This window comes from Melanerpes formicivorus, unplaced genomic scaffold (genome assembly GCF_026170545.1).
Source record: "Melanerpes formicivorus ecotype bairdi unplaced genomic scaffold, bMelFor1.0.p_v2 SCAF_8, whole genome shotgun sequence".
Lineage (NCBI taxonomy): Eukaryota > Metazoa > Chordata > Aves > Piciformes > Picidae > Melanerpes > Melanerpes formicivorus.
The window spans coordinates 8,188,108-8,260,196 of record NW_027142360.1 but is presented as its reverse complement, the minus strand read 5'-3'; positions in this window follow the sequence as shown (position 1 = coordinate 8,260,196).

Genomic DNA, 72,089 nt, shown 5'->3' with positions numbered 1-72,089 from the left:
GGGACAGACAAAAAGTCCTTCAAGGGAAGGCCAACTGAATAGCTGCAAATGTCGTGCACTCACTGCTTTGCCTTGGCCACTTCGCATCAAGAAGTTCTCAGCTTTTCTTACAGCCCCTCAGCTCACACTATAATGCAGGAAAGCACACCAGCTCCCTTGGATCCCCTTTGGCTTTTCCCTCCTGGCACTCTACCCACACTGACCTACAAAACCCAACTCCATTTAGTGGCAGCACATTTCACCCCCTTTATTCACAACTAGGCTTCAGAACTGAGCATCAGTGAAATGTTTTGGTGGCTGTCTTGTATCTTCAGGGTAGTAAAACCCCTCATTTCTCAAATGTCTTGTAACATTGGTGCTTTGTTCTTCCAGGTCAAAACTCATACCCAAATCTGACAGCATCAAAGGCTGCAGAGTCACTGCAAAGTTCAAAAGAGCATTGCTCCTGCTAGTGGAGGCAGCTCTTTACACATTACTTATAGAAAGCAATCAAAAATTAGGACTTCAGAGATCTTACCCCAGCTCCTTTTTCAAAATAGCTGCAGGGGAGAAAAGGAACAAACTTCTATTAAAAATACTGTTGTTAGGCTGCCACAGGGCACTTCTGAGAACTGCAGCTGCAAGCATTCAGCGTACTTTTGTGCACAGAGGGCATGAGAGGCTTAACAAAGCCTCCAGAGCACTTTAAGGACCCTAAATAGAGAGTGCTCTAGAAGGGTAAACCTCATCTTCTTCAAGTTCAGCATCAGACCATGCTTGCGACCCCTTTTAATTGGGAGCATTATTTCTGCCCATTATTAGTTTAGGCAAGGGTTCAGAAGAAAACCTTCTTTTAAAGAATACATATATCACAGAGAACATTTGCAATGCAAATTGATATTTTTAATCTTAAAAAGTATTTTGGTGATATGGAGTGAAAAATAGAAAGAAGAACAAGTCCCATAAATCTGTCACTCGCAGAGTGCATCACTCACAGCTCTCCCCAGCCCGCTGAGGAGGAGAGCCATACAGCTTGAAAATGACTTCATTCCCCATATTTACATATTTTTTAATAGGGCTATGATGAATCTCCTTCCGCTTGACTCCTATTTTGAGCTGTGATATTTTAATCTCCATTCTTGCTGCAACTTAGCAGATGAATGTGCAGTGTGACAGAGCTCAGAGGAAATAGTATAAATAAAGCAAAGTGGAGCTATGACATCTCACATTTTATAGCTTTTTTATTGTAGCCTAAGCATAAACAGAGCACAGCTGTGTTATACTTACTGCTGTGAGCACTCCCCCAGCTCCAACCCCCTACTGCTTTTAAAGGGACAGAGTCTGCCCCTGTTCAAGATCTTCTGGGTACAAGCGCTGCTGTTGCAGGCATTGCTAGCAGAAGCAACCCCCACATGCATTACTTCCCTTCCTTTGTTTTCCCTTTTCCTCCTTCTACTGATTTGCCCACTTGCCTTCCTTTCTCCTTGCCTCCCCAAGTGGCCTAGGATGTGACCCTACAGTCCCCAGTGTGTACACACAGAATCATAGAATCATTTAGGTTGGAAAAGGCCTTTAAGTCCAGCCATTAACCCTACTCTACCACTAAGCCATAACACCAAGCACTGCATCTACACAGCATTTAAACACACCCCGGCATGGTGACTCAACCACCAGCAGCAGCCTGTTCTAGCCTGAAAACCCTTTCAGGGAGAATTTTTTCCCTAATGTCCAGCCTAAACCTGCCCAGCTGCAGCTTGAGGCAATTGCCTCTTGTTCTATCACTAGTTACTTGGGAGAAGAGACAAACCATAACCTCCCTTCAGGTAATTGTAGAGTCATAAGGTCTCCCCTCAGCCTTCTTCAGTCTAAAGAGCCCCAGTTTCCTCAAATGCTCTCATAAGACTTGTTCTCTAGCACCAGCTTAGCTGCTCTTCTCTGGACCTGCTCCAGCACCTCCATGTCATTCTTGTAGTGAGGGGCCCAAAACAGAACACAATACTTGATGTGTGGCCTCACCAATGCAGAGTCCTTGCCACACTATCTCTAATACCAGCCAGGAGGCTCTTTGCCTTCTTGGCCACCTGGGCACACTGCTGGCTCATATTCAGCTGCTTGTTGATTAGCACCCCCAGGTGCCTTTCTACCAGACAGCTTTCCAGCCACTTGATCCCAAACCTTGCAAGAGGTTTTTGTGGTCCAAGTACAGGATCTGGCACTTGGCCTTGTTGAAGCTCATACAACAGACCTTGGCTCATTGATCACAGCTGTTTGAGTCCCTCTGTAGAGCCTCCCTACCCTTAAGTAGATCAACAGTCATAGCTGACTTAGTATCCTCCACAAACTTACTGAGGGTGCACTCCACCTCCTCAAGACTGGTAAATATGTTAAACAGAAATCATCCCAACAGCGAGCATTGGGGAACACCACTTGTGACCAGGCACCATCTGGATTTAACTCCATTAACCTCCACTCTTTGGGCCCAGCTGTCCAGCCAGTATTTACCTGGCAGAGCATGTATGTGTCCAAGCCAATAGCAGCCAGTTTTTTCATGAGAATGCTATGAGAAAAAGTCTTTAAGGCTTTATGGAGTCCAGGCAGACAACATCAACAGCCTTTCCCTCATCCACTAGGTGGGCTGTCTTGTCATAGAAGGTGATCAGGTTCACCAAGCAGGACCTGCCTTTCACAAGTCCATGTTGTCTGTGCCTGATTGACAGGTTGTTCTCTATATAGCATGTAATGGCACTCAAGATAATCTGCTCCATGACCTTTCCTGGCATTGAGGTCACACTGACAGGTCTGTAGTTCCCTAGATCCTCCTCTCAGCCTTTCTTGTAGATTGGTATTTGCTACCGTCCAGTCTTCCAGGACCTCCTCAGTTAGTCAGAACTGCTGGGAAATGATGGAAAGAGGCTTGGTGAGCACATCCACAAACTCTTTCACTGCTCTTGGGTGTAGCCTATCCAGTCTCATGGAGTTGTGTGTAAGTGGTATAGCAGGTCACCATTTCCTCTGACTGTGAAGGCCTCACTCTGTCCCCGTCCCTGCTGTCCACCTCATGAGGTTGGGTGTCTAGGCAACAATTTTGGCTGTACTGCTGAAGAGTGAGGCAAAGAAGGCATTAAGCACCTCAGTCTTTTCCTCCTCCTTAGTCACTGTGTTTCCCCCTGAATCCACCAAAGGATGGGGAGTCTCCCTAGGCCTCCTTTTGCTCTTTATCAGTAGAAACCTTTTGTTTTTATTGTCTTTAACATCAATGGCCAGGTTGAGCCAGTTCTTTGGCTCTCCTAATTTTCTGCCTGCACAGCCTCACTACATCTTTGTAGTCCTCATGAGAGACCTGACCCCTCATCAAAGGCCATTAACTCCTTTTGTCCCCAAGTTCCATCCAAAGCTCTCCATTCAACCAAGCCAGTCTTCTTCCCAACTAGCCCCTCTACCAGCACATGGGGATTGCCTGCTCCTGCACCTTTAATACTTCCTTCTTGGAGTATGTCCAGGCTTCCAGGACTCCTTTACCCTTCAAGATGGCCTCCCAAGGAACCCACTACAAGCTACTGCCTGCTCTGAAATGTCTGTTTTGACCAGGTCCATCTGAGTGGACTCAGACTTCACAGGCATTGTCTCCCCTGACAACACTGGTCTTAGCTTTCATGCCCACCTTAGTTTTCATGATGGCAGAGCACAGCCAGTGTTGTACCGTTAACTACTGAAGGATGCCTTTCTTCCCTTGCTGTTATAATTTGCTCTGTTTAAGGACAGAGACACAGAAACAATTTGCTAAAACAACACTTGGATAAAAGACTTGCAACCAGTTGGAAGCACTCAAAATATTGCCATCTTTTAAAGGTGGGATTTTACAGAAAGGGCTTTCACATTTCTCATTTCTTGATAGATTTTTTTTTTCCCCCCACAGAAGCCAGTTGAAAAGGAAGGAAAACATGCCAACTTTACTTCTGCCTATTTAAAAACAAATTACCATGATGAACTCACCATGACAGCAAAACCTCTTTTCACCTCAGGAATTTAGGAGATACCACACAATCTCATCATAATCATCCCCACACATTCAGCAAGAAAATGACAATGCACTGGATACCTTTCCTGACTACACAAAGGTAAGGGCACACCTTATATCCAGCAGTTTCCCCACACACAGTCCAAGAACACTGTTTATCCTTGTGACACATGCAAAAGTTTCAGTTTGACTCAATCTTAAAGGTCTTTTCCAACCATGATGATGCCATCTCCAATCTCAATGTATAGACCTATCTAACATCAATGTGTAAGTGTAAGACTTCCTTCTGCTATCCATTTAATCACAGTATAACTAAAGGTTGGAAGAGACCTCGAGGATCATCGAGTCCAATCTATAAACACAGACCCCATGACTAGACCATGGCACCAAGTGCCACATCCAATCTCCTCTTGAACGCCTCTTGAAATGGATCATGGCATTGTGCTGCAATTGTTACACTGAACTTGGAAATGGCATCCAGCTTTCCAAAATACAGGACATACAGAAAGGTTCTTTGCTTGAGAAGGACCATGCTGCACATCTCATCCCCCTAATATACTATTAACACCTTCAGAGAGGGAAGTTTCAGTCACCACCGATGGTAACCTGCAACCTAGTTCTTCTAGCCATCCCTTGCTAGTCAGTGCCCCACTGACCTTTGAGAGGATTCACAGTATCACAGTATAACTTAGGTTGGAAAGGACCTCGAGGATCATCGAGTCCAACCTATCAACACAGACCCCATGACTACACCATGGCACCAAGTGCCACATCCAATCTCCTCTTGAACGCCTCCACGTATGGTGACTCCACCACCTCCCTGGGCAATCCATTCCAATGACGAACAACTCACTTGGTGAAGAACCTCCTCCTCACCTTGAGTCTAAACCTCCCCTGGTGCAGCTTGACACTGTGTCCCCTTGTTCTGGTGCTGGTTGCCTGGGAGAAGAGACCAACCCCCTCCCAGCCACAACCACCCCTCAGGTAGTTGTAGAGGGCAATAAGGTCACCCCTGAGCCTCCTCTTCTCCAGGCTAAGCAATCCCAGCTCCCTCAGCCTCTCCTCATAGAGCTTGTGTCCAAGGCCTCTCCCCAGCCTTGTTGCCCTTCTCTGGACACGTTCAAGTGTTTTGATGTCCTTCTTGATTCGCTACTCTAATGCTACCTAAAACATCTGCAGTTATTTTCCCTGCCTGGGGTTCAATACAACCTGAAATAAAGCATCTATCAATGCTCATGGCAAGCAAAAGAAAGTGGTTAAACACAGCAAAATAAAACTATGCTAGATATGCATCAACACTTGCACATAAAATTAAAAATAAGTTTTAAAAGCCACCCAGAAAGCATGCTGAAATTGTTTATAGATGTGGGGAGCTGCTTAAACTAACAAGCTTTCAAAGTTGGAATCTCGGATTCTTAAGGCTGCTCAAAGTCATCCCTCAGCTCCTAGCATACCAATCCACCAGCCTGATACAAAGATCTGTTTAGAAAATGGCTCTTTTGGGTGAAGATTAGTAGGATTCCTTTGTTTAGCAGGCAGATTTTCACATTTAAAAAATAATATCAAGCTTTGTTTGAGTATTCCCTGAAATCCCCTTGAGCTTGTCCCATCTTCCTCTGCCTATACAATTTGTAATCTTATAAAGACATCACACAGAGCACTTGGTCTCTGATGTCAGTATCAGTATCACTAAAGTTGGAAGAGACCTCAAAGATCATTGAGCCCAACCTGTCACGCAAGACCTCATGACTAGAGTATGGAGGACACTACTGCCCACTGCAGGCTTGAACTCACAACACAACCTTCCCATTAAGGGTCTGATGTGCTACCAACTGAGCCACAGTGACTTCATAATGTCTGTACAATAGAAAACCTCAGGTGTTTTTGGAAGAGCACAAGGAAAGGACACACTTGCACTAGTATTTGTCACATCAGATGGAGTCACTATGCCCAGAAAACACTACTGAAAGCCACCCCCACCTAACATCTCATTTGCACACTCTTCCAAGAACTGATATGAGGGACAGCTTGCTCCTGAGGTCTAGCAAGAGCCAGGAAGTGAGCCTGGAAAGATGCTGCTCAAGGCTCTACAGCGTGTTGGCAAGTCACCCCAGTACTGGCAGAAGCAAGGCTAGAATGGGAGCAGAAGAGACCAACCTCAGATGTGGAAACTCAATAGGGCCCAGCAGAGCCACCAACAGGCTTCCCACTACTGCCATCCAACAGGTATGAAGCTGTTGTACTCTCCATGATGACAAGCCCAGTCCTACGTAACAGTATAATCATCAAAATGTGCTCAATCTGAGTCAAGACTGGAGAAGGGCCATAAATTACTTTTCACTGGGAGAAGAAACAGGTGGAAAGGTAAGAGATGAAAATAATATAGCCACAAACCAATCCATCGTCCCCCTACCTACCAACATCTATCTCCTGTTAAGTTTCACTCCATTTTTTTTGAATTCACACATGACATTTTCCATAACAACAGAACCACCAATTTCACTTCCTGATGGATGGCTCCTCAGTGCTTTTCAGAGTTGCTGTAAAAGTCAGCAAACACCTAAAGCTGTGATCACTGCCACAAGAAAAGTTAAAATCTGCACTGGAAGTATTAGGATGAAAACACAGACCACAAACCCACACAATGACAAACACCAAACCACAAAATAGGGAAAAAAAGAAGAAAGCTAAAAAGAGAACCACAAAATACCGAAGAGACACTGCAACGGAATCTGGAAATTCAGACTGCCTTAGAGCCCTTTACATCTCTCCCAGCTCCACCTGGAAAAGATTCTGCAGCTATTCATAAGCACAATACCAAGCATGTTTTCAATGAGAAGAGTGTGACGACATTAGGGCACAGATTTAATGACAACTGTAGCCCTTAGGTAGGATATTAAACAATTTCTGACAGGGAGGTTTAATTTGGAAAACTTAATCCAAGACAAATAATCTGCAGCCACAAATTAGACCTCCCCCTTCAGAACTGGTTTAATGGGAAATTATAATCAGTATGAGATAAAACCCTCCACGAGCTTCCAATTACTACTGTTAACCCCTAAATTCCTTTGCACAAACTTCCTGCTCCCTGCAGATTAGAAAGTTTGATTAGCACAATATAAAACGTCTCCAAAATGTTAAAAAACCAAACCCAGCTGTAGCTCATGAAACAATGCAACTGGGCAACACAGCTATGGTGATGCCAAGGCATCACCAATTCATTCTCAGGCTGGTGCAACGCTATGCAATGATCAAGTTGTTCTCACCTACTGATTTTGAAGGGTACATATTGCTAAAACTCAAAGTTTTGAGAGAGAACTTCTTATGCCTCGAAAGACATTTCTGTTACAGGCCACCAACAGCTTTCTGTCAAACCAAATGGAAGAGGCTGCAGGCAGGAGCTGTAGAATACCTGCTCTGACAAACAAAGAGAGAGGTAGAAATAGGCTTTTTTTAACTCCTCCTCCAGTTTTCAGTCACAACAAATGAATGAAATGAACCAAAGAAAAGAACTAAGCTGAGAAAAAAAAACTAAGTAAAATTAGTAACAGGCTAACAGCATATACCCACTGCCTGGGGCAACATACGGCTGATGGATGATGACAGCCAACAGACAAATCCTCATTCCCTGTCTACTAAACAAATTAGTAATCTCATCAATATCGTCACCACATTCACCTTCTGCAGCAGCTGCTGCTGCAACAACTGCTGTTAAGCTTTAGGGAGAGAGCCTGACTTTGTCTTGTAGCCTGCCAAATCCTGTGGGCAGTCATGTTTTGGAAAATGCAACTGACCTGATAAAAATTAAAAACCAAGGAAACAAAAAAAATTCCTTTCCCCCCTCCCCCCAAAATCTTGCAGGCTGGCACATGAAAGCCATGATCCTGCATGGCCCACTCTGAAGTCCTAGGAATCCACAGAACTTGCACTTTCAGGGCTCGCCCAGCTGTCAGGGCCTCTTCAATTAAAGTCTGATTTCAGAGACCTCAAGCTTCAAGATGACACCAGGACTTCTCAGAGTGAGATCCAGCTCTACATTCAATTGTCTTTTATTGCTCTCAGAAGTTTCTTATGAAGTGACTAAACCCCATGATTTTCAAAATTAAAGGAGGATTTTTTGACACACCTCGATTCCTCCTCTCCTCCAAACTCTCCCCAGCCCCACAGAGCACCCTCACTCCTAACACTGACAAAATGAGACTGCATCATTACCTATTACTTCCAAACTCATCAGAAAAATGGCCTGATCAAAACATGCCTACGCAGAAGAATCGAATTTCAGCAGCACTCAACACAAATCACAGCAAATCATTTCTTGTAAGTCTGCATTACAAAGCCTGTCAGCACACCCCACACTCCCAAACAACTACGTCAGACTTTAATAAGCACTTAAAAAGCAATTTCTTGTGCAAACAAATACATTTATGTAGACATGCTCACACAACTTACTCTCCCTTTCTCCCCCATTCAATCCACTTTTTTTTCCCATGAAGTCTAAACTTTTCCTAAAAGGACTTCATATACAAACTTAAGCAGCTTTACCACATGTCAACAGAATCAGTATACTCCATTATTAGGAAAAACATTTGCCATTTATTTCAATTTATCAGTTTCCACTTGAAAAGAAAAACTATTCCATATTGTTTCTGAAGCAAACCACTGCATATATCGTGGAATCATTGAATGTTAGGGGTGGAAAGGACCTTGAAAGATCAGCCAGTCCAACCCCTCTGCCAGAGCAGAATCACCTAGAGTAGGTCACACAGAAACACATCCAGGTGGGTTTGGAATGTCTCCAAGGAAGGAGACTCCACAACCTCTCTGGACATCCTGCTCCAGTGGTTTGGTATCTTCCTAGTGAGAAAGTTTCTCCTTATGTTCATGTGGTATACCCTCTGCTCCAATTTGCAGCTATTGCCCCTTGTCCTGTTATTGGACATCACCAAGAAGAGCCTGGCTCTGTCCCCCTGACGCTGCCCTTCACATCTTTGTAAACATGAATGAGGTCAGCCCTCAGCCTCCTCTTCTCCAACCTAAAGAGACCCAGCTCCCCCAGCCTTTCTTGAGCAGGGAGACATTCTACTCCATCTTTGTGGCCATATCTGTGCATGGGTCTACAAGCCATAACTACAGGAATTCACCAAACATTCCCTAGAAAGCTTTAAGGGAGTGTTACAATTTTCCCACCCACAAAAAAAAACAACAACACTTAAGGTGCTGAGAGTAATGGCTGATGATTAATTACACTGTCTCAGTCTTAACTCAATGCCAGAAATGTCTTCTCCTGGGGTCAGTTAAACCAACCAAATGTGTTTCTTCCTGTTTACTTCCACAATTGACTCTATAGAAAAAAAAAAAAAAAGTAAAAATCACAGTGCTCCTTTGTGCTCAAGGAAAACATGAGACTTTCTTCTATATCCTCCAACAGCTGGCACAGGAACACGTTCCAGGAACTGATTCAGTCATGATGTACACTGTTCTAGTTCGCTAATTCACATGTGTAGTAAAGATTTCAGGAATGAAAGCTAACTTCTAAGGATCTTTATCCAGGTACACTGGAAGATTTCATCATCTTTAGCCACAACACTCATTTTACTACTTTCCACCATTCAATACCTTGCTACCCAAGTAGCTGGTTACTACCTCTCCCACATAAGAAACCAAACAAAATTTTCAAGCTGTAAGCAGGTAAAGACAGAAATAAAAATGGTTACTACATACAATTCACTTATTCCTCCCCAATTTTGGGGGATCAGGCTTGGGTTTTTCCCTCCTTGAGTTCTGTCCCCCCCCATTCCCAGTTACTTAGAAATATCAGAGGAATATTCTCTTCAGCATTATATTGCTTCATAAACTCCATCACAATGAACATAATCCTTTAGTTAAGTGCCAATTAATTATTAAAAACATCCATTGAGGATTAACAATCATGAAATAGATACAGTTCTATTATGTAGTTGTTAATCCTCAATAAATCTACTTGTAATAGACAGCATTTTAGTACAAGAGCTGGCCTACTTAATCTAATACTTTATATTTAATTAGGTAATTATTGCATGTTAAAAAATTCATTCATTAGGTGTAGTAACTGTGTAATAAGCATACATCTAATAGATTGGTAATCCTTGGAAAAGGAGATTTTTTTAATAATCATTTGAATTAGCATCCCAGAGTTACTCTTGAACACAAGGGCAAATATGTTTCATCTTCCCTGCCTACACAAATGCAAGCCAAGAATGCATTAATATTCCCTGGACCACACTCTTTGGGCTCCAGGTTGAGGATAAGGGAGCCTGGAGAAGCTCACATGTCCAACACTTTCCTATTCCCTTGAGCACCTGAGATGACCTCCAGAAAGGAGTCCAGCCTTTCATAGAATGGTTTAGTTTGGAAGGGACCTCAAAGATCAAGTTCCAACACCTCTGCCACAGGCAGGGGCACCTTCCACTAGACCAGGCTGCTCAAAGCCTCATCCAACCTGGCCTGAAACACCTCCAGGGAGAGGCATCCATGACATCCTTGGGCAACCTGTTCCAGCGTCTCACCACCCTGTCAAGAATTTTTTCCTAATCTCCAGTCTAAATCTGCCCTCCTCAAGCTTCAGTCCGTTCCCTCTTGTCCCATCACTACAAGCCCTTGTAAAAAGTCCCTTCCTGGCAGGCCCCCCTCAGGTACTAGAAGGCTGATGTAATGTCTCCTCTGGAGCCTTCTTTTCTCCAGGCTGTATAGCTCCAACTCTCTCAGCCTGTCCTCACAGGGGAGGTACTCCAGCCCTCTGATCATCTTGGTGGCTCTTTCCTAACACAAATGATGCAACATGGCCAACTTGCAACCTTGCTTTCAAGACAGAGGACTTAGTCTGGAAGGGATAAGCAAATCCAGGAATGTAATTCTCTCTAAACAAAGAGCTCACAGAGGCTTCCAGCTTATATCCATCTGTATAAAGATGGATTTCTTGCTATTTTATTTCTCCTACGTTTTTGGATAGGTTCATTCAAAAAAAGGCTGCAAGGAGACAGGAACATCCTGTTATTCACTGCATACCTAATTCTAGTCAGGCACCAGCCAAAGGGAAGCAGGCATTTCTAGGACTGCAACCATGGGAGCTATTTATATCAGAAGTTGCACTGAGTGGCCTTTTTAGAAAATAAGCTTACAGAAAATTACCACCAACACATCAGTTGAAGCTGCAAGGGCTATCCCATGAAACAACAATTATAAAAACTTACAGCCTGCGTCCCTGGAAATCTATCCCTCCCAGCTGATGGTCAGCATCATAACCTCAAAAAAGTGACTTGTGAGATGGCGTTTTGGATGAGCCTTAAAAACCCCTGTAGTCCAATTTCTATCTTTTCTTTTTCCCTTTCACTTCTATGATGAGCTGATTTTAGTGACTGCTCTCTTTGAAGAGGTGTTAGTTCTTGAACCAGTGCCAGTGTATTGCATCTCAAGAATAGTAGACCTTGTTTTCTGGTGGTGTAAGGTATACATCTGTAATTCTGTAAATCTGTGACTGCTTACACTTCCTTCTGGAAGCAAAAGTGAGGAAAAAGGAAAGATGGTAGTCAGAAGCAAAAAGCACAGATTTTGGCTACTATTTTAAGTCTTGTATTGACACCATAAGTGATCTGTGTTCCTTCTCTAAAATGAAGCTACAGCAGCTCAAAGTTAACTGCAGTATGTTGAAAATAAAGTGTCACAGAGGTCCACTTAACTTGGCAACAGTAATTATTCTTTAATATGAAAAAAGAGCTACTCAGGATTTCAGATATAGGATTATAGTCACTGGGGCTCTCATTTGATGCAAATATTCATTTTCTCCACTTCACAAGCCTTCTAAATTTTAATAGTTGAACATTCAGTAATAAAATACAGTAAATATTAAATGATGCTGCGAATACCAGCATGCTCTAAATTTTCAGGATGGCAAATGTTTCAACAAGATTAAAAAGCATTCTTTCAGGATCAGTAATTTCTTATTGTTTAAATTCTGCTGTTTTCCCAATGACAGGAAAAACTAAACTGTCTTCTTCAGCAAGACAGAACTATTGCCCTGCCTTTATGTGAAAGGAAGGCACGTATTTGTCTACATAACGGAGATCAAAACTGCACAGAAAAACACAATCAGGGCTGGTTTCTCAAAGGTAACTACAAGGTCTGATTAAGATCCAGGTACTGTACTGTTATACTGCTCAGCTAAAGAAGCCACAAAGTTATTCCAAAATTCCTTTTTAAGATAAACTTCTAATCATCTGTGATGGGTTAACACCCATCCTGGAAGCAGCGGGGGGAGGGCTTGTGAGAGCATTGCCTTCCCTGCAGGGTGTTTTCTCCCTGGGAAACTAAATTAGTCTGTTCCACTCCCCCTCCCTGCTCAGCAAGGCTATAAAAAGGAGGACACCGCAGCCATTAGGGCTCTTGGGCCCTGCCTTTGCTTGGATGAGGACTGCTGGTGGCTCCCTGCTTCTTTGCCATGTGGTCAGCCCTGATGCTTCTCCCTGCTGCCTCCACACCTGGTTTTGTATTCTTCTTTTTTCTCCCATCCATCCTGGGTCCTTACCCTTTGTGAGCCCTACCTGTTGTTGTTACATATATATATATATATATATATATATATATATATATATATATATATATATAAAGAAAATTCTTTACCTCTCTACTTCCAAGCCAACTCCAAACTATTTCTTGGTGGATTTGCTCCTTCCCTTTCTTTTTTCCTCTCTGTTGGGAAATTGGGGGGGGGGGGGGGGGCAGGGCAGGGATTCTCAGCCTTGCCCACATCTGACCTCTGAAGTCCCAGTTAAGGCTCAAACCACATCATCATCCTATAAAATAACCAGTGAGTAATGTCTGCTTGTGCAATTGTCAGCTTAAACACAACTGCCATGAAAAGTGCATTTCCCAATGGGGACCTAGACCTGCTGATGCACACTGCCCTGCCTGCTCAGCTGGACAAGTGCCAGTGCATGAATAGCAAGCCCTGGGGAAGGATGGAAAGATTGAGGAAAGAAGGGAGTAACAGGGCTGCCAGAGTGGCTAGGGCAAGAAGATGCTCAGTGCTGTGCCCATACTGCTGCTTAGGCAGATCCAGTATCCATCACAAGGGAGATAGGAAAAACATTATTTACCTCTTGATGACCTCATATCACCCATGTCAGAGTGGGCAGCAATTGCATTAACTTCTTGGGCTTATGCTTACCTGTGGTAAGCCCCACACCACCCCAAACTTCTTCCTGCACTGCCTTCCCCCACAACAAATGATCTGAGTTTTCCCAGCAAGGAGGCCTTCCTCTTTTAAACATTTGGCAACACACAGAGCAGTTTGAATGCCTCAATCTTCCAATAGCCTAACACTTCATTGCCTAGTTAACAAAAAACATTAGACAATCTTCCCCTCAAGCAAGCCCAAAAGAGAGACTAGAAGGCTAGGGTACTGCTGGAATAAAGAAACTAGCCTTAGAGTTACAGCAGGGTGAGAGGAGAGAGGCCAAACCTATACCCACACAGTTCTCTCCTCTGGGCACAGCTCCCTGCTCAAGCTGGGGACCATGAGCATTTACTCCTGCAGAAAGCCAGTCCCCACAGAGCCTTAGGGCAGGAAGCCAGACTGCAGGCTCTCCTCGTTTGTGTTTTGTTGAGGAAAGCCAGAGGCACAGTCCATGCTTCCAGAAGTGGCACAGCAACTCGGGTTCAGCATCAGCTTCTTCAGACAGCAGCACGTGGCACAGAGGTCTCACCGTGGTGGTGCTGAACCTGGGGCCACAGGGTGGATGCTGGCTGGGAGGTCTGCTCAGAAGCATTCCCACTTTCATGCCAAAAAGCAGGAGATGCTTTGAGATGAGAGTACAAGGAAGGGGAAGACTTACCAATTACAGCTGTTTGAACGACTGGTAATTGCAGCTGGGGGTCCTTCATCTCATGTCACACAGAGTAGGAAAATGGGTCAGACATAATGCATTTGGTTAAGTATCTATGCTGAAAAGGTACTATTTTCTTTTAAATTATATAGTCTTTACTGGAAGGAAGGTTACCGGTGCAAGGCTCCCCAGCTTTAAAATGTAACAGGGACATGCCCTCTGAGGGTCAGGCTTTCATTTGCTGATGTTAATTCTCAGCTGCCTGTTATTCGTCCTTCATTGTAGCCTCTGTCTTAGCTGGGCACGCTCCTGATTCCCTGCTATATCCAGACGGCCCATGTAAATAGTGTTTATGTTAAGGAAGTCATGTTCTGTGTGACTGGAGCACATAGAAACTGATGTTGTTGTCACTTTAGATTAAGCTCTCATTTTAGCAAAGGAGGCAATTGGAGCAGGCAGCTGAGTGGCCGAATTAAATATTCAGCTCATTTCGTTTAAAGCTGCCCCCTCTCCATTGTTCAGGCTGGCAAAGCTGATTAACCCTTCCTGGTGCTGCCACAACAACTGCTCACTCTCTGTCCCTCTGCTCCTGCAGGAAACCGAGACCCTGAACAGTCAGGCAGATTTCAGAGGTCAGCAAGATGACACTTGCTGATTTCATTGGGTTTTTCTCCCCCAGTTAGTGAACTCCAACAAGAATTAACCTTTCAGACTCCCACCACTGTGTAGAGTAGTGAAAACAATATTTAGCAAGAGTCAAGGATATTGTCTATGCTTAACGCAGGCAAGCACACAGCTCCTATTAACCATAGTTTGGCACCCAGTTCCTTGCACCTGTGAAAGTCCTGCTAACCTCGAGTCAACTTCAAGCAGTTTCCAAACTCCAGCTCGTGCAGAATGACACACTTCGTTGGTTTTTTTTTGCAGAAACTGTTGACAGTAAACAATGTCAAAATAAACATAGTCTAGGTAACAGGAAGCAATGGCTAACATTGATGTAAGCGTTCAGGCATGCAGTCTGTGGCTTTCTGGAGCACTGCAGCTCAGAGCTTCAAACATTGCTGCCACCGGGCTTCTCACCTACAGCCGTCCCAAGCCCTACTTTGTCAGCACCTGTGCTGCAGCATAACCACTGCACTGGACCAAGCACAGCCTTTCAGGAAGCATTCTTAACAGTTCACCTTGAAAAACTGCTCATCAGAAGAAACAGTGAATGCTCAAGCACACAATGCCTGATGTCCCAAAAGTAGAGAGGGGCATTATTAACTGGTCTTCTTTTGGCTTGACTTACTGCAATGCTTCTATTTACAGACAGCCCCCATGCTTTCAACTCAAACTCCACTTGTGCCAGCAGCATCAAGTGCTGTGTCATTTACTGCCTTCCACTCAAGGGCCTGATGCTTCAGAACGCTCAGCAGTACCAGCTCCCACCACAGGGCTTGGGTTTCTTATCCCAAGACAGAATTAGAAGCCAGGCACAGAATATTCTTGACATTAGCAGCATCCTCAGATGCTGTAAAGCAAGACTATTACAAACTACAATATTGAGGATAGTAGCATGTTAATTCTAAATGAGAAATTCTTTGGTATTTTAAGACAACAGCTCAAGCACAGGAGTCACTGTGATTATAAGAAAACCTGTCAACTACTGCACCAATTTCTCCCTTTGATGTGTATTTTGTACTAAAGTGCCAAAAGAAAAAGGCTATCTATTAAAAGGAGCAGTAGTTATACAAACCACAGTCATACTGACAGAAGACAGCCACAGTAATTCTGCTGTGAAGCAGCTGAAATCATAACTTTACCCCCAGTCATGAGACTGAATTGTACATATATACTTGTCTCTATCTACTGCTAAAGTATTGCTTCAGGAAGCAACAGAATTGTGAAGTACTGATAAAGGGATAAACCTCTTAAAATCATATAAATATTACCTAAATGACTAATTTCAAATAGCCTTGCAGCTGCATTTTGCTGACATTTTACAGCATAGTTCATGCAAGAACATTCTGTGAGAGCACTTCCACTAACACACTCTTACCTGCATATATAGGATAAAATCCCAGCTGCACTGCAATGATTCCAACCGAATCCAAATCTCCTTAATTGCATGCCTGCTTTGCTAGTTATCTGCATATATATGCAGCTATCGATGAATGGCTCATGAATGCAGATAACAGTAAGGTAACATGAGAACGTAGACATTAAACATAATATCTTGGCTGTAATTAACACACACAGTTTATTTACTAGCATTTTTATCTGGCATCTTGGAAGTGTATAATTGCCTGGCTCCAGTACTCTGTGCATCTGCTTAAAATTGAAGGCCCAATTCAAGAAGATCCTTGACTACTCTTTAAATACATAAGGGTCTTAATACCGCCATATAAAATATCCATCTGCAAAGTCCTACATGTTATAATGAGACTTATTTCTTCAAAGACTAACATCTCCAACTTCAGAAAGAGGTACTTTCCTGAATAAGAAGGCACACAAGAAATATACAGATGCAGCCCAGCTCCTCGCCATCAGTCTAAATGGGAGTGGTTGTAAAATCAAGTTCATGTTATGCACAAACACATTTTAGACCTATGCACTGGGAACAGGGAAGTGCTTGACATCTGGAGTTACACCAGCAAATTGTAGCACACACACATCATGCTCATCCGCATAAATATCTATTTTGAGGACCACCAGGGCTCAAAAGGCCCAGCTTCCTGCTAATTTAAAATCATCACTCCTTTGAAATATCACGATAGAGCCTGATTGGTAAGTTACCTCCCAAAACTCAGTTTTGGAAGCATTTTTGGTCTATGTTTTCCCCTCTCTGCCCACTTTTTCAATGTAAAAAAAAAAAAAAAATCAGACTCAAATATAACCTAATACTCTGATATCCAACCCACCTACATCTTCAAGAGTCTGTTAATTCACAACGTGCAAGTATGGAGATGGACGGCCACTGAAGAGGGGAGGAAACAAACCCAAAAACTTAAAGGTCCTGCACAGCTAATTCAAGAAGTAGTGCTCTCTCCACTGGGCTGCATGAGTCAGCCAGCATGCCAGCATGGTGCTTGCTAGGCACCCTGCAGACAGAGGTGTTGGGTTCAGAGTAAGTGTCTCAGAGGTCCTAAGGGCTGCAGTCATTAAAACCGCGGCACCTTTTGAAGGAATCGAGTTATTAACCTCCGCGACCCCAGACAAATTTAAACCTGACTAACTGCAGATTTCTCAAAGGAATCCAGGCACGTGTTTGTAAATTGCCTGGATATTCAGGGTGATGAAAGATGTTACATAAATGACAGTTACTAATATAATAGTGGCAAATGGGTCAAGGGAAAGATTTCAGTACTGATTTAGGCTGTTGTTTCTATCCAACAGCAAATATTGGTCAAGGTTTGGACATTGAGGTCTTTCAAGACTAAATAGGGTATTTACACTTTTAAAGCTACAAGTGCAATTGGCATTTTAAGTTGCTTCCCTGGTTTGAAGAAAATCTTGGAACAAGCCCTTTTAAGAAAGTTCAAATCAAAATGGTACTGATTTCTTGTATATTTAGGTATAGTCTGGGACTGAAGATTTTAGTTTGGACTCATTGATTGTCTTATTGTCATCTGATGAATTACTGCCGAAGAAATATGTCAGCAGCAAGTTTTCCCAAAGCAAAGAAAAAAGCCACCAGGGAATGCCTGGTATTTTCACTGCTCAGGCAGGTGCAGTAAAAATAAACTAAAATTTTCTGAAAGAAAACAAATTGATAAAAGCAACCTGAAACATGCACAATGCATGGAATTGCCCATTACAACCCAGAGATATTGTGCCCCTCCAGAGCATACCACTGTCATACATGGAGACAGGAGGACAAGCTCACCATCTGAATTCACTGATCTTAAACATCATAGCTGTTACACCCTGATGTTTTTAGCTTAATCATCACTGCTGCTTGGTCAAGTCCAGCAAATATATATAAACATACATGAACATATGCATCCACAGACATCAGCTTCCCTGCAAGTCAAATCACCCAGCAATCATTTACAGATTATGAAGAGGCATCGCTTTCCCTCATCCCCTGCTACTCAAGAGGCAGCCCTCTTCTAAAATAGACCCTAACAACCAAGCAACAGCACCACTTCACAAGAAGAAATAGAGTGGAATTGCTCCCAGATTTGGAGTCAAAGAAGATATCAAAAGTAAACAGTATGTTATTACTCAAATGGCAATTTGCCAGAACACAATACAAACTGACTGAGCCAGTGGCTTCTCGTTCAAGAGTGGAGGCCTTGATTATTGGGGTCACAAGCCTAACCAAAATTAAATCTGAAAAGCTGCACATACAAACAGAAGTGTGACTCCAGGGCCCAGAAGCACGGTCAGAGGAAAACTGGAAGCTGTTTAAAGGTAAAAGTCCAGCTCTTTGTGGATTCAAAGCATTTCACATAGCTAGTTCCTGCTTTATGTCTCACAGGCTATACGCACAGAGAGCACATCTTCGTTCAACACTTCCAAAAACACCAGCAGTCTAGTTAGAACTAAGCATTTGTGGGGAGAAGAGGTAATGGATGAGATGTCAAAAATCAAATCCCACAATGTGATCCAATTCAGCAAATTATAAAAATCAGTTCTGAACTCCCAGTAGACTCTGCTATTGTTAGTGGTCTAAACCCCTCCAATAGATTCCCTTCAAGGTAAAATGGGAGAAAAAAACCTGAACCCAAATTATCATATCTATACCCAAATGTGACATTTAACAAGAACTTGGACTCAGCACCCTTTCTGTCACAGGAATATGGCAAGGTGTATTTTTCCTCTTAATGGATTTTCAGCAGACTATGCAAAACAGAAAGATGTGTTTCAGACATGTTTCAGGCGTCTTACACAATCTTCTCAAACCCACATCCCTATCACAGTATCACCAAGGTTGGAAGAGACCTCAAAGATCATCAAGTCCAACCTGTCACCCAAGACCTCATGACTAGACCATGGCACCAAGTGCCACGTCCAGTCCCCTCTTGAACACATCCAGGAATGGTGACTCCACCACCTCCCTGGGTAGCACATTCCAATGGCAAATAACTCTCTCAGTGAAGAACTTTCTCCTCACCTTGAACCTAAACTTCCCCTGGTGCAGTTTGAGACTGTGTCCTCTTGTTCTATGCTCCCAGAAGTCTGATAGAGCAGTTCCAAAGTTTTGTGACTGCACTAAAGCAGGCAGTTTTACAGAAAATTTCAGTAAAGCTTCAGTAACCTTTTGGTGTATCCAGGCCAAATATAGAGCGAACTTGGGTCAGTTTATGGGTTTTGGTGGAAACTATGCAAAATACAGTGGTTTCAGTCCATGGTTTGTTCTGGGGTTTGGCCTTTACTCGAAGCCTTAACTCTCAGGGAACTAAAGAGAGACATGCAACATGAAACAGAACCAAGTTTTGCATAAATACTGAAAAGGAGGAGTTAGTTCTGTGTAGCGGGAAGAAGGACAAAAGCCCCAATCAATAAACAGACTTGGGGCTTAAAATTCACCATACAACACCAATTCTAACCTTCACTGTTTCAGTCTCAGGAGTCCTTCCTCACATTCACTCAACTCAGAAATCTGATGTCAGGAGAAATCACTTTTCCTTCATGAAAGTCTTCAAAATTTTCAGTTGGAAGGGCACAGCCCAATATTATCCATTCATATTTTTAGTCAGGTGCCAAGATTAAAATAACAACATTTATTCATTCAAATTTAAATCTATAAACACTTACGGATTCACACAGATCTTTCTTTTGAGAGGCATCAAATATCATCAGCCCTGACTACAAAGGAAAACAATGCATGCTGAATATATAATATCATCTTCATTTAGTTTTCAGCATGGATTTTTCTCTGGTTAAATGTCTAAATTACTCCCACTTACAGGTTATCCACATATGGACTGAGAGCTGAACCCATTTGAGAATTAGCTTTTAACAGCTGACCTGGTGCCTCAGCAAGTGTTTTGCAGTCTCCTGGGGAAAAACACATTCATGAGCAAGCCTGGAATCACAAACCTCACACCAGAAGAGGCCAAGTACATTAATACTTTTCACACAGCGAGTTCAACTGCCCTACTGCTACAACACTGCTCAGTGGCCAAGTGACAGAACAGCATTCAATATTATTTGCAAAGAGAGCCATCTGCCTGCAATCACAAAGGAGGGCGAAATCATCTACCAGCGAGTGAGAAAAGAAAGAGACGACAGAGTTTAAAATGAGAACTATAAAGGGAAAGAAAAGAGGAAAGCTAGCAAACCAGCACAAGGTAACACAAAAATGAATTATTTAGAGCTGCAGCTCAGCTTACTATTGGATCTATTAACATCATATCCCAAATAATTATAGGGTTTCCCCACTACTCTCACACTAACTGCTCCTGCGTTCTTTCAAATTGCTATGTTACATAAAACACTGTGTATTTTTAATGTCCCTGTAGCATCTGAGCAATTACATGCATTATAGTTCTGTATTTTCACATCATTGAGGAATGATGGCTTCAATTCACCACCTCTGTGCTGATGACTCCCACATCTCACTCCCAACCAATCTTCTTCTATCTAAGCACGTTTCAGCCAGTTTTGCTTCATCTTACAGCTGTTAAACCCTTTTTCAGTCTTTTGTTGAAGACTCAACAGCAGTGACTTTAGACACACTACCTTTAAAAAAAGGCAAATTACAAAGTATCTAATGGAATTGCTGCCTACATACAGCTTAAGTCAGAAGCATTAGAAGAGATCATAGAGTGCTTCCAGGTTCAGCAGACAGACCCCTCAACAAGTGATTTAGAAAAACCATTACAGTTTTTAACCAGGGGGGGGAACCAACACAACCAAACAACAACAAAGCAACAACAACAAAAAACTCCTTCCATCTGGCTGGTAAAACCACATACCAACAACTTTAGTTCATTATAGACCAACATAAAATTTATATTTCCTACCAAGTAATAGCTATCAAATGGCATATAACAGCTTTAAGAGACCAAGAGTAAATTAAACCATGAAAAATAGCAATAAATGTAAGCATTTGCATAGGTTCTGCAGCCATCCACACCCACCTCTCTACCCTCAGCACACACAGCCACAGAAAACACTCACTTGCCCTAGAGATGGCTTTTATTAACACCCCCCCTCCTCAGTTCAGGTGCTGGCATTTAGCTAAATCAGTAATTTGTAACTGGAGTCACAGAATCACCAAATCACCAAGGTTGGAGGAGACCTCACAGAACATCAAGTCCAACCTGTCACCACAGACCTCATGACTAAACCATGGTGCCAAGTGCCACATCCAATCCCCTCTTGAACACCTCCAGGGATGGTGAGTCCACTACCTCCCTGGGCAGCTCATTCCAATGGCTAACTCTGCTTTTCCCCAGACCTGCAGAGGTAGTCTGGGGCCATACAGAGGAGGGGAGTGTTTAGCTAAAGAACCCATAGAAGAGGTGGATTTAAAAGTGGTGAAGGTACAGCCAACTGTTGAGACATGTGAATCACAAGGCACTTGGAGCAGACATAAAATCAAGATGTCTCCTTCCCATAATGTTCATGACCCCAGTCACAGGAGTAGTTGTCACTAAATAGAGATGAAATGCAGCCTCAGTGTAGCATTTTTTATTTCATCAATTCATTAGCACCACTGCACAATCCTCATCACTCCACCACATGTGCTAGGACTCCAAGGATGCATTACATGTGCCCATGGCAGAGTCAGGAGATGTTCCTATCTAATTATCCCATAGGTCTGCCACACTGCAGAATACAGTAGCAGTACTAACCAAAACACAGATTAAGTAGCTGCTCAAATTTCAATTCCTGCCTAAGGAAGGCTTATTTTGTTCACTCATCAATTCCGCCACGCACAGATTGTTTAGGAGTTCACCCTGTTGTCAACCTGTAACTGTGAAGGAAGAACAGACTCAATAAGGCTCAGAGGTTTAGTTCAAACGGGTGTAAAGAGAGAATTTAAGCTTCACACATCTTATCTAAATGGTCCCAAGCTCCTTCTGGAGGAAAGAGAGAAAGAAATCGAAAACTCTCTGGACTTTTACACCATTTCCCCAGCTCTCCCGTCTGTTAAACAGACTAGACATTTTGCAGATTTCTTGGAGAACTTCCTGGCAACCAGCAGCAATCACCAGGGCAGGATGCATATGTGTGAAACTGAAATCTTAAACAAAAGAATTTTTTTGAGCTTTGAACAGTTTGGGGGTTTTTTATTACTCTGAATTCTGGAAAATGGTTCAGTATTATTTCATTTCACTGCAGCTAGTTCAGCCATGCCCCAGCTTAGGAACAATGGTGTAGCAAAGGCTCAGGGGTTACCAAGTGGGTGTTTTACAGAGGAAGAACTTGTACAGGCCTTTTTTATCTGGCCATCTCATTATTTCTACTATGGTGAATTTTCTTTCACTGTAGCTGTTGTAATTCAGATCTAAACCAAGACCACAACTTTTTTCAGGCACACTCTGCTAAACAGACTCTTCCTGATTATTATGTCAAACAACCCGCGGTCCACAAGGTCAATGGCTCAGTTTTGTTCCAGAGCTGTTGATCAAGCAAGAATTAATACACTGAGGATAGAAGAAATCGTCATTTAAGAGTCAATGAAAGGACTTCATCTGTTTGTGAATCCCTAATTGCTTAACAGCTCTCTCTCCAATGTATGGCAGGTACCATGAAACATGGATTCGTGACCCCACATTACGGTCAGTGTACTCAGTTGTTTTTATGTTAAGAGACACTGTGGAACTTTTCAGCTTTCACCAAGCGTTTTCCTTTACAAATGGTCCTGGCAGCTTTGGAGCAGTTGTGGTGGCACGAGGTATGGACTGGAAGTAACTTGGACCACATAAACACCCTCTCCTTTCTCAGGCTGCACCCCACAACTGCTGCCAGAATTAATACACACTACTTCCCACTGCTGCAAAATCTACAGCATTATCAAACTACATTCTTGTACAATTACTGAGCAGAATTAATACATTTATTAATTAATGAAGCAAATCACCTGCAAAGCCCTGAATCATTTATGGTTTTTCATCAAGAAATGTGTTCTCAGAATGCTGTTATTCATCCCACAGCGAGTTAATATCACCTCCTTTAACTACCTATAAGGTAGGTGAATTTGAAATGTACTCACACCCCACTTCTACTGAAGCCAGAAAATCACTAGAAATTCAGCTGTCTGCAGAAAGCCACAGAGGACACTGCTGCCTGTGATGGCAGACCTCAGGTAGTAGTTTTGTGCCCATTCTGGCTGACTGCAGTCCTCCACTTCTCTTAGAAGTCACGCACTAAATATACATTTATATATATACATATGTGTGTGTGTATATATATATATGTGTTAAAACTAAGTGTAATCAAAACCAGGGTTTGACATAGAGTTGGAGAGCAGTGACCCATAAAGGGAGAAAGCAAAAGTCACCATGAACTCACTGGAAAGAAGAATGAGGAAGGCACTACAAGAGGGTTTGAGATGGAGTAACACATTATAATTACTTGAACTCCAACCACTAAATCTTGCTTTGCTTTCCAGAGTAAATTGCTGGCAGAGGAAATCATATTCTGAATTAGCACAGTGACACATCTGTATGAAGTCAGGAGGAGTTAGGGGATACACATTCTGCAGCCCAAAGCGTGAGGGGAGCATGTCTGGGCATAACCATGCAAGTTTGAACTCAATTGCCTCAGATAATGACAGCATTCACAGTGCAGAGAACAAGGCTTCAGAAAGGCTTTCACAGAATCATAGAACAGCTTGAGTTGCAAGGGACCTTAAAGATGACATAGTCCCAACCCCCCTGCCAGGAAAACACTTCCAGGAATGAGGTGTCCATAACCCCCGGGCAACCTGTTCCTGTCTCCCCACAATCATAGTAAAGAACTTCTTCATAATGTTTAATCTAAACCTACCCTGCTCTAGTTTAAAACCATTGTTCTATCACCACATGTCCTTATAAAAAGTCCCTCTCCAGATTTCCTGTAGCCCCCCGTTGGGTACTGTAAGGCCACTATTAGGTCACCCCAGAGACTTCTGTAGTCTGAACAGACCCAACTCCCTCAGCCTGTCCTCACAGGAGAGGTGCTCTGGCCCTCTGACCATTTTTTGTGGCCCTCCTCGGGCCTGTCTCCAACAGATTCATGTCCTTCTTGTGTGGGGAGCCACCAGAGATGGATGAAATACTCCAAATGGGGTCTCACAACAGAAGAGTAGAAGGGCAGAAATCACCTCCCCTGATCTGCTGGCAACACTTCTTCTGAAGCAGTCCCAGTATATGGTTGGCTTTTTGAGATACCAGCGCACAGTGCTGGCTCATGTTAAACGCTTCACCAACCAACACCCACAAGTCCTTCTCTGCAGAGCCGCTCTCACTCCACTCATCAACTAGCCTATATCTGTGCTCGGGATTGCCCCAACCCAGGTGCAGGTAGGACCTCGCGCTTTGCCTTCTTGAACTTCATGAAGTTTGCAAGTGCCCATTTCTCCAGCCCATTCAAGTCCCCCTGGATGGATCCCTTCCCTCCAGTGTGTTGACCATACCACACAGCTTGGTGTCATTGGCAAGGTTGCTGGGGATGCCTCAATCCCACTGTCCATGTCACCAACAAAGATGTTAAACAGCACCGATCCCAGTACTGATCCCTGAAGGACTCCACTCATCACTGGTCTCCATTTGGACATTGAGCCATTGATCACAACTCTCTGAGAGCAGCCATCTAGCCAATTCCTTATTCACTGAGTGGTGCATCATCAAATCCATGTCATTCCAATGTAGAGACCAGGATGTCATGTGGGACAGTGACAAACACATTGCACAAGTCCAGGAAGATGGTGTCAGTTGCTCTTCCCTTATCCAGCAATGTTGTGACCCCCTCATAAAAAGTCACCAAATCTGTCAGGCAGGATTTGTGCTTGGTGAGGCCATGTTGGTTGCCACCAATCACCTCTTTGTTTTACATGTGCTCTAGCAGAGTCTTCTAAAGGATATACTCCATTAACTTGCTGGACACCGAGGTGACACTGGCCTGATGTCTTCCCTATCTCCCTTATTAAAAATGGAAGTTATGTTTCCTCCTTTCCAGTCAGCAGGAGCTTCACCAGACTGCCTTGACTTTTCAAATATGATGGAAAGTGACTTTGCAACTTCATCCACCAGTTTCCTCAGGACCTGTTGATGGATCTCATCAGGTCCATTAGATGGTCTGGTCCAGGGCACCTATTTCTGGCACTGGCCTAGAGTGGTAGCAGTGGCATGGATTGTGGATACCCTCCCCCATCAACTGTAGTTTAAAGCCCTCCTTACTAAATTGGCATGCCTATGACCACAGATGCCATGCGCCTTCTCTGAGAGGTGTACCCCATCAGCCCCTTAGGTTGGCAAATGGGTGCCTCTGTACCTCTTAGAAGAGAGTCGTCCACTACTATCACCCTTTGTGTTTTCTTGGTTGCCCTCATTGTTATCTGGAGAACTGATGGGTTTCTGCATGGGCACTCTGGCCTTTGAGAGAGGATTTTTCCTTTTGCTGTTTCTTGCTTTTACCAGCTTCCAGTCCTCTGCACTGATGTCCTCTCTCTTTTCTGTATGATCTGGTGGTGGAGTATCCGGTTTGTTGATCATAGGCTGTGTTACCTACAGACTGTTCACGGATCCAGCTGTCTATCTCCTTTTCTGACTCCCTGATGCTACACAGCCTTGTGACCATCTCCTGCAGCTCAGCCACCTTCTACAGAAGGTCTTCCACTTGGGCACACTTTTTTGCAGGCATGTTCACCACCTATCCCTGCCCCAGGGGAAAGGCACTTCCCACGGCCTACAGTCTGCACTGCAGCCTCTCCCCTCAGCAGCTCCATCTGGATGGAGGCATGGATCACCGTCAGCATGGATGGTACAGACTCCTCAGCCAGGGCTGCAGTCAGCATTCTACCATTCCACCCTAGGGGCTAGGTAGGATTTACACCCTGACCTTATGCAGACAGGGCTGTAACTTCACAGTGGGTCAATGGCGAGCTGATCCTTCCAAGCAGCACCTCCCAGTGTGCCCTGCCTGTGAGAGCTGCTGGCTCCTGCTGGGTCTCTCCACTCTTCCTCAGGTTTCCCTGGCTCCAGGAACCCCTTGTCTGCCTGAGGCTAGCACACAGCCACAGAGCTTGCTCTGCATGGACTTTATGAGCACCTTTTCTGCCACAAACAAAATTTCTACAAATATTATACCTTACAAATGAACTAAGACTCACAGTGGACAAGGAACTTCCCATCAGCAGCCAAATCTTAAGTATTACCTCTAACAACCACAGTAATATCAAATGCCATAATGCCTCTGGCAGAGGCAATAAAAGCTGTCAGGGTCTCAAACTAAAAAATGTAAATGCTGATCACTCCTTAATTCCTCTTCAAGGCCAATAACAGTTTAGTAAGTAAACTCTAATAACTCATTTAAACCAAGAAAACTATAACAAGCTGCTCAATAAATCTTTGCTAAAGGGAAAGAAGGACAAAAATAATTTATGTATATTCTCTGTGATCCTGCTGTAAAAATCTCAGGAAAAATACACAAATCATTATTTTATTTAAAAGAGAGAGGGGACAAAAAGGCAATAATCATAGTTATTTGATATAATTATTCCTAAAGGAATCCATAAGAGACTAGAAAATGTATAAAACCCACTACTCCTGATCTGCTACCTGGGGAGAATGAAAAAAACATCCTGGTAGGAAACACAGGTGAGAAAATAATGAAATTAGCATCTCCAAAATGTTTAAAAAAGGATCTTCAGCGTAAAGAGAATCGACAGCATAGCTTTAAGGATAGATAAATGGCTGCCTCAAGGATCTGTCTTACCTCCTCTGTGTTTTTTTTTTTTTTTAAAGTAATACCTTAATTTGCATAGTAATAACCCAATTATTGTAAGATTAGGTGACAGAAATCTCATTATTACTGTTCCTACAAAACAGTCAATATTCCATTCAGTACCTTTTAATGTTACGCACCTTAAAACATAATTATTCCAATATATGCTCATTCATCTTTAATGCAATTGCTTTAATAATAATAAAAAAGGCTCTTCCTGTAATTGTAAGAGGGGGTTTAGTTGAATATATTAGTGTTGAAACAAGATTTTCCTCCTTCAGGCTGCTACAGAAACAAGCAAAGCCAACCAACTGCTCAGGGGCACGCTCCCTCCCCTCTTCCCAAGAGGGAGTCCACCAAGAGGCCTAAAGCACATATGTTAAAATATGTTACAACAACTCTCTCTCTCCATCTCCCTGCTCCCTGCTTCTTCCCACGCTGAGAGCTGGTCATAAAACAAGCTTGCAAACAAAATCAAATATATAGTAGCATCAGGCTTCTGAGAGTTATTTGTGTTTAGGGCTTGCTGTTACAGGGAGAGGGAGAAGGGCTGTGGTTTTAGGGCTTACCTGCCACAGGCTTTCTCAGTTTCAATTACAAAGATAATAAATGCTGTAAGTGGTCAGTGACCAGATTAACAGGAGAAAGGAAATGGAAGAAGGAGATAGGGCTGGCTCCATCAGAAAAATACAGTAGTACACATGCTCTGCTTCAGGAGGATGTCACGAACCGTGATGAGAGTGGAAACAGCAGCTATTATTTCATCAGGCACATTTATCTCAGTGTATGCAAGGTAAGGCCAGGTAGCCTTTTACAGGCAAAACTTCTGTAACACTTCTTCAAACCCAAAAGAGGCTGGAAACCACTTAGAGTTGGTATCACCAGGTATCTGGCAGGGGCCCATACAAAATCAGTCAGTGCTTCAAGACCGGTGCATAGCAGCCAGTGTGTTCCACGGTCACTTACAGAGGCTGGAAAGAAAAGGCCTGCAAACAGCTGCTCCATCCCAATCTACCCAGGACAAGTAGAGCAGCAGTGCAGGACAAGGTGGAAGCCGTTCTTTGCATAAACACACAAATTCAGCTGCTTGGCTTTCAGTTCATCACTTAATCCACCATCACTAAAAGCAGTAAATACAAGATGCAATTTCACAGGAGTTATTTACTGTTTAATTTTTGTGAAAGCCTTCTGTCAAAATGGCATGAAGGAAAAGTAATTTGGCCAAGTTCCGATTTTCAAAGTCCTTTACAATCAACTGAGCCAATTCAGGTCCGATTAAAAAGGGAAAGCACTTGTAGCTGGAAACTGTCCCTGGGTGGAAGAATTGCAGGGGTTTTGCAGGGTAGGGAACACAGATTGCTGATCTTGGGGTTTATGCAACCCACCTCCAACCCCCAATTACTGTGGGGCTAAACATGACTGAGAACTGCAGGGCTGCCTCTTTATGCTGCCCTGGATTTTATGGAAAGGGAAAATATCAAGTGCCATCATGCAAAAGCTGACATCAAAATGACGACTCCTGGTGGTGCCTCCAGTCCTGCACGGAGGACAATCTCCAGTGCAGAACAGTTGAACCTTTTCTCTGAAGATTTTGACCATTTGCCTAATAGTTCTGGTTTTGAGAAGTTTCCAATTATACCAGGTCCCACAGAAAGGAAATTAAAATTACTGTTTTCATTTGGGGAAAAAAAAAGCAGTGAATATGCTAACAATTTTTCCTTACATTCTTATCATCTCATTTCATGCCTTTAAACAGAAAACCTTGTGAATCTTATTATGAAAATTATCAACAAAGAAGAAACAGCCTTCCATCTCACACCAAAACTTGGAGGGCTGGGTTTATACCACCCTGACCCAGTCTGACTGAAATTGAAAACTTTTCCTCTTCCATTAATAGCTTTTCCAATTCAGCAGTTCAAAGCCACAATCCCTCACAGCCTATGCAAGGATTTGGGATCATTTTATATATCTGTGTGGCAAATGAACATGAAAGAGAAACTCTCCTTATGGCTGGGAACTATCCTTTGGGGGGAAAAATGTTATTAGCTTTTTAGAGAGCATTTGCAAGGGTAATTTGCACTACAGCATCTCTTTTTATTGGCCTTACAAGCAAGTGTTGAAGCTATTTGTCTTATCATATATATTCACTTTGAATAGGGACCTCATGTGAAATGCTTCTCCTGAAACAAGGAACAATGAGTTTGAAAACCAGCACCAGGAAGGTTTGAGTGTGGCAATAATTATAATTTATTTCAACCAAGAAATACTGAAAGTGAAGTGGGAAAGGATAAATGGAAGAAGGAAAAAAAAAAAGGAAAAGCTTCTGATTTAGTCTGTTGTAACTTAAGGCAGCTATGCCACAGCTCTTAGCTTGGTCCAGCAATTTCACAGGTATTATAACGGAAGGGTAAATCGCTACTCCTGGACACAATTTGTATTTCCCTACTTCTTAAGAGTCCTCAACAAAACCCAGGGCCTCACCATGTAAGATTCTGCACAAACAGTACCACTCCCAGACAACCACAACCTAGAATTACCATCACCTGTAAAGAACAGCAGCACAGGAGGCAGCAGAAATCCTTCCCCTCTTTCAGTATGGTTTGACTCACAGAAGAAGCACAGCTGCAGATTTCTCCTGAAAGCGTCAGTAGCTCTGTCGCTGAAACCTCTGAGCCACCTCACCTTGCTCTCTGGGATAGCTGAGGAAAGAGAATTGATCTCTTTTATGCTTTGGTACCACAAAATGCAAACTGCGGATCTCCAGGTCTGAAAGTGGCATTTCATTCTGCCAGGGTAAATAACTTCCACTTTAAGGAAGAAAAAAGAAACCATTAACTAGGAAACACTACTAAATTGGCAGTGAAGTTACAAGTCAGCTTCAGTGGAAATGCAGGGAAAGTACTTTCTTCCCAATAAAATCAGTAATAAAAAGATCTATGGAAATGTAACCAGAAATAAGAAAATCAAAGGTTGCCAGTTGCATATGTTTCTAGTACTGACTCTTCCCTACAGCAGAAATTCAATTAGCAGATGACAGCTCTGCCAGGCATTTTGCTAGTGCAGATCCTTTCCCCTTCTACTGGAGTTCAGGAGATTCCCAATGGGTTAAGAGTCCATTCCTCACAGGCTAAAATGATTTACTTGTTCAGTGGCTGCAACTTTTCTATCTCCCCTCTCAGCTCAGCACTGCTGGGTACACTAAACAATTTACCCAGCAATATTACTTACTCTGACTTTTTCAATTAAATGCATTTTAACTGAAAATGGTTTTTCATGGAAAATGGCTAGTTTTCAATAGCAAAGTTCTCAAGCCTGGAATAACTAAATTGAAGAAAACAGAAGGAAAAACAAAACAAAACCACACCCCCAAAGCATCCCACAGGCCAGCAAGACAGCTGCTCACCCAAGCTTTGAGTTCTAACCCTTGCTTCCGATGACAGCCCTGAACCACAATTCCACATCTTGCATGAGTGTGTTAACCTCTGGGCTATGACCTACACCAAAGTGGTGGCTTTCTCTCAAGGTCATATTTGACTTCTGGAAGGGTGGGATTTTTTTTTGTAAGTGAAATTCCTGTAAGCTTTCTTTCTCATACTGAGTCAGAAAGACAGGAACAGAGAGTTCTTTGAAAGGTTATTGAAACATATGATGGACCAGCACTTTCACAAATCAACACAGCAGCATTTAATCAGCGAAACCTTCTTGACTAGCTTTCAGCATGACCCAACAGAAACAGAAAAGATGTAGGCTTTTTATGTTTGATGTAAACCAAGAAGTGAAGCTGACCAGCAAAAGAGAGCAATTAATTTCTCCAAGATGCTTGCCTAAGGGAACAAAACACAACAACAAAAACCACAATCAACAAAAAAACAACCAAGCAAACCCGAAGAAGAAGGACCCCACCAAAGAAAATCCTCACAACCAAATTTTTAATACATTTCTCCATGCAAAGATATAGACTCAAGTCCCACATCCTTAGCTAAACTCCCACTGACTCCTGAGACATGTCTGTGATAGCTTTTCCTCACCTACTAGGATATTTCTCTGCATAAATATTACATACATTAAAAATGGCCAAACTGTGTCTCGGTCACGACAGAATGGTCACTTGTTTACTCACAGTATAAAATAAGCCTATCTGGCCTCATATTACCAATTTGGAAAGCAATGCATCTTATACACTGACATTCTCATCAGTATCAACTTCAGAGCTAGAACTTGTCTCTTTTGAACTGACCCACAGAGCAAAATGTAAAATAAGCCCCAAAAAGCACAACTAACAGTACAGGGAAGAACAGAAAGACTTCATAAAATAAATAAACATCCCCTCAAACAATTACACACAGTTCTCACTGATGCTTTGGTCGGCACTATGCACCACCAGAAACTGAACAAAGCCATTTCTAGCAGCTTTGAAGAGCAATTTAAATCCAAAGCTTACTTACAATTCACGTAAAAAGTCAGACTGAAGCATCAACGCACAACTACATTCCTAACCAAGCCAGGGACACATTAACTCTGTGAACTGTTTTTCCCTACTTATCATGGCCATCATCAAGACTGGCTCTCTGGCTGCTCTGGCAGTACGTTGTAGTGTTTCCAAATGAAGATGCTTATGATATAGATATAGCTCCCATACATGTGGGTCCATCTGCTTGCTGTCAATGTAACATACGTGTTAAATACTGCATTAGTATTTAGCTTTGACATAAACAGGCCCATATTCAGCAAGTGCCTAGCTTTAAAAACTTTAATAAGTGCTTATTAAAGTCCTTAAAGTTAGCCAGGTGTTTAAGTAATAAGCTGAAACATGGCCAAAGTTAGAATAAGTGTTGATATGGTATAAAATAAAAGCTTAATAAGTAATGAATAATGAGGCCAACACAAAGCTCATTCAGCTGAATTCCACTGTCATTAAGCTATAAACACACACATAATTCCTGGAGACATCTGATCTAACGGAACTCTGAGGTCAAGCAGAATGATCTTTCCCATCTATTTCAATGTGAAAATAAAATTATTGGTTTGTGAATACAAAAGTTCTTTCAAGAGCCGAGCTGTTTGAGACAGACTTGTCCACACATACAAGAAGACCTTAAATGTTTATCTACAAATCTGAACAAAAATTTTACCTATGACCCAGATGGCCATGTGATAAAAAATGTAGAAGAGTTAGTAAAATCCTATATTACACATCATCTAAATCAGCAAATGACTTGATAAAAATGTGGCTATCTTTCTACTGTATCTCCCTCCTTAGATGATTTGATTACCAAAAAAAAAGAAGAGGAAAAAAATCCCTCTTCATTAAATATCTCAAAGAAAATTGAATAGCTGATAAAGAAACCTGAACTTCAGCTATTCTCACTGTCCATGGTATTTGTAAGATGTATTCTAATGTGAACACTCTTGAGCTTTAACTATTCACATGTGGCTGAAACATTAGAAGTCTAGGTCTGAATCACACAAAGATCAAGTTTTGATGCAATATATATTCCTACCAGTGTGTGGCTTACATTCTGATCTGGGGAGTCTGCCATCACATAATGTGTCACTTTCTATAAAATAAAATCTGGGCACTATTGAAGGCATTGTCATTTCATATGACAAAAATATCAATGTTAAATGTGCCTTTAAAACATTTATCAGTCACGTGTGTCAAGAGGCAAGAGACGAGGAATATTTCATGTGAGTAAAATGCAGCTAAGTTAACTTGACAAGAACATATATTCACTTAAGAACAGGATATGTCCCTCTTGGCATGGACATCATACTGTGCAGAGTCTCAAAGAATTTAATTAGAGCTGTAATATAGTAATTAACTACTGTATACTGAAACCTTCTGTAATTTCTTTTTTCAATAGTGGGTGAAGAAAGAGAAAAGATCATGCCGGAAACAAACGATGGCCCAGGAAAACAAAAGCTACTTTAAATCCACAGGCATTAAAAGGTGGGTGGTGGGCTCTGTCATCTCTTTATCCAATTGCTCACCTCACCTTGGACCCAATTTCTTATGATGCCTTCTCTGAGTTACACAAGTGATACAATAAAGTCTGATTTATTTTTGACATTTCTGCAGAAATTCCACATCTATAAAGAAAATATCATTGCTGCTGCACAAAGTCGATGTGGTAAATTCTCCCAGTCTCTAAATAGTATCTTCCACAACTTCTCAACCATAAGTACGGCTGGGTTTATGCAGAAAACAAAAATAATGTCAGATTTGTGTCTAAACACAATTATCAGACACTTGAAAGCACTGAAAAGACTTCCTTTTATAATGTGCATGTCTCTTAGGGCTTCCACAAACACCAATATAGAGTCTTGTGGAGATTTTCTAAATAATGTAGTCCAAGCTAGGAAGTGGAAGTGAACCTAACCTGAGTCTAACCTGAGATCTCTTTTTTCTTTTTCTCATGCTGAAAGCAGGGCCAAGTACATGATAAAGGGAGAAACTCCTCAATCATACAATGCATATGCTCCCACAGGCACAGCTACTGATGCAGAGGAGAGACAGGGAGGACTTGACAAGGTGATAGGCCTATCCTATTAATCATCTGCTTCCCTGTGAATGTGCAAGTCAACACTGACTCTTGGAGACCTTTACATTCATCTGTGATCTCCTGAACAATTGACAAATCCTAAACCAAGTTCTTTCCTTGGAACTCTGCCAAATTTCACATTTAGGAACAATTTGAGGATTCTATGGGTAACATATTGGACCCACAGCAAAAACAGACACATGTATTTTTCCTGCTCAATTCTTCTTCGGGTGGGTGATCTTAACCACTTCCATTGTCATTTCTCCACTCATAAGCCAGTAATAATTGTAACTTGCCTCTTCAATAAAGCATCTTGAAATCTGTGAGTAAAAATCACTATGTAACAGCTGAATTTCACAATTAGGTGTTACTAGTCTAGGCAGCAAAAATAAAGAGAATATGAAAACATCCAAGCTCTAATTTATTGTTACTTAATTCCTCGGTCTGTCTCTGCCTTCTTCACTCAGCTGTGTGAAGTGAACACTCAGTGTTACAGAGAATGAATGTTAGTATGTTCAGGATAAATACATCTACGAAGCATTTGCAGACCTGACAGTGAGACACACCACAGAGTAATGGGTTACAACAGGTTAGCAGGGCCCTAACTATTCTCTTCCACTGTTGCAACTGGCTCTGAAAGTTTTTTTACACTGTGGTAACTCAATCACCTCAAAAAAAGTAGCTCCTTCCTGAGCTTTCAAAGCCAGAATCCCCCTTGACCGTGGACTCCTAATTTGTCATTCATCTACTCAGCTGGATGTGCTTCAGCACTTGTAATGGGAAGTGATGGCCTTTTTCTTGGTTGGTGAAGCAGAGGCCAAGTTGAACACAAAAAAATTCTACCCAGTTTCCCTGCACTGCTTCCCATGGCTCCTCTCACACTTGTTGGAGACTGGATTTCCCAGGGTCAGAAAAGTAAGCAGCCCTCAGCAGGGGGAAAGACATTCACTGCCACTGCACAGCAAATTCGAGGCCTGCTCAAAGGCTGCAGAGGGGTATCAGGGACCCCCCTGGAGCTCCCTCAAACAGCTCTTCCAACCAGCAGAAGTCCCAAGAGGGAAAGACGAAAGCCTGCAGGGACAGACTCTCCAAGGTAAGCTGGAGAAGTCATTTACAACCTGAGCCCCAAGGCTACACCTTAGGCAGCAAATGTGGGCCAGGGCCTGCTCTTCAGTACCACATGGCTCGCTTCCCTATGGTCCAGCGTTCCTTCCCCTTCATAGGATGTCTTTGCTTGCTGCTGTCCCTCAAATCAGGACAAGGTTTTGGTTGGGATGGTGGCTGCTGCCACCCTAAGCTATGCCAGAGAACACACCATCACCACAAATCACAGGCTGTTAGTGCTGACTCCTTGCCCTTTTCCTGCCCAGTTTGCTTGTATAGTCCCAGCCACTGGGGCTACAGCAGCATTATTTAACTAACCAGGCTTAAAACTGAATGCTGTAACACTGCTTACCCCCATACTGCACATCAAACTGCCAACAGGGAATCATGCCTGTCCTGTGGTAACTGCTGAACCATCTCTGAGCCTTGTTGGTGGAAAGGCTGCTTGGGCCTGGGTCAAAAGCACCTCACCATGCCTTGTTCCAACAATGTGAAGGCATGGTCAACAGAATTCATGGGCCCAGGATCTGAGGATCTTGGCAGGAAGTCACTACCATGACCCTTCCTTTCTAAATCCCCATTATTCAATCCCTTGGTGCCTTGGTGCCTGCAGAAAGCTCAGCAACCTTGGCACAAGATCTGGGAAGGGTTCACAGAGGCTCCCTTCTGTGGAAAAACCCTTTCTGTCCACGCTGCCAGCTGGCCAGCCCTCATTCATCAGATGACATTGCTACATCACCTAAACCAAAACTTTGAGACTGCTCTAGCCCCTCCCTGGAGAACCATAAGGACATCTCATCCTTAGACATTCCTGGTAGCTCAAGGCACGACTCCAGCCTTCTCCCAGGTCTCTGTTGTAAAATTTCTCCTAATGCACCAGCACAATCCAGCCTCCTCACACCATCCTCTATGTTCCCTGTCTTTCCCACAATCTAGATGTTTACCACCTTGGAAAAACAAAAATCCACACAACCTCCCCGCCCCCTTCTTATATACAGAATGGGACATACAGGAACGTAATGTATTTCTGATTTCCTTCTCCAGAGATCAAGACGTTTCCTTGCATGTACATCAAAAGCTAATCCTCCCACCTCCTCCTCGTAAACATGCAAGTTCTCCAGCCTCTTCCTCATTACATAAGGCATATGCATAATCCTTCTCCTCCCACAAAGCATCTCAAGAAACACAATCCTCCTCCTCCCCCTCAATCACACCAAGTCTAATCCCAGTGCTTCTGACATTACCCACTAAATAGCCATCAATACAGTAAGAAAAAATGGAATGAAGCACAAACTATGCACATGGCTGAAACCACATCCCCACAACTCTTTCAGCTTTCTGCTCAGTCCTCCTGTTCTGCTTCATACACGCAAGTGAAAATTATTTTTCTATACAAACTCTGCTAGCCTTCTTCCCCCCCCTCCCCCCCTCCCATGAAGGATGAGAGGGAGGCTGGATGTTCTTTTATTAGTGAACAAAGAACTCGGTTTTGTTTTGTCGGTGGCATTTTATGGTCATATTTTACAGATAAGTTCATGGCAAGTTCAGAGGAAAAGAATTTTCAAAGAAAACCGATCACAAAGCATTGTGGGGAACGATATGGAGAGTTGACAAAATGATGATAAACAATGGGGGGAAAAAAAGAAATAATTAAGTGCCCTGAAACACTGCATCAGTATTTAGCACATTGTTGAATTTTCTTAAAGAAAATGTTTCCTTGTCTGTAATTTCAGAAAGGGATCTTACCCTGGGCTATGGAAGCAGAATGCTGCATATATATTGTTTTTAAAACATACTTGTCTCACGCTCTCTCTATATAGAAAAGAAAATTCCAAATATGTCTGTATGAGATAAGGCTTTCAGAACAAAATATAATACGTGGAAATCCTTTCTTGAAGTTCTTTGTGGTCTGAAGGAGGTAGGAAACTTGAAACAGTAGTTGCAGTAAACAGAAGTAAACAAGGTGTGAAAAATTGAGGCACAGATGGAAACTAAAACTCTGAAGAAAAGTGTCTTAAAAAAGTGAGAGAAGTGATGTCTTACGTGGACCTGGCAAGTCAATTTACAGTTACTTCTAAATCCCTTTAAGAACTCAGTTGCAAATAAGTAGAGAAGGTCTATGCATAGCATGTAGGAAAGTTAGTAAGAAAATGGAGAATAAGTAGAGAGCTGGACACGCAGAACTTCTAGCTCTAATTCCAATCTGCCTTTGTCAAGATGGCTTAGCTGTACTATCTCTTAGACCAGCTCTTTTCATGGCTAATGGGGTGATAGTATTTTCCTCTTAAGCATGCTATCAAGATGAACTAACTAAATTATACTAACTAAAGCTACCTCACTGTCCCCCTGCAAATTTCTGTCAAGGCTCCTTCCTTGCCCTGATGTCTGCAAAGGATATCTTGACTGCTGAGCAGCTAGTAGATAGTAAGATACCTGCTTATTATGTCTACATTAGGAAGCAATACAGTGCAACAGAGGCAGAGCACTAGATCATAGAAGCTGATACTGGGGCACTTACATCTATATTATTTGAGGCTCAGGTTTACTATCGACTAGATTCAGCCTTGTACTGAATCTTGTGTGTAGGTTCACATTTGTTTCAAGGGACCAACCATTGGTTTAGATCCTTGTAATTCCATCAGTGCTCAGAGCTTCTGTGCTGTGTTTCTGGAAAGGAGCTTCTGCTTTATTTTCCTCCAGAGGAACCTAGTTCAACACAAACCAAAACCATCCTTCAAGCCAAGATGACATATGCTAAGTAAAAAGCACCAGGGAGATTTCCTTCAAAACCACACTAGTGGTCCAAACCAAAATGCTAAGACAGGTGTAACCAAAGCTGACTGTTGTGATTTTTCTTTATGCATTCCCTCTATCTCCTTATCCTGATTTTTTTAAAATTAAATCTTCAAGATATACTATGAGTTTTAGACCATGTAAAGTTTTAGTGGTGAAGCCACTCTATTCATGACTGCTTCTGGATGCAGTTTACATGGAGGGGGCTGGTCTCTTCTCCCAGGCAATCAGCACCAAAACAAGAGGACACAGTCTCAAGCTGCACCAGGGAAAGTTTAGGCTTAAGATGAGGAGAAAGTTCTTCTCAGAGAGAGTTGTTAGCCATTGGAATGGGCTGCCCAGGGAGGTGGTGGAGTCACCGTCCCTGGAGGTGTTCAAGAGGGGACTGGATGTGGCACTTGGTGCCATGGTCTAGTAGTCATGAGGTCTTGGGTGACAGGTTGATGATCTTTGAGGTCTTTTCCAACCTTGTTGATTCTATGACTCACAAGCAGCTGCAATGGCACAAATTAAAGTGCAAACAGTTACAGTGCAATGGCAGAAAGAAACATCTAGTGTCAGATATTTTAAACCAGTTTTCACACTATAGTGTGCAGTCATTTGAATTTTTGGGATAGTCGCAGTCAGGTCTTACTCCACTATATGGTTCCTACCACAGTATCTTTACTCATACAGTGAAAAGTATGCTGAAGAATTATTTGGCTCAGCATCTGTACTATAAAATTGATTTTCCTCAACAATAGTGTACTTAAATATTAGTGTTAATAGTGTATCTTTTTTTTCCTTACACCTTCAAGATAGGTATAAGCAGCAGCAAAATCTTAAGAGATGCTCATGGTGTGAGTGTACACTCTGCAAAAATTTTTGTACACTGCGCAAAAATTCAAGACATTGCTGCATACTGTTCACTGGGAATGGGACAGGGAGCACCACAGGGAGAATTCAGCCATAACAGTACAACATTCTGTACAAGCTGATGAGACCATGTACTAAAATACATTCACCTATCAAGAAATCCTAGCTACTGTGGCCAGTAGAATCATAGAATGGTCTGGGTTGGAAAGGACCTCCAAAGGTCATCTAGTCCAACCCCCTCTGCAGTCAGCAGGGACATCCTCAGCTGGATTGGGCTGCCACTAGCCCTTGTCAAGCCTAACCATGAATATCTCTAGGGTTGAGGCCTCAACCACCTCCCTTGGCAACCTGTTCCAGTGTTCTGCTACCATCATAGTCAAGAACTTGATCCTAGCATCTAATCTAAGTCTACTCTTCTCTAGTTTGAAACCACTGTCCCTCATCCTATCACTACAGACCTTTGTAAACAGACTCTCTGTATCTTTCTTGTAGTCCACCTTCAGGCACTGGAAGTAGCTCTTTGCTCAGAAAAAGTGATAAGCAGACAGGCAGACAGCAGTACAATGACTTTAAGTCTTAGAAATACTATCTTTTGGTTTGTTTGAGTTTTTGCATCAAGTTCTTTCTGGAAATAAGAGTAAATTATCACATTTAAACTGGATATTAAATTAACCACTATTAATCTCCTGGGGACACAAGAAGCCATAAAAAGCAGAGGAATTTTAAAAAGTCTTATACTTTCGTGTTTCTAACCATTATTGTCGTTCTGCTTCTAAAATCAAACCAGTTTTACTCATCCTTTCTTAGCTTCTCAGAATGAAATATTTCCAGAGACCAAAATACTTGTGTGACCCAGAAACATCACTACTTTCCAAAAATATAATGACATGCTAACCTATTAATGCAAACCTAATGCTTTACATCCTTTGCACTGAATCACACTGAAATGTTCCTTTGTGGCAATCTTATTGAACATGTTGCCAACCTTTCTATGTTAGAGACATTCAGAAGAATGACCCTTTCAGGTAAGGAAACACTAAATAATCATCTCACCATCTCTTTTTTTTTCCCCCTTCTTTTTAATCAGCTTGCTTGCACTACTTAAAATAGTTATTGATTCTTTAGGGCATGTGTCTTCTACTTATATTTACCTTAAAACAGGGTCCAGCTGATTTCCTTGTCTTCTTTCACCATGATATTGGTTTGCTAAAAATTGAAACATCTGGCCCTGTATGTCCATCTACAGACTTCTCCCACAATGTATCAGACCTTCCCTCCTTTGAATTAATGTCAGAGATGAACTTTTAATGCATGGCCTTGGCTTGATATATGAGTACATGCAAGGAATGTGAGGTCACTCAAGCTAGAAAACCAGCTGTCCTCCATGCAACAGAGCAAAACAAAAACTGGAGGCAAAAAAAATTCTCATTGTACTTGCTTCAAAAATGTATAAAATGATCTTATTTAGCACTTTGTTTTAGCACTATTTAGCAAGTTAAATAGAATTTAGATTTTATTTTATAAGACATCAATAAAACTAAATTGCACTCTTTAAAATGCAGACCTATTTTAAATGACAGCCAGAAATGCACCAGCAGAAATGGGGTTTTTTTCCCAAGTTCTGCCCTCACACAGCAGTACCTACAGTCATGGCTACTTTATTCTTACCAGTCTGAAAATGAACACCTAAGGGTAACAAACTTCCTTTAAATTAAACATTAATAGAACTTTGTTAATTGTGTGATGTAACATGTCTTTTGGAATGGAGGACAAAAAGTCTTTCCATAAAGCTAACACAATACATCAAGTTTCTAATGCTGCTGGCTGCGTTGCTTTAGTTAAATGAATGTTTTATGGAGCCTGAAGAGCATGCAGCACACAAACTCCAACACATCATTTTACTGGCAGTTTGAGAAAAATCAGGGTTAATCTACAAAGACCATGGGGCAGACTAGAAGGAAGTCAGTTTTTATGGGCTCCTTCTGCACTCAGTGAAGAAAAAGAGAAGCAATACAAAGGCAACATTGGTTTTCCACCTTCAGTTTACAGATACTTGAGGTATTCCAACAGAGTGAAGAAATCTTACAGAATACATTTGCCTTAGTTTTTGCAATACTCTCCTAAGACAACAGTCAGAGTCTGCCAGTTTCCTGATAAATCAGCCATACTTGGTTAGCCTCTCTGGAGCTATCCATTGCAATTCAGGGAGACAGTAGAAGACAACTGTGCTTCTCCAGGGACAATGCACTGCAAAGATACATATGTATTTACACAGACCTAGTGTTGTCAAATATTGTGATTTTATCATGAGACTCATAGCAGGCATTTCTCTTTAAGATCTGTTGTGCTTATTGGAGAATATCAGCTCCAATTTAACACAGAACTGGAGCTACTGGCTCTGCTGCTTTAAAAAAACTACCCTTGAAAGTGTGAACCCTGATAACTCAAAAGCAAGAAAAACATAGAGGGTTTTGAGGGTATTTGTCTTACAATTTCTAAATGATTTTGTGGCCTGCTTCAACTGGTAATATTCACACAGATGGGTTAAATGTCTTTTTGCACTCTGAATTAATTTCCCTAAAATCTGTTCTCAGAGCCTTGTCACTCACCTGAGTAATCCTACTGGTTTTAAATGGGCCTCCATAAGTGACCAGACTAGTCTACTTCTGCATGCTGCTGAGCGTTACGTAGGAGGTGCCGATACTCCCACATCCCTTTAAAAAGAAGATTAGGCACTAAGATAAGTGAAAACTTCTGTTCAAATTGGCTCAAATCCTTCCCCTATTTAAATTGGTGGCAGAACTCCCACTTACTTCAAAGGTCCAGGACAGGCACACTGTATTAATTAGGACAGTACAAAAACTCACATTACAAAACCAAAGCATGTGACACTCACCTGATTTAGAACAAAACCAAAAAATGTAGCCTTGGATTTACATCTCAGTGAACACTGAGCACTACAGACTGGTGGAGAAGTTCTGGGGAATTTGGATTTTGAAACAAAAATATGTAATGATGAGACACTTTTATACATTACTCACTTGTTATGAGACGGAAAGTAGGACCCTTTTGCGTCAGGTCTAGATTTGTTGACATGCATGTAAATGAGAATAAAGCTCAACCAAACTGTAGCTTGTACTTGCCACAGCTATGCTTACATTGAAGAGGGCTGTGGGGTGGGGAATTTTAAAGAAAGTTTATCCTTTGCATCACTTGCCAATACAGTGTACTTCAATGGTAGCTCGTCCAGCACTGAAACAGCCACCTCAGCCCAATGCTTAACACAGTAAGTGTCACTTCAGGCTCCTCTCGTGGCAAAGCCCCAGCGCAGGGCAGGTATACTTCATTTAATTTACCACTCTGGCCCATCCCAAATTCCTCCTAGAAGATGGCTACATCAGGCTGGCCCATCCCAAAACAGCCTCTCTGCTACAAAAATTAAACCTCAGAGCTGCACTTTGCAGTGCAGCAGCAACGCTTGCTCAGTCCTGATGGTGCAGGGGGCTGAGGCCAAACTTCCGCTCCCCAGACAAAGCAGCGATGCCTTTGCTCGGCCTTTTTTTGAAGCGATGGGGAGCAAGCAGGCTAATGTCAAGCTGAGTATTTTTAATATTTATAATGAATAAAATTATATGCTTGGAATGCAACCTTCAGCATAACAGCATTAAAAACTAAATTTTTATTTGGATTATATTCACGGTAATAACAAGTAATGTAGTGGGTTTTTTGTGACATAGGTTAAGAAGTCTGTAACCTCTAATTTGACAAGAACTCTATTATCACTCACTGGAAAATTAGACAAGATAGAATATTAAGACATCCAAAAACTGACACAAATAGAAAACTAGGTCTCTCACTTGCTCCTCTTTCTTTAAACAAGGAAGATGATTATATGCTGTTTGACATTCCATTTTCAGGGCAACTAAAGAGATGCTGGGAGTCACACTTCATTTATTCTTCCAAATGCCACCACTGAAAAAAAAAAAGTGTTGGTATTTGAAGGCACCATACTCCCACAAACAGCGGTCAGAATTAACCTTGTCTTCCTGATGCTTTTATTTGTGAAGTCCTTCAGTTTATTTTCTCAAGATGAAATTAAAAATACCCTCATGACTGAGTGTAAGCACTTAAAGCATACACACTACATGGTGGGCCAAAACTCCCCAGGGTGTAGCCTCACTGAACTCATTGTATTAGACAAGTCAAGGGGAAATATGTTCTTGTAGAGATTTCCAGCCTCGAGATATTTGGATTTGCTTAAGGTTAGCATCTGAACTTTTACTTAACTGTTCAGACTGAACCTCAAGAAATGCTGAGGTTCACAACCAACCCCAAATCTAAGAGAGAAGGAAATTACTTTAATATCCCTTTCGTGATTCCCAGTAAGATGTTTTGCTTTTCAACACGAGTAAAATAGTGTAGGTTTTTATCTTGTCATACCAGTGAATAAAGGCATAATGTAGCACATTTTCCTTAAACAAACAAACAAACAGACAACTCCTCCTCCATGTTTTCTGTTGGAATTTTATCAATTCAAAATAAGAAAAAACTAAAACTTTTCTTTTTAATACACTTGAAGCTGACACAAAAAATTAGAGCCATTAGTTGAGTTTTTAGTCTGTTCTTACTCAGGCAAAAGTCCCATTGAAATGAAGCCAACATAACTTCAAAATCTGAATACTGTTTCATTCAGCTTTTCAGCACCAAGATGAAGCTTTAGTTACAACCATCTGTCATGGGTATAATCTCATAGCACTGATACCCATTTCTCTTAAATAAAACCTTTCTTCATAAACTTTTTATCTACCTCTGGGGTATATACACAGCTCAAAGAGTACAGATTAAAAAAATCAGTGCTTTCTCTCTCTTTGTACAGGAACAATAATAGTACCTTGCACTATAATAAAAATTCATCTCAGCTTAGCTAGGCTGAAACACACACTACAATACACTATCTTGAAGATGCAGATGAAAACTTGTTTTGGCACATCTTGAAAGAACATAGGAACCAAAGGATGGTAGAGAAGGAGACAATGTTGTATTTTAGGATCTCAACACATTGTAAGGTTTCTCAAATAGCAGCTCCTTCCACTACCATTAAAAATCCACTATACATGCATTACTGACTTTTAATAAAATGAAGTTGACACTGTGCTTTCAATGGGAAAATTATAGAGGACATGGAAAAATATTATTATACCTGCACCCAATAATAAAGCAAAATCATCCCTGAGAGCTTGCATCCCTCCAAATACCTCACACTGGCCTTGGTAACATGTGATAAAAGGCTCAAAACTCCAGACAAAATAGAGAACTAGGGGCTGATGACAACTGAAATGAGGAAACAGCACGGTCTGCTGGTTGAGGCACTGAACTGGATATCTCCCCACATGGGGCTGCATTTCTAACTTGGCTACTGAGACACTTTCTTTCTCTTGGGCCAAGTGTGCAGTAAGTTGGGCCAAGCTGAAGGCTATAAAAATACCCATGCAGTTCAAGGTGTAGGCAGAGCTATTTTCTTGCACTCTGAACTGTCCAACAAGAATTCTTCTTGGTCCATACGGCCACCTTAGCATGGTGCTCTGTCCACCTGCACTGCTGGGATATATTAACTAATGTTCCACACTAATCCATCATGTCCTTCCCTGAAGATATGTCCCTAACTGAAAAAAATAACAGCGCAGGGTCATACTCAAAATTCCAGGTTGTGTCCAGTTCTAGGCTCCTCAATTCAAGAGAGACAGGGAATCACACATTCACAGAATGATAGAGGATGGAAGGGACCTGTGCAGATCATCTCGTCCAATGTCTCTGTCAGAGGGGGTTCACCTAATAGCAAGTTGCACTGAATGGCATCCAGGCAAACTTTGAATGACTCCAGAGATACAGACTCCATCATGACTGTGGGAAGCCTCTTCCAGCACTCCACCACCCTCAACATAAAGAAGTTTCTCCTCATGTTTAGAGGGAACTTCTCGTATGTTCAAATTTGTGCCCATTATCTCTTGTCCTGTCACTGGGCACCACTGAAAAAAGCACTGGTCCTATCCACCTGATTACCACCCTTTAATTATTTATAAGCACTGATAATGGGAACTACTAGAGAGAGTCCAACAGAAGGCTACAAAGATATTATGGGACTGCAGTATCTCTCTTATGAAGAAAGAATGATAGACCTGGGGCTCTTTAGCTTGGAGAAGACTGAGAGGGGATCTTTTCAATACACAGAAATATCTTAAAAGGTGGAGGTCAAGAGGATGGAGCCAGAGTCTTTTTAGTGGTGCCCAGGGGTAGGCGAGAGGAAATGGACATAAACTAGAACACAGAAAGTTCCATCTACACACAAGGGTGACAGAGCACTGAAAGAAGACTCCTAGTTTTATACATATCTAAGATTTTTGACTCAAGACAGGTATTTTATGTCACTCATGATTTTTGAAGCCATGGAATTACTATACTGCTAAAGATTCCTTTTTTTTGGTAATCTTAAAAGCCTACTTTTCATGATCAGTGACAACACAATACTAAGTAGTAGATCTTTGCTGGTTGATTTGGGATTTTTAAAGGAGTACCATTTAAAAACAGTCTAGACACTGCCAAAGACAAGCAGTAGCAAGAAACTAATGGCATACACAGTGCTTCAATTTCAGAAGCCCATATTAGGCATGATATACTTCTTGAGGATTCTGGGAACTGTAGTCTCCTAGCTTACTTTTCAAATTTAATCAGTTCAAGGGCAACCTTCTGGATATTTCTATTGGTAAAAATTAGATAAATTTTTTTCCCCTGAAAACTTCTCTACAACTGAAGGGAAGAAAACCAAGTGAGCCTATTCCTCTAGTGTAAACAGGCTATTCCCTTGATTAAAACTGATGAAGCTGTCTCTCCCTGCTGCACAAATGTATAAACCAATGTATCTTATCTATTTGCCAGGATACTGAGTGATGTCTCCAGGGCTGACTATCAGCTGATTTAATTGTAAGACAGTTTTATGCTAGCTATAGGAGAAGGGAATTTGGTAAGCAAAGTGAAGAAGGTGGGAGAAGAAAACAGGTCAGACAGCTTACAAACATGCCAAAATCAAAGACTAATACTTCCACTCTTTATTCTATAATAAAATTAATGTTGCCCCAGCAGCATGCTGTTTGGTACATGCATCTTATTTATTAAACAAACAAGAAGACAAAGTATTTGCTGAAGATAGTACTCCTGTGTATTTGTGAACTACTTCCTCGTAATTAGCAAAATTAATGATAAATATAATTTTGCTTTTACTTTGTTTTCAGGTATAAACATGCAATATTGTATGTGAACTAGGATAAAATCTGCTACATTGATTATGAGACTATCACACTCTGACTATTTTTTTTTAATATATATGTTTTGTACCAGCATCTTCTCTTGTGTTGGTTCATTTATGTAGCAAAATGAAAGGGCAAAACAGGAGATCTGCAGTTTTAACCCACGGAATGCTACATTCAAGCCCACGATGTGTGCACAGCTCAGGCTGCGTGTTCACACACAGCAAACAGTGTAAAAAACATGAAAGGGGAGAAAACACTGCACAACTCTGAACAAAACCAATCTCAAGTACAAAGACTTGAGAATTATGTTTTTTTTAAGATCTTTGCAAGCAGAGAGGAAAATATGTCCTTAAAATGGGGGCAAAGTGAAAAGGGTTTCTCATAAACATGGACTCAAAGCCTTCAGACATTAAAGACTCATATTATAGACTAACACTGTAAACTTCCCTAAATCTCAACTCTCTTAAAGCCTGAGTTAATTTTTCTGTTGTCACTGGGAATTAAGTTTACTTAGGCAATCGATCTGTCCAATTCTCTTCAAGAATTTGCAGCCTTGAGTAGGTCTGTGGAAGCAGCTCTGCAGAAGAGGGCCTTGCAAGAGAAGGCAGAGGTAAACAGCCCTACTGCAGGAGCGAGAGTCCTGCAGAGAGGAAATTCAACAAAAGATGCATTATGCTATTAACAATAAGAAAACAGCTCTATGATTTCCTTGTATTTTTAATATTTATATTGGCTTGGTGCCCAAAATCCCAAGTAGGTCTTCCTGCATCTCAAAATCTGACTGGACCTTACAGATTGGATTAAGAGACTACAACTAAAAGATGTTTTTTAACAAAACTACTATTTCTAACAGTCAAATTTTTTTCATTTCCACATTTTGCATCCCAGGCACAGTGGACAAGTGTGTTCAGTTTAAGATTCCCAAATTTGTTAGATATGCTGCAACAATGACAGCATACTCACATGATGACAGTAGCCAAAATATCAGTGCTGATTCATATCTGCATGAAACTCACTCTTCAGTTCATAAAATTCTTCCCATCTTTTTGCTAAGTTTGAGGTCTGCTGGAATTTAAGGGCTCAAAGTGAAAAACTAACAGCATGTTATCTATTCTGGGCCTGAGCTGGAAGAGAAAAAAATGGGAAAAAAGAAAGAGTTCCACAGCTTTTCCCCCAAACAGTAACACATTTGGTTTTATTTATAGCTCTCACCTATTTTGGAAATTTTTGTGAACCTGGCCTGACATTCAAATTGGAAACTCATCTTAAAACTAGGGGTGACTCCTCTCCTTTCATGCCTCCAGACAAATGCTTTGAGGAGGCCACTACAAAGCAAAGATATTAATAGCACGATATGAACACGTGAATGTCACAAAGTAATTATTACATTCTAAAAAGGACAGGAAAATAGACAGTATCTTACATGAACTGCTTCTGCTAAATAGCAAACAGAAAAAGCACAATATGAAGCCAGTGTTTATATGTGGGAGATTATAAAGGGCTCTGAAAACTGCAGCATGACTTTGGCATGGGTGACACAGTATTGTGAACACTTTCAAGGAGGTCCCATCAGACCTTGGAGCTAACAATCCTCTTTCAAATCTGTCTACTTCTTCCTTTTAATCTTCCTTTTTTGTTGTTTTTGCTTGAGAGAAAACAACACAGAATGATGCTGTGGGAGAAATGCCAATACTCAGCTCCTACTGAGAAGAGAAAAAAAAGTGCCAGAGCTGGAGCTGCTGAATCCTGCTCACTTTGTGCAAAGGAATTAAACAGCGTTTTCCTTCACTGACTAAATAGGTCAAATTTGCTCTACCTGGGCAAGACAGCGTTTCACTGATGGTGTAATATAAATCCTCAAAATAAAATGATGTGGGGTCGAGGTAGAAATGGATGTGTCAATTCAACTCCACTGCTGCCTCAAGCAGCATCCAAGGGAGATGGGAATTGCTCTGTGCTAGGTGGTGAGACCCTCCATGTCTGCCTCAGCAAGGAGATGCAGCAGCTTCCTCGTGGAGGAGCATCTTGATTGCTCAGACTGTGCATCACAAATAAGGTTTTGGTGCCAGAAGGGGCAACTGGGCTTGCTAAACAAACAAAACCAACAAAACAACTGTTTTGTCTCATCTCTGAGTAAAGATTTGGGGTACTGTATAAAACAGGGCTTTCAGAAGTTTGCTTTTCACTTTTGGCACCAGATTCAGGGGTTTTATACAGTGTTTATAGCTGAGAGGATGAAACAGGAGGCATTTGAAGGAAGCTGTTTGTTCTTTTCCCATCTGTCTCAGAGTATGGCCTAGAGTTCAGAAAGGTGGTATTCCTAGCACATGGCAGAACTACCAAGATGAACATGCATCAAATCCAATATTTAGTCTTAAACACTATTTTCCTAAAAAGAACCACTTCATAAATCACAACAAAAAATAGCAATACCAACATTGCTGATTTTGAAACCTCTAAAGGCCTCAAATTGCTTCTCCATAGGAAACCAAACACCATGATCCATATTAAAGAACTAAACCCTAATGTGTACAGAGAAGTCAAGTCTTTTCACCTAAACTGAAGTTTTATCCATGGTCTCACACTTTCTTTATCTCCAAATACTAATTCAGAGTTTAAGCAATGAGATGTTGAGGTTTGGAGCTTTAGAAACATTACTGCAACAGAAGTCACCTTCTGTGGAAGTCTACAACATCCTCATTTACACTGTGAGAATATTAACATTATTCAGTTCAACTTCCCCTGAAGCTGGTGTCATTTCCAAACAATGGAAAGCACAAAAAGTGATAGCAAAACCACACACACACAGCTACGACCTAGTACTTTCTTTTACAAGCCCGTGGCCAGACAATAGAGGACTTGCAAAGCTGTAAGCAGAATCCTGACTTTTAGGATACTTCCACAGACAGGTGTCTGGGCTCAAGCAGTGCCAAACCCATCCATGGGCAGGGTGACAATTTGCATGGTTAAGCAAAAGAATTCAGCAGCTGCTGGATTTTACAACCAACTTTCCCCCTTCAACCCTCATTCCGAAGGCAAGGCCACAGTAGAAAAGCAAGCAGGTCAGACAGCATCATCCCACAGGCCACCAGCTGGACCACTTTGAGTTATTCCAGCTTGAAGTTATTTGTTCCATCTTACTTCTTGATGTAGGAAATTGATTCCTTCCCTTTTTCCTTTACTTCTTTCTCCCCCTAGTCATATATTTAACTTTCTGGAGGCAAACACAACGGGAGTCAGCATAGCTGGTGCTCATAGGAGGAGCAAGTGGGTGATGCCCCTATCATGCAAGCTGTGTCCTTGCTCTGGCAGTAGCCCATCACCAGCATAAAACTCAGATAAGGGAGGTACAACCCACAGCCAGGTGGCTTGCTCCTTCACTGCCAATGAAGCTTTGAGCTTCAAGGCTGCCAGGTCAAGTCATGCCCCTCCTCCATGATACACAGGGACACATGAGAATATTTTTCCTCTGAAGCCCTTCCTCCAGTTCAAGCCCTCTCCACCTGCAAACTGTGCTGCATGAGTGAAAACGTGCATCTCCATTTGCACCCATCCATGTCCAGCCCTGACAACCAGGGATGGGAAGATGTCTCCACGAGAGGGTGGTCCTGGTATTAGATGCTGCACGGCATGGGGGAGAGCAGAAATAAGAAAAAGAAATTAAATACATTCGCCTCTCTCACATATGTGCAAGCTATTTCTCCATGCCAGCCAATATACAGGCTCCAGAACTGGAGTTTTCTTCACACTTTCAGCCTTCCTTTCCAAAAAAGAAAGAGGTTTAATTTCAGGCTCAGTTCAGTCAGGAAAGAAAACCAGGCTTTCAGCTGCAGTCTTCCAAGCCGTATGTACTACTTTGGGTTTTTGTTTTTGCCTTGCATGGTTTACCCTGTGGCTGGACAAACATTTTGTCTCCCCTGACCCTTCCAGGCCTCTGCCTCACCACCCCACTTGTTCATCCTCACATGCCTGCTTTAATAAGCCTTCCTTATACCCTTGCCTTCATACCATGTTGCTTTAGCCTTTCTGGTTTATTCATTTTTTATTTTCCACCAGCTAAACAAACTTACAAATCCAATGACAGGATTATTTAAAGCACTAATAAGATCAAGAGGAAAAATATTTATCAGTATTTTCAAAATTAACATCTGATACATTAAAGAAAAAAAAAAGGAAAGAAAGAATGAAAAAGAAAAGTGTGACTACAAGACTCTTACCTTAAGGTTTGACCAAAGTATGCAGGAGAAATCTTTAACTTCGGTTATCATGCAATATGCAAATTTCAAGATGATATTTTAGCTGATGTTGAAGCATGTGGCAGAAAACCTGGCTCAGAGCAAAAAGCCAGCTTGCCAGTAAGGCTCGTGTGCCTGCTCTTAAGAGATGTAGACAAAAGAGGAATCCTAGGTTCTGCAATACCTAAATGAGCAGACCTAATTTATCTAAGTCCTTGACAGCCTACACAGTACAAAGCAGAGGTCTGAGGGCAACAAGAGGGGGAAACCTTTATAAATACAGCTTGATTTTTGTACCTTTGTGTCCCACATACTGGCACTATCACTTTCAACAGTAGAATGCTTCTGACTATTACTGAAGAATACCACAGCTGTGGTTTGGTTTTATTTACCATTAATAAAACTGCTTAAGTAATCCTTGCTTTTTCCTGGGTCTTCTTTGGAGCCTTCCATCCCAAAGTGCTGCCATGCCCTATTTCACACTTGTTGCATAATCAGCAAATACCAAACAAACTAGAATGAGACTGACCAAAGGGGAACTCTCTCCACCCAGCTTGCAGTAATGACCAGGCTCATGGTAGTCTGCAGGCAGCTATTATACACCCTGGGGATAATGGATTTTGAGAAAGAGACAGCCATCCCCCTTCCAATATGGTTGCTAGCATTGGAGGACACCTTTTTTTTTTCCTGGAGGAATATCTGTCAGGAATTTTATAAAGCACTACAAAATCCTATGAGGAAGCTGCAGGTTAGCACAGCTTCACACTGTTGTTTGCTTTTACTGTGGAACACCATGGGGTAAACCCCTTCTGAACCACCCACCACCCCCACCCCCCCCCGCCACGTATTGATATCAGAAAAGGGTGGGGGAAGAAAAATGACAGCCACTGGCCTGCCCTTTAACCTTTCTAACAGAGCTGGTGGCCACAATGAAGCTTAATCAATGCAATGGAAGTGACATTTCGCAGTCAAATCAAATTAAATGGAAATGAAAGGAAAATCTGAGGTCCAACCTAAAGGCTGTTCCCTCTTGCACCGAGGTCATTGCCATGGCAACTAAATGCTACAAATGTGTAGAGTAAATCCTTAACAAATCTGTAGAAAGCATGTCCAATTGAATATGATAGTTCCTGTCACTGTACTTTGTACTTTTCAAAAGAAAAGGAGAAAATAAAACAAAGCACATCTTACAGCCCGTGTAGCAGAAAAGAAGTTCTGCCAGAAACTACGCGGCACAGCAGCGTACTTAATCTTTCTTTTCTGCTTGGACATGGAGAAGCTGAACAGCTTTACAGTAAGACAGCAAGTGGGTAGCTGTGGACAGAGACCATATTAAGCGGATTAGGGCATGGTGTGTTACATTTTTCAGTCTTGCTTCAACTGGAGGGCTGGTGACTGCAAAAACTCACTTTCATTGCAAATGCATTTTACTGCAGCTGAGAACAATTCCTAGTGCAGATTGCCCACAGCTCGAATCATCCCACCCAGCTTCGGCACATGCCTCCCTCACCCTTCTGCCTTTTGCTGGGGTTAGAAGGATGCTTTCTTAGAGGGCTTGAGATGGCGATGAGCTGATCAGACCTGCTAGAAAAATGAGATGCTCTCTCCTCTCTGAGTGCAGCCCTTCCTCTGTACAACCCCAAGGCTCCTCTTGCAGTGGGGCTGAAGCAGGGTTGGATCCCCAGAAAAGAGGACTAAACCCAGCTGCCCCTCAACCTACCCACACACGCCCTGTGCACGAGGGCTGCCAAGGAAGGGGACATCAATCCATTTTGACCTCTGCGCACTCCAGCATCACAGGCAGCCCTCTGCGTCAACTCTGAGCAACACACAAGCAAAGACCCCACCTCTGCACGCCCCTGGAGAGAATTAAAGATAATTACCCATTCATGCTCGCACCCATGGATATTTCACTCCTCAGCCTAACAGCTTCTGACAATGAAGGGCAACTTAAGAACCACATCAAAATACAACAGCCACACACTCAGGTGCACTCTGCCAAGGGCCTGTTTCATCTCACTATTTCCACCTGTGTAAGCAAAGAGATGGGAAGGGAGCAGCAAGAAAGATGTGGATTTTTTTTTCTTTTGAGATGTGGAAGTCTTCACATACTGAGCTGTGACCTTCCCCAAACTTGTCATTTATTTGCGCCGCATAAGGTGGCAACCATTATCGTCTCCTTGAACACGGTGGAGTTTTGATTCAGCGGTGGTGATGCAGTCACTGTGCATTACAGAAGATTTCCAGAGATTATGTGCCCTGGGCCAGCACAGGCTGGGAGTGCTGCAAATCTGATAGGAGGTGACATTTCCTACTCAAACACATACAGCCGCAGGACATCACACACCTTCCCGCATGAACAGCAATACACACTAATGAACTAATTTTGGGGGAGAAATTGTTACTTCCCAAGTGGGTGGGGGAGGAGATGACTCCACCACTTCAACCTGTTTTCCTTGAGATCTTTTGCTATTTTTTCACCTTTCCCAAGGAGCACTACTTCACACAGCTATGTGCAGCATTTTCAGACAAGGCCATTTAGTTGGGAGCTCCGTGTGCCATGTCCTACACTTTCTCTACATGAAAACACAGAGTGGCACGCTGTGCTATACGCTCTTCTGCAAAGGAACAACTCAGGGTATGGATGTGCTCCACTGCACCCATGTTACAGGTAAAGAAATCAATCTATTCAGGTAAGTATTGTGTTCACTAAATACTGCTGGATATTCTAACTTAGACCAGCCATGTCCTCCTTTTTGTCACATACAACAGTGATATTTACAGATCATTTCACATTTCTTTTACCCTCTAAAGGCTGCTGTAGGCTTGTGCTTGCTTACTCATGCCCCTCTTAGATGAAAATGCACGCAAAAAAAATTTGGCTGGCAGTCCAGGGAAAATGCTCATGCTGGCAGAATTGAATGGAAGATTCATTGTCAAATATATGTAAGGTCTGACTCAGAAACACAAACGGCCAGGGAAAACTGCCTTTAAATTACTACTATTGTGGTCTTTCCTGAGCTTCTCTGAAAAAAAAATTAACTGAAAAAAATATTTCAGAGAACCAGGCAGATCAGGGAGGCAGTAAATTAATTTACGGTTAGGACGATACCAGTACAGAGCTGATGGCACAAGCACTGCATGCTAAGATGAGCATTTTACCCATGCAAGTGGCTTCTTGAATTTGTCAGTGGGAACCTCATGGATCTCTGCTAGTATCAATGCCAGAATTCAGAGGATTTATAATCTAGAAATCTGGATACTCTCATAGCAAGTATCTGTGAAATGCAGCTAGGCTGGCAAGCCAGTGGACAACATCATTCACATTCCATCAGAATATTTCACTGCAATATAATACAATATTTAACCCTTAAGTCTTCAATCTTTGCTTTGGGTTAAAGGAAACAAAATGAGCTTTGACACACAGAACGTTACAGAAGAGACTCAGGCACAAAAAGAGTGAGGAAATGTGAAAGGCACTAAAGAGAGGCAATACTGGAAACAGAGACCAGGATTTTTAACCTATGGACACTGCTTTCACTCAGTTGTTCTCACTAAACAGAGAAGCTAGAGGAACCAACAGCTAGCGATTGTCTCACTAAATATTTTAGAATTATATGTGATAAAACCATCTAATAGCCTCTCACCTTTGTTACAGAATTCAGTGTTAGTAACAGAAAAAAACCTTAGAACAATTTCCACACAAATATCTGTGGGATCTTACTTCATCTGCCTTGGTCTTGACCCCATAATTGAAAGGCGCATGTCCAAAAGCAGAATCTGCAATGTGATGGGAAAGGATGGCAACTAAGGATTCTGAAACCATTTCTATGTATTTTTTGCAATACTGCTTGATACATATTTTTCATGTTATTTCTTTTATATTATTTTGGAGATCTAACAACTGCTTTTAATAAGCAACTGTTATTGCAAACCTATAATTATCCTAGGCCACAATCCAACAAAGCACTTAAGGGCACAGATTAAAGACACAGAAAACAATGGGATTATTTATGTTCTTAAGGTTAAGCATCTGCTGAAGGACTTGGATGGATCAAAGCCCCATTTCTATTACATCTACAGAAAAAAATATTATATATGTTAATTAAATGTAAAATATATGTAAATTAACCAGCACATAAAAAACAGCACTTGCATAAATTTTTATACCCCTATACAATTTGCAATAATAGAATATTCCAGTTAGTCAATATGAAGAGCAACTGCTAACATCAGCCATTTCATCAAAAGATGAAAAATTCCTGGAACTGCACAATTAGAAAATAACTTACCATAAGAGACTTCCCTTCATAAACTCCTTACTAAGTAATTCATGTTCTCAGGCAAAGAAGAAGAAGGAAAAAAGAGACAGGATGCAGGTCTCATTTATCTTCAGACTCCAGTAACCTATGTAAAAGGCTGATTTGTCAAACTTTCATTTTTATGAAAACAATTTAGTTTTACTAATTATTATTTATTATTAGTTTAAAACAATCGAGTTCTATTACTAAATTCCAGAATTTATTTGCAGTTAGTGCCCAATAAGCTTATTTTATCAATTTTTTTCCTATGCGTTGTTTCATTGCCTAGTTCCTTGTTCTTGAATTGTGGGTGAAATGTGCCATACCACTTGACTTCCATTCTCTCTAGAATCATAGAATGGTTTGGGTTGGAAGGGACCTCCAAAAGTCACCTAGTCCAACCCCCTGCACGCAGCAGGGACATCCTCCACTACATCAGCTTGCTCAGAGCCTTGTCAAGCCTGACCTTAAATATCTCCAGGGCTGGGGCCTCAACCACCCCCCCTGGCAACCTGTTCAAGTGTTCTACCACCCTCATGGTGCAGAACTTGTTCCTAGCATTCAATCTAAATCTACTCTTCTCTAATTCAAATCCATTGCCCCTCATCCTATCACTCCAGGCATTTCTGAACAGTCCCTCTGCAGCCCTCTTGAAGGCCTCCTTCAGGTACGGGAAGGCTGCTATAAGATCTCCCCATAGCCTTCTTGTTACTTATATTCTTTAACCATATACCATTTCTTGTCCTCCTGTTCACTACTCAAAAACCATATTTACTCAGAAAACTTGCAAAAAATATTTTCACTGTAAATTGTTGTTTCATCTATACTGACCATTTTCAGTAAGTACACAAATTTTAGTGCTATTCCATTTTGAAAAGCCTAGAAATGCCTTCTTGATCAGGTTGCAAATTTTTCCTTCTAATCATTAGCCCTAAAAGCCTCTGCTTGAAACACAAACTATAATCTGAAAATTTCTTTTATCTGATGCTTCTTCTGTATTTTATGATGTTAAACCAGAAAAGGAATGTTTTATTTTATTACAGTATCACAGCATAACTAAGGTTGGAAGAGACCTCGAAGATCATTGAGACCAACCTATCACCACAGACCTCATGACTAGACCATGGCAGCAAGTGCCACATCCAATCCCCTCTTGAACACCTCCAGGGATGGTGACTCCACCACCTCCCTGGGCAGCCCGTTCCAATGACGAATGACTCGCTCGGTGAAGAACTTTCTCCTCACCTCGAGTCTAAACCTCCCCTGGTGCAGTCTGAGACTGTGTCCCCTTGTTCTGGTGCTGGTTGCTAGAGAGAAGAGACCAACCCCTTCCTGGCTACAACCACTTTTCAGGCAGTTCTAGAGGGCAATGAGGTCACCCCTGAGCCTCCTCTTCTCCAGGCTAAACAACCCCAGCTCCCTCAGCCTCTCCTCACAGGGCTGTGCTCAAGGCCTCTCCCCAGCCTTGTTGCCCTTCTCTGGACACGTTCAAGTGTCTCGATGTCCTCCTTAAACTGAGGGGCCCAGAACTGGACACAGTACTCAAGGTGCGGCCTAACCAAGGCAGAGTACAGGGGCACAATGACTTCCCTGCTCCTGCTGGCCACACTATTCCTAATGCAGGCCAGGATGCCATTGGCCTTCTTGGCCACCTGGGCACACTGCTGCCTCATGTTTAGGTGGCTGTCGATCAGTACCCCCAGGTCCCTCTCTCTTTGGGAGCTCTCCAGCCACTCTGACCCCAGCCTGTAGCTCTGATGGGGTTGCCATTACAACACAGTGTTGTGACAAATCAAACCAAAAAACCTTCTAAAACGTTTCTCCACTGGAAATTCAGGATTTCTTTAATTTCTCTTCAGTTTGGAAATTACAATTGCAAAGGCTACAAAAATATGAATCTATCAGAGCAGCACTAAAACTTGCACTCATTTCCATTTGTTTTCCTATTCTTTTTCTAGTATTTCTGGTTGTTGTTTTTTTCCCCTTGCCTTGTGTCTACAACAGTTTCTTTCATAAAATAAACAGAATATTATTACTTTAATTAAGTATGGCTTAATACTGAAATATAACCATGTGGAAAAGTACTAATTGCCTTATTCATTTCAATTACACATGTACTTGGGGAAACACAACCAAGAATTATACTCAATGCAAAGTTTTAACTGAAAGCAAAACCCATAAAATTGTCTCATCATACCTTCTTTTAACCAAATTTATGCCAGCTCACTGACTTTGCTTATGACTTGATTTCAATTTTGATTTTCTCTGTGCAACTAAGGATTTCACTGGAATCCTTCAATAATGACCAACAGATAAAAAGGCAGAGAAATAATGAAATACCTGAATAATCAGCTCTTTTTAGAAATACTGAGGCATTCAGGCCTCGTAACAGCATACAGAAAAATTTAACTTGAAACTGGCTAGCTAGGGATACAGTGAAAACTTCTGTGATGGGGATACATGCATTCAAAGGAAAATACATTCTGGAAATTGCACTGCAGCTCACAGTTCTCCAGTGTTGACAAGTAGATAATCTTCTGATCAATCATAGAATCATAGAGTTGAAAGGGACTTCCAAAGGTCATCTAGTCCAACCCCCCTGCAGTCAGCAGGGACATCCTCTACTACATCAGCTTTCTCAGAGCCTTGTCAAGCCTGACCTTGAATATCTCCAGGAGTGGGGCCTCAACCACCTCCCTCAGCAACCTGTTCCAGTGTTCCATCACCCTCACAGTAAAGAATTTGCTCCGAACATCCAATCTATATCTACTCTTCTCTAATTTAAAGCTATTGCCCCTCATCCTATCACTCCAGGCCTTTGTATACAGTTCCTCTGCAGCCTTGTAGGTCCCCTTTAGGTGCTGGGAGGCTGCAATTAGGTCTCTGTGCAGCCTTCTCTTCTCCAGGCTGAATAATCCCAGCTCTCTCAGGCTGTCCTCATAGGAGAGGTGTTGCAGAACCCCGATCATTTTCATGGCCAACTGTATCAATGTCCAACTCTACATTTTCTCTAGTTCTAGGCACTGGTTATTAAAAGTTACCACACTGAATACAAAGACTTGACCTTTAAAATGTCTGAAATTAACACCTTCCCTCCAAAATTAATAGTGACAGTAATAAAAAAGGGCATTCAGAATTTGCACTTAGGAGTTAAAATGTCTTTTTGGGTTTTTTGATATGGGGTTTTTTGGTTGGTTTGGGGTTTTTTGTTGTTGTTTGGTTTGGGGGTTTGTTTGGGGGTTTTGGGGGGCTGGGTTGGTTGGTTTGGGGTTGGTTTGTTTGTTTTAATTATTTTTCCTTTAGAACGACACTCTGTCATTCACATTAAGACGGCAGGGCTGCACACAAGTTGAGATGCATGGGAGTCAAGCTATCACAGCTTTACCACCAATATTTTTAATCTTTTTATTTCCAAAACAAAGAAAAACTGCACTGATGCATTACTGTGGACATCTTTTTTCCAGACATCATGAATGACTAGCAGGCAGTAATGGAGGCAATGAAAAAGATTAAGAAACTGCTCTTTTGCTTATTTTAAGGGATTAAAGACTATCCAGTCTCCTAAGAGGAACAAGAGCATTAGAGTTAGTGCTGCAACATCTGAATGCAACTAGAGAAGTGCATCTCAACTGTTTTGTGTAGCACAGACATACTGTTTAATTAAGCCATCAAAAAAAAAAAAAAAGAAGGAATATAGGGAAAAAAGGCAGTATAAAGGAGAGGGAAACTTCTTCAGCAAGTTAAAGCACTCTTAATAAGTAACAACATGACATTAGTCTTTAAGAAACAAGAACTCTAAATAATGCATTCAGAACCTATAGATCTAAACCAAAAGATAACAAAGCCTCATAAATCTGTTTGTTCATTAAGTTAAAAAAAAAAAAAGAGAAAAAGAAAAGCTAGACTTTGTGTTGCTATCATGTCAGCTGGCAACAAACTGTACGCAATTCAGTGCAACTACAAAGTGAAACCCATAGTCTACAATGGCAGGGGTTTTTGATCACACTAATTAACAGCCATTTTGTTTAAAATAAACAGATACGACTCTAATTGCCTTTTTTACATAAGAAAGGGAAGATCTTAAAAGTGAAAGCATGCAAAAGGAAAGATCAGACAGTCGCCTTTCAGACTGATAAGCAAACTCTGTGTGAAATGAGCGCAAATGAAGTTTGAGACACTCTCTGGATTGACAGCAGGGAGACAGTAAAGCAAGAGGAGGAATCATTTCCAAAGGTGAAAAGGCACGGCCACAGTTCCTTCCAGTAGGAAAATGTTCTTTAGATCCCTGTTTTCTTCCTGTCATCTGAGCATCTGCTTGAAAGAATTTTTCATCTTCTCCAGGGCTAGAGCACCTCTCCTATGAAGACAGGCTGAGAGAGGTGGGGTTGTTCAGCCTGAAGAGAAGGCTCCAGGGAGACCTTATAGCAGCCTTCCAGTATTAGAAGGGATCCTACAAGTTAGAGGCAGAAATTTTGACAAAGGCATGTAGTGGTAAGATGAGGGGTAATGACTTCAAGCTAGATTCAGATTGGATATTAGGAAGAAATTCTTCACCATGAGGAGGGTGAGGCACTGGATCAGGTTGCCCAGAGAAGCAGTGGAGGCTCCATCCTTGGAAGTGTGAGAGCCAAGTTGGATGGGGTCCTTGAGCAATCTCATCTAGTAGGAGGTGTCCCTGCCTATGGCAGGGGAAGTGGAACCAGATGATCTTTAAGGTGCCTTCCAAACCAAAACATTCCACAAAAAATGGTGGCATCTGATTTTGTGTAATCTTCAGATGACACAAGAAGCTTGGACAGAATTTCTACACAGATTCTGACAATAAAATAATGTAGAAAAGAAAGAAACAAGAAAAAAGTACTCTGCTCTCTGTGCTTGCACTTAACCCTGGCACCAGAAAAAGGGCTAGACAGCACTGTACTGCTCAGTGTGCCAACTTCTAGAATATATAGAAAGATAATTGATGTCCCTGAAAAGTCCTGGTAAGTAATGTGATGGGACACAATCCAGTTTTCCAGCTAACTTCAGTGAGTCTGAAATGCAGTCTGAAGTTGCAGTGAAGACAGTGGTTTTCCTTTTCTGCATCAAAGTTTGTTAATTTTGTTAGACAAATTCCATTTATCACTTCTCAAACATAGCTTCAAAGTTGCTTTTAAAGTGCATTAAAATGTGTAAAACGACAAGCAAGGCAACGAAGCAAACCCACTATTCTAGTTCTGTGAAAAAGTTCCCTGGCCTTTTACCTCACTAATGAACTTGGTAAAGATCCACTCCCCTGGCAAAAACCCTACTATGTCTTAGGATGCAAACAAAGAATACTATAAATGCTTCCCTTTACTTCCAGTGCATAATGTCCCCACACTCCTCTCAGTAAGAAGTCTTCTGGTACAGCAACTTGCAGTATGCTTCCTCAGCATCACGAATTCAGACGTGTCTTCCACAGAACTCCAGATAAAGAACATGGTCCTTATTTCCAAGACACCACACAGACTGCATGTTTTCAGCATATTCAAAATATCATCTAAAGCTCCAAAATCACAGTGAATTGCTCCACTTAGGCACTGCAGGCTTTTCTGCCATCATGGTAATGGTACAGCAGGAGGCAGAGTTTTTGCAGAAGCTGGTCAAAAAATGTGGCAGCAGCTCTCATTAGAATAAGGGCCTGTGAAAAATCTCATCATTTCCCATTGCAATCTGTTGAATGAATGCCTTCAGCCTGGTTTTCCTAATGCTACACACCACATTTTGTACATTTAAAAGAGCGAAAGAAACCCACTCACAAAGGATCTGAAGACTTGAACTGGACATAGTTTTCTCTTGGACGACAAGGAAACAGAAGGAAGACTGCAACAAGTGTTAGGCACATTAATGAACACACTGCTGCAAGAAAATTAGATGTTAGAGTGAATAAGGTGGCACAGAGCTGACAGCGCAGATTACATCTCAAATGTCTGCAGTCCCTCTTCTTGCTACAACTACAGCAGTACTTGATTCTGGGGTCTCTGGGATGCAGAGGAAAGCCAGAGCACTGAACACACAGATCTGTCTGGTTCTACTGACTCAAAATTCTCATGAGGCACCACAGTAGCACTCATATACAAAGACTTTTCTGTTTTCAACTGAAACTGCAAAGTAAAAATTATCCTACATAAATTTCTCAGAACTCAGCTTCCCAAAATCAGTCTTAAACAGCACATTTTCAGTCAGCTTTAATGATAACGACATCAGAGAAGAACTTCATCACAAGAGCTATCTCCCTGGCCTTCAAATGTTTTGTTACTATAACTGTGAACATCAGACATATTTCCTATCAAAAACAAGCATCAGTATATACTGTAGGGGAACTTCATTACTACTGAAACAGTACAATGTATTGTGCTGCTGGCTGGGAATCTCAGACTGAATGACTTCAGCTTTCAGATCAGCAGCCAGAACAGACTACAGCTGGGCTAATTCGATTTAGATGAGGCCATGTTGTTGGTTTTCAAACATTAAAACCTCATAGAGTCTTAAAACAGCAATGGTGTTGTTGCCTGAAAAAGGTCAGGCAGAAAGATGCAGCAGCTTTCCAAAAAGCACAATCCAAGGTTGCCAAAATATGCCTACAAGAATTGCATTGTGGGAAATAAGACAGAAAAAGGGAAGTAAGTCAGAAAAGAAGTTGGGTATTTTCTTCATCCTAGCAGCAGAATCATGTTAGCAACCATATTAGAGAGCAATGAGTGATATGTATGTGCAGCTGGTTTATCAGCTCACTATGGCCAAAGTGACACTTTGAAATCCAGGCCATATTGGATGCATGAACAGGTTAGACACCAAATGTTAAAGGCAGTAATTACTTGAGTGCCACTCTTTCTAAAACATGTCATAGTTTTTGTACCAAAAGATTACCAACACAAGGAAACAATGATCTGACTGGCTTCTGGTCTGTAAGAAAATTGATTCTAACAGGTAAAATTACAACCATGGCTCTTAATTGTCAAAGTAGCTATTTGACTTTTTAACCTAGAGCTTTTCAATTTGACTTCAGTTCCTCTTGCCTAAGTCACAAGAGGAAAAAGGAAGAAAAAAAATTCCATCAGGTTTTAGCTCTGCAAAACAAAATCTTATTTCATCTTACCCAAAAAGGCAATTCTAGGAAACACAACCAAAGCCCATGAAATAGACACAAAATAAACACAACCTTGCACATTCCCTCCTCTACAGGTCTGTCCCCCAACTCCCCTCTCCTCTCCAAGATGTTTTACTGAACCACTCTGTGTTAAAATCAGATGTTAAACTCTACCTACCTACTACTAACATCAGCTCATTGGTGAATACAGCTTTTGGCAGCAATTTGACAGAGCACAACACATGACATCAACGATTTGCCTCCAAAGATCTGACTACTTTTGTTTACAATCATACTTCTTCCAAAGGAAGCACACAAATAACCCATCACAAAAAAAGCAATTGCTCAAAATTAAGTTCTGAAATAAAGGGTGGCAAATTCAGGCATTAAAAAGAAATTGAAATAAACCAAAGTATTTTCTTGTGAAGAATTTAGACTCGAAGTCTCAAATAAGTGGCACAAATTATTGTGAAAACAAAACACATATCTTGCCTTACAGAGAAATACAGCAATGACTGGGAATATAGCTCAGAGGAAATCTAATACAGGCATTCCAGTACCTGAAGGAGTCCTAAAAGAAAGATGGTGAGGGGCTGTTTCCAAACACCTCCAGTGATAGGATGAGGGGTAACGGTGTGAAATGAGAGAAGAGTAGATTTAGATTGGATGTTAAGAACCGTTCTTTAGCACAACAGTGGTGGAACATTGAAAAAGGTTTCCCAGGGAAGTAGTTGAAGCCCCATCCCTGGAGGTATTGAAAGTCAGGCTCGACAAGGATTCTTGCAGGCCCCTTTCAGGCAGTGGAAGGCTGCTATTAGGTTGCCCAAAAGCCTTCTCTTCTTCAGGCTGAACAACCCCAGTTCCACTAGCTAAGACAGGCACTGCCTGCTACCTACTCTTGAGTGCACAAGCTAATGCTGCTACACTGAGCCTAGCCAGGATGGGGTGCCCATAAAACTCCTTCTACCGTTAAGGTGACTTCTGTGAAATAGGACAAGAATAAAACAAACTAAAGGCAATCAATAAACAATAATGTATATCACAGAATGGTGGGGAACTTTGTATTCAAAAGATTTTCAGAGAATTCTTCCCACAGCAGCAGAAACATTCTAGAATGTTTAATTAAAACAAACAAACAAACAAAACCAACCTATAATGTATGTGTGGAACTTTGCAGAAATTTTGTATGCTGGAATTTGAAAGTCCTGTAGAGTTATCACTTAATCTTTTCCACTGGGAAAATCTTTGGGTTTAGTTTTCATCCAAACCCAGAAGTCGTAAATCATGTTTCTGTTACAATAGCTAAATAAGAGGACATTACTGAACACAGAACAGCAGCTGAAGGTACATTACAATACAGTGTTATCCCTGTCAAGTTTTACATTGTGAATGTAGAGACTGGAATGACCATTTTCACACTGTGCTCAAATAAATCCATCAGGATGACTCGCCAACCATAGCACAGTTTCAAAGAGTGGAATACAACTAAGTTAGTCCACTGATTTCACAGTATTTGTTTCACCGTTGGAAGAGACCTCAAAGATCATCGAGTCCAACCTGTCACCACAGACCTCATGACTAGACCATGGCACCAGGTGCCACGTCCAATCCCCTCTTGAACACCTCCAGGGACGGCAACTCCACCACCTTCCTGGGCAGCCCATTCCAGGGCTGACATCAGGAAAACCTATTTTCCTTATCAGAACTATGCCTGGATACTTACTGAGCAACAATGATCTGTAAAATCTGAATTGTTAGTGTAGAGAGACAAGTAAAGGAAGAATATGAGCTCATTTATCCAGCTTGCTTATCCTGTATTCTGAATTAACTAAGAGAAAATACTTCAGTAATAGTACAGCACAAAGCCAAGCCATGCATTGTTGCTAGTTCCAGCTTTACAGAAGAGTACAGCTCTGTGCAGATTTAAAAGCAGAAGTCATGCTGGACTGTGTAAGCATCACACTGTGCTATCACCCATGGATCCAGCTGAAGGGGACCTTTCCTTAGCTCTCCTTACCTTATTAATACAAATACTGCAGGGCTGCATTGCCACTGTCAGTAGTGGAAGTTTACATTATTGTGCTGGTGGTATTTGCTATCATAAATGTTTTCTTCAGACATATCATTCAGGCTGTATTTTCCACTGAGCATGAGCTTTTGGCACAGGACAAAAGAAAAGAAGCAGTGAGCTTCAAGTGTGCAGACTAAACTCTTCCATAACAACAGTGGCAGGATCAGCAACAGAAGCAGCAGGTTTCATTTACAAATTATGACATTCAGAAAAGCAAGTTATGGAAAAGGGAATTTCACTGTAAATCATCTCCTGGAGTTACATTTCAGCTCCTAACTATTGCTTAGTCAGCAGGCTTTTTTAAAGAAGAAACAATTCAAAAGAGAGGCTTTAGTGAACCCCTCTGAAGACAAAGATGCTATCTTACACAGGGGAGGAGGGTCTCAGCGAAACCTCATTCATAAGCTCCCATGCAGCACATAAAGCAAAAGGGAAAATGCATGCCATTGCTGATAGCTGGATTCAGAAGGTGTATCACTGATTCAAGCCCGAACTCTGTACTTTCAAATAAGTTTAATCAATAACAGTTCCTCCATAGCCCTTAGCGTTCAGAATCTGTAGCAAGATGCTAACTAGACTCCCCTCCAGTAGTTCCTCTCCACTGAGCTTTCTAAAGAGAACCGCATCACTAAAGCCACTTTTGCTCACAGTGTCCTTTCCACTTTACAGTTCTCTCCAGCAGCTTGAATTACTCAAATATATACCCTGATTGGCCTCCTGCTTTTCTGGAGATGTAGCTCCTCGTAAGTCCAATTCAGTATGGAATTTTTGCTCTCATCAGTCAGTCAAGTGAAAAAAACCAATCTGAAAACAGAATTTCCCCTGTAAGTCATTCTTTTCTGAAGGAAAACAAACACAGAAAAAAAGAGAAATCAAAGTCAAGGAAGTGCTTTTCACAGGACTACATCTTTGGGGCCTCTTCTGGGTGGCTGGGAAAACATCACAGGTGGCTTCAAAATATACATTGGGAACAAAACTATTTTGCATGAAGAGTCACAGATTCAGTTTTGGGGGGGTTGTGCATTGCAAATACATAATATTTTCTTAAATAAAGAATACTTATCCCTCTTACTCATATCACGTGGATTAGAATGCCTAAACATTTTGGCACTTTAGATATTATTCATATGGATTAAAAAAAACAACCTTGAACATGAATATGTGAGAAGATTCATATATTTAGACCACACCATCATGCAGCAGCAAGCTTCACCTCACCCAGAATAACTTCAGTAATACTACAAATATCAAAACAATCAATGTCCCTGTCAGTGTGTGTATATACAACTAGCTATAGAGAGAATCATAGAATGGTCTGGGTTGGAAGGGACCTCCAAAGGTCATCTAGTCCAACCATCCCTGCAGTAAGCAGGGATATCCTCAACTAGATCAGGCTGCCCACAGCCCTGTCAAGCCCCACTTTGAATATATCCAGGGATGGGGCCCCAGTCACCTCCCTGGGCAACCATGTAATATTCCACCACCTTCATAGTAAAGAACTTGTTCATAACATCCAATCTAAATCTGCTCTTTTCTAGTTTGAAGCCACTGCCCCTCGCCCTGTCACCACTGGCCTCATGCACATATATACCACTCACACCTGTATATACCACTCATACAAGTATATGCCATACACATACAGGTTTCTTGCACATTCCTCCATGAGATGCTCACAAACTTTAGAGGCTGAATTGCATTTTAAAGATCTGTTAAAATAGGCTTAATCATGGTGATCTAAAGCTCTCCTGAAACAATCAAACTAAAAGTTGGGTCTAAAACACTTCAGCACAATATCAAAGGTCTCAGGACAGATCCTTCTACAGGTCTCACATTCTCTCTTTCAAAAGAATCTGAACATGTGACATCAGAGGATTTTGAAGCATGTGAAGCTGTTCATCAGTGTGGATCTTAATTCAGTTTCCACACTGCATGGATTAAGCAATAAAAAGGGCATATATCTTTTAGTGGCATGCCAACCTAAGCATTGTTTCCTTAATGAACTAATGGTCAGATGGAAGCATTTCTAATATAAAACAGTGAAACTGTATGTACTTCTCTTTCTCCTGGCCTCATCCTATCTTTATAGTAGAAAGATTCAACAGTAAATTATAATACATGAACCTAACAATAAATAATAATACATTCACCTAAAATATAATCATATATTGACCTAACAAAAATATTGACTTGAATTATATATTCATCTTCCAGGTTGCAAATTTTTATAGACTCATCACTGAAAATGCAGCCACTTCAAGAGAGGATTCCAGGAGCTGATCAACAGCACACAACACTATTCCAGAATAGTTCATAGCAAGAAATTAACATATGGAATATAACAAAAATAAAATAAAAATCACTAACTAGGGAAGTCATAGTGCCCCTGTACTCTGCACTGGTTAGGCCACACCTTGAGTACTGTGTCCAGTTCTGGGCCCCTCAGTTTAAGAAGGACATCGAGACACTTGAACGTGTCCAGAGAAGGGCAACAAGGCTGGGGAGAGGCCTTGAGCACAAGCTCTATGAGGAGAGGCTGAGGGAGCTGGGATTGTTAGCCTGGAGAGGAGGAGGCTCAGGGGAGACCTCATGGCTCTGTACAACTACCTGAAAGGTGGTTGTAGTCAGGAAGGTGTTGGTCTCTTCTCTCTAGCAACCAGCACCAGAACAAGAGGACACAGTCTCAAGCTGCGCCAGGGGAAGTTTAGGCTTGAGGTGAGGAGAAAGTTCTTCAGAGAGAGTCATTCCTCATTGGAATGTGCTGCCCAGGGAGGTGGTGGAGTCACTATCCCTGGATGTGTTCAAGAGGGGATTGGACGTGGTACTCAGTGCCATGGTTTAGTCATGAGGTTTGTGGTGACAGGTTGGACTTGATGATCTTTGAGGTCTCTTCCAACCTTAGTGATACTATGATACTGTGATTTTCATCTCTAAAGAACACATATATGGATCCTGAGGAAAATAAACTATAATCTACTTCATCACACATGGCTCTACCAGCAACTCTCTGTGACCTCTGTTTAGCCTCCAACAGCATTTACATGCACCTAAAAATCCTGGTCCACGTTCTGCCCTTGAATGTGTACATGCAGCTCCCTCTGAAATCAAAGACAACTGCATCGGTAAAGCTGAGGGCAGAATTCAACCTTCTGTACCGCTCATTATCAGAGAGATGAAGTCAGCTCCTCTGAAAACTCAGCAAGTCTTGAAACCATCCAAGGAACCGTTACTCCCCAGAAACAGAATCCTGAACAAAATGTGCAGAATTCCTGTTTTAGTCATTTTGGTGGTACTCTGCTAGAGAGAAAAAGCAAAAGTGAGGTGCGTGAACTCAAGCAGTTCATATCCACAAAGTATCAGATGTAGCACTGTGCACTACATAGACAAGTACATGTATATATATATATATATATGTATGCATGGGTGTTTCTTTCTGAGTGGGAGAGGCAGTACTGCAGATGTAGCCAAAGTCTCAACTCTGAAAGTACTGACACTCGTCAAGCTACCTCAGAAATTTTATGCTTTCAAGCACTATTTATTGCAGGCTTCATGAAAATGTGTGATTTGTACAAAAAGCAGCTTTTTCTTCTTATCATTGAAAATATTAATGAAGAGCTAAAGATCTTTTTTGCAGCTTCTCTCTAATTATATTTATTTACTTCCTGTGTATTTTTAAAATTACTTTCATAGTTAAGCCAAACAGGATGGTAAGCTCTTATGACTCACCCAAGGTCACATAAAAACCACAGGACAAATCAGGTACAAAACCCAATGTTGTGATACCCTCGTGTGTATCCCACAGGAGGTAGGAATGAGAAGCTTTATGGCATGAAGACAAGATGTGTAACTGGCATGGTCCTTGCTATTCTCCCAACTAGCTCCCTCATCAACAGACTGTACCTCTCACCTTTAAAGCACTGGGCCACAATCTCTCCCTCTCTGGGAAGCTATGCACAGCCCTGCCTGTGAACCTGAAAGAGGGGCAACATACTTGAGGCCATGGCAGTGCCCTGCAAAACTGAACCCAGTATTCAAGGCATGGCCTCACCAGTGCCAAGAACAGGGGCACAATCACTTCCCCGCTTCTGGTGACAAAGCTCCTATCTTGTCAGCATATAAAAACTGTCTTCAACTGTCTTAAACCAGTGACCCATTTCTGCAAGCTTTGTACATATGACTCTCCATAGTGCTACAGGTACACATGCCTCAAGTCCAAGAAGATGGCACTTGCCTTAGGACTTGTGTTGCATAATGCCATCAGTGAAATGTCACATCCTTTTCTGGCAATACAATAACAAACACATGTATGTCTTCAGCGTGTCAGAGAATAAGGTAGTGCAATGGCTAAGGAGTCAGTTTGTACCTGGGCCATTTCAGTGCTTTCCCCGCAAGTATTCCTTTGACTAGAGACAGTTTCTCTTCTGTTCCTTAAAGACAACTTCTTCTGGATTGAACTCCATTTGTCTTCTCGTATCATGCACCTTCAGTAATTTCTTGAAACAAGGACATGTTTCCAGTAAGGCCAAGGCAGAGATGAGACCTGTATGAGCCCAGTGCACACCCTTTGACTTTCTGTTTCAGTGCAGATTCCACACAGCTATTCTGGGACTGCCAGAGCAGCACAGCTAAAAAGCATCAAACATTCAGGGGAATCCCCTTCTGTCACTTTTATTATTCTGATGATGTGTCTTCTTAGACACGGTACTAGGCAGCAGGGTGTTCTTTATTTTAAGTAAAGGTAGGAAATGAGTAATAGATTTCCTCTGCAGCTGAAATGGGACTTGAAGCTGGCTGCTTGAGAGAGCTTTAGCCTCTTGCTATTCCAGCTTTGTTCTAAATGGGGAAAATCTTTACTGCTTTCATCATTTTTTTGGCACATTTCAAGTTCAAAAATATTAACTACCTGCAAGCCTCATCCTATATCTTTTTAAGGAATATCTTGATCTCACCAACTGGGAAATTGAGGCAAAGTGGTCTAGAGAGACATATGAAAAGCATGGGAAGCCACCACTCCTCACATGGCGGGAAGCCACTGCTGCTCCCTCACATGGCAGTAACCTAATTTCCCCAGTATTTCCCGCTATTATTAAAGCCAGTTCTGTTCTCCTAGTGGTAGAAATCACAAGTATGTATGTATCTATATGTCTTTGTTCAGAACAGGTCCAGATGCCCTTGTGATAAAATCCCCACATGGCCACCTGTGCTTTGTTTACATTAGGCCTCCTCCTATTACTCCCACTGATGAAGCTACACAACTGTTAATAAAGTTTTAATTGGGGAAGATGTTTCTGCAGGCAAAGCAGCTGTCAGCTCACAGCACCAGGTTGTGTTTAGAACTCCTCTTTACCTGGATTAGAGCAGCTCAGCTTCCCTGCGTGTCTAGCCTTCCAGCAATACTGACAATGATGGCTTTTTGCCTAGCAGGCCTGCAGAGCCACACTGGCCAACTTCTCCAGGTAGAAATCCAAGCAAAAGGGAAGAATTGAAAGTTGAAGAAACCATCAGCAAAAACCCAGACCACACAACTTAATTAACACATTAAGGAGAATCAGACATATGGGAGAACACCCTTGTAAACACATCTGGAAAATGTTCTTTCAATTTCAGAAGAATTTGAAATGTTTCCCAAACTAAGAGCTTAACTCTATTAGGACTACTTAAAGCCCCAAATGCAATACAACTCTACAGCAGAGCAACAGTTCATTTTGGCTTTTGGATCTTTCACTATGACTCTACTTGAACTGACACACACTCCCTGAGATGACAGTATCCCACACCGAAAGGTCACTGATGGCTTTGTGGTTCCTGACACTTAATTTATTAAGTTATGCAAAAATTCAGAACTTGGCAAACAGGCAAATTAACATTCTGTTTGGCTTTTGAATCTTTATAGTCAAGGTGACAATCTCATTTTCTACCCTAATTCCAATTTTTTTCTTCTCTGCTAGAACAACCAAATTGAGCCTTTCAGGACTGGATTTGTCCCGAAAGCTTCCAGCTTCTTCCCATCATCAAGAAACTCCCATAAAGCCTCTAAACTAACCTCAATCTCTTGATGACCCACAAATTTCCAGCTTACCCTCTTGCTGCTGCTATCCCCACACCATCTTACTCCCACTGTGCCTGATGATGTGATGAACCTCTCTAGGTCTCAGAGATTATTGGGGCCCAACTACTCTCGCTGTTTCCCATATACTACTCTTGGCTCCCTCCTTTTGTAGACATTTTGAAGGTGAATAAACTAAGACAAAGGTCACCCATATTAATATACCCTTTATATTTCTCTTATATTAAGTATTCAATGTTTTTAAATCAGAAAATATGGGTATGCACTGTCTCCAAGTCACAGGAATGCAGGCTGTAAGCATGGCCACCATGCAGAGCATAGTGCCATGTTAAGGCACGTGGCTTCTGGTGGTGAGAGGCATGAGAAGGAGACTGCTGGCAGACTACCGAGAACAAGGGCACATCTACCCATGCACAACACATTCCAACTTGTTGGGACTCTGGTAAATTCAAAAACTGTTGTTGCATACACATTTTGCACTGCTCGGAATGACTGCAGCATACAGATACAATGGAGATTCTGGCCTCCCAGAAGACCAGTTACCAAGTTTTACTATATGCTCCTCAGGCAGTAGCACATGCAACTCATCTATTTTCCCCAGCAAAGGAGACCTTTCCTTCAGGTCCAGTCTCCCTCCTGCCCTCTCCCTCAGCTTCGCATATGCTCGCTGTATCATTACAGCTCAGACAACTCATAAGACTCTACTGCTGAGGCTGTCTCATCAGGTTTTTGTCTGATTCACAGACGTTGTCCATACTCACATGCTTTTTCTTTTTCTGTCCTGCTATCTTCTTGCTATATTTGCATTCAGCCACTCAGATAATGCTCAGGAAAACCTGCTGTTCCACTGGCAATGCTCTGTCTTGTGACAGCCTTGTTCAGGTTTGACTTCAGCGGGTCCTACTGCTCTAGATCAGTTCAGAGGTGGAGCTGCCAATTTGCCATTTCTTATGGTAAACTAAAGAGACACCCACTCCCCAGGCTAACAAATAACAGCAGACACCTTTTTTTCATGAATTTTCATCTATAAATCAAATTTCTAAATATTGCTATTACACTCACACTGAAGGTTTCTTAGTTTGTTACTCATGAAGGGAAATTAATTTCAATATGTAAGACTTCATCTCTGCTTAAAACTTCAACGGACTTCACCTAAAACAACATTAATACTGCTTTCACCTAAGCTGTTGCTACTCAGCATTACCATCGAAAACTAAGAGCTTAGAGTAACTCTATATAAGAAAAGCAGGATTTGGAAGTAAAATTAGAGAGGTGGAAAGCTGAATTTAATGAAGACATTCAAGTGCAGAAATAACACATGCTGTATAAAAAACCGATTCCTAAGAACTCATGACTCAGAGGTTGTGAGCAAGCTCAGAACCGTTTCTGGGCCTTGTGCGATCCACGCGAGGACCTCAGAATAACTCAGGAAATACTTGACACTAATCCCAATTTCACTAACCAAACACCCGTTGACATCAGTGACATGGGATGATGATTATGACCCAGTGTGTCATTAAAAACCCAACAGATCAGCATCAAAGCAGTGACTTAATGTGGTAGTAGGGCATTAGAACGAGCACTCAAAGTGGTGTCCCCTCCTCAGGTAACTGCAGCGTATCCTTCCTGTAGCATGGATGTAGTTAGACTGAAGACATACTAATCAGTAAATCAAAGACAGACTAATCAACAAACCATGTGTATACACCATGGTGGGGAAAGAGAGAGGGAGTGAGAGTAAGAATCATTTTAACTTTCCCTCCATTTTTTTCCTGTAACAAAAAATTTGCATAGCCTTGTCTCTGCTTCAAAGAGCTCATTTGAAAATCCGCATCTAAAAATCATTAAAAAAGAAAGTAAGAAATTACCAGTGAAGCAGAAATCCTCAGTCTCATCACCACCATGCTTGTGTTATTTCCCTGTTTTTACTGCTGACCCAAGCCTTGTTTTTTTTATTTTCCTTCCCCCTTCTCACATCATGAGTGCCTGACTGTGGCTGCTAGTCAAATATATCCTCAAGGCTCCCACTGTTGTTCTATAAAAGGATAAACAATTGAAAGAGGGAGATCAGCAAAACCAGCCTCAGGGGTTCTGGGAGGGCTAGTAAAACAAATACCCTGTTTTAACTAATTAATTTTGATTAAATTAAAGGGGGGGGGGAGTAAGATTGAGGAATCACCAGGAGGAATTTTCAGTTTCCAGTAGTCTTGTCTACTAAATAAAAGCAAGCCAGGAACCAGACACACACAGTTGCAACGTCTGAAGAAAAATTAGTCAAAATACCCTTTTAGGGGTGAATTCCTTTCTGGGGTTAAAGATCAGCATTAAAAAACCCCACACTCAACTTTTGTGATTTCTTATCACAAATCTATCAAGATAAAGTTGTTTTCTTGAGCCCTTACTTTCTGGACTCATCTGATTGCATGGGGGTATCTTTTCCCACTAAAAGAAAAAAAGTTGCCAATGACACAGAAGTGTTTGTAGGATTATGCCTGTCAAATTCACATGAAATTTAAGTACTAAAGTCCTTCAGAAGTACAATGGCCTGGAAATTTAGGTATTCCTAAAGTCCTGTTTTTCAAAATTACTTTCTTAAGCTCCATTAACATCCACATTGTTGCATTTTACTTTTGTCTCTCTGGCTAACTACAGGCACACAAGCAGCCAGAAATATTAGTGATTCCTAAAAATAGCCATCCTAGCTTTCTTTCCAAATTTAGAAAGATATGGCATTTCTCAAGAAAATGGAGAATTAAATTATTCACTAAAGTAAAGGTGGAGTGTCCTGGTTTTGCCTCTTTGGTCAGCTTTTAGTTTTTTCCCTCGCCTCCCCTTTTCATCTTTGCATCCTTAATCCTCGTTTCCTCGCTTCAGTTTTAGTCAGAGGAGTAGCTGTCACCATTACTCACATTGTCCAACTCTTTTCAGCTTTCCCTCATTTTCAGTCATTCATCCCTTGCTTTCTTCCACTTCAAGCTCCTTCTC